General features: G+C 39.1%; 5 protein-coding genes and 1 long non-coding RNA gene across 14 annotated transcripts; 3 read left to right on the forward strand and 3 right to left on the reverse strand.

Moving 5' to 3' along the window:
* The first annotated feature begins 2,265 nt into the window (after positions 1-2,265).
* Positions 2,266-10,732, forward strand: LOC143862407 (transcription initiation factor TFIID subunit 11-like). 3 transcript variants are annotated; one of them, XM_077373453.1, is made up of 5 exons: positions 2,266-2,578; positions 5,604-5,691; positions 6,096-6,195; positions 6,710-6,874; positions 10,514-10,732. In XM_077373453.1, the coding sequence occupies exons 1-4, from the start codon at positions 2,316-2,318 to the stop codon at positions 6,835-6,837; spliced, it is 579 nt and encodes a 192-aa protein (XP_077229568.1). In that variant the 5' UTR covers positions 2,266-2,315; the 3' UTR covers positions 6,838-6,874; positions 10,514-10,732. The 3 variants fall into 3 exon arrangements, with proteins under 3 accessions (XP_077229568.1, XP_077229569.1, XP_077229567.1); XM_077373454.1 differs by lacking the exon at positions 10,514-10,732 and adding an exon at positions 7,946-8,319; XM_077373452.1 differs by lacking the exon at positions 10,514-10,732 and having other exon boundaries at positions 6,710-7,175.
* A 4,342-nt stretch (positions 10,733-15,074) lies between these two features.
* Positions 15,075-24,145, reverse strand: LOC143860641 (serine/threonine-protein kinase RHS3-like). 2 transcript variants are annotated; one of them, XM_077371384.1, is made up of 3 exons: positions 23,851-24,145; positions 21,161-22,137; positions 15,075-16,266 (listed from the first exon to the last, which is right to left on the reverse strand). In XM_077371384.1, exons 2-3 carry the CDS (start codon positions 22,093-22,095, stop codon positions 15,486-15,488), a joined length of 1,716 nt encoding a protein of 571 aa, XP_077227499.1. In that variant the 5' UTR covers positions 22,096-22,137; positions 23,851-24,145; the 3' UTR covers positions 15,075-15,485. The 2 variants fall into 2 exon arrangements, with proteins under 2 accessions (XP_077227499.1, XP_077227498.1); XM_077371383.1 differs by having other exon boundaries at positions 15,076-16,329; positions 23,851-24,143.
* A 3,024-nt stretch (positions 24,146-27,169) lies between these two features.
* On the reverse strand, positions 27,170-36,718 carry LOC143860334 (2-oxoglutarate (2OG) and Fe(II)-dependent oxygenase superfamily protein). 6 transcript variants are annotated; one of them, XR_013239675.1, is made up of 5 exons: positions 35,706-36,718; positions 35,225-35,546; positions 30,040-30,179; positions 29,629-29,949; positions 28,489-28,627 (listed from the first exon to the last, which is right to left on the reverse strand). XR_013239675.1 is itself a non-coding variant. In XM_077370920.1 (3 exons), the coding sequence occupies exons 1-3, from the start codon at positions 36,167-36,169 to the stop codon at positions 28,379-28,381; spliced, it is 1,035 nt and encodes a 344-aa protein (XP_077227035.1). In that variant the 5' UTR covers positions 36,170-36,715; the 3' UTR covers positions 27,170-28,378. The 6 variants fall into 6 exon arrangements, 3 of the variants coding, with proteins under 3 accessions (XP_077227035.1, XP_077227038.1, XP_077227036.1); XR_013239676.1 differs by lacking the exon at positions 30,040-30,179; XR_013239677.1 differs by lacking the exons at positions 28,489-28,627; positions 29,629-29,949 and adding an exon at positions 30,390-32,790 and having other exon boundaries at positions 29,975-30,179.
* A 4,690-nt stretch (positions 36,719-41,408) lies between these two features.
* LOC143861710 (transcription initiation factor TFIID subunit 11-like) lies at positions 41,409-46,952 on the forward strand. Its single transcript, XM_077372598.1, has 4 exons — positions 41,409-42,466; positions 45,420-45,507; positions 45,912-46,011; positions 46,523-46,952. Exons 1-4 carry the CDS (start codon positions 42,204-42,206, stop codon positions 46,648-46,650), a joined length of 579 nt encoding a protein of 192 aa, XP_077228713.1. The 5' UTR covers positions 41,409-42,203; the 3' UTR covers positions 46,651-46,952.
* Positions 46,953-54,747: 7,795 nt separating this feature from the next.
* LOC143860793 (uncharacterized) lies at positions 54,748-61,080 on the forward strand. The gene is made up of 5 exons (XM_077371608.1): positions 54,748-55,005; positions 56,912-57,433; positions 59,189-59,558; positions 59,718-59,795; positions 60,757-61,080. The coding sequence occupies exons 1-5, from the start codon at positions 54,998-55,000 to the stop codon at positions 60,805-60,807; spliced, it is 1,029 nt and encodes a 342-aa protein (XP_077227723.1). The 5' UTR covers positions 54,748-54,997; the 3' UTR covers positions 60,808-61,080.
* A 6,699-nt stretch (positions 61,081-67,779) lies between these two features.
* On the reverse strand, positions 67,780-69,118 carry LOC143860084 (uncharacterized). The gene is made up of 3 exons (XR_013239576.1): positions 68,751-69,118; positions 68,184-68,372; positions 67,780-68,093 (listed from the first exon to the last, which is right to left on the reverse strand). It is a non-coding gene; the product is annotated as an uncharacterized LOC143860084 (long non-coding RNA).
* Positions 69,119-70,622: the final 1,504 nt, after the last annotated feature.

Here is a 70,622-nt window from a genome sequence, read left to right on the forward strand (position 1 = left end):
TACACGTGTGGGACTTCCGTCCTCTAAACCGTTCCTCGTCACTTAACCGCAACTCCCCACAGTTAAAACCACGATTTCAGTAAGGTGGATTTTCTCGCGCAATGTACCGCGATATATTATGAGATATTGACGTTTTCTTATTATTGGTATAATGACGAGAATAAGGGTAATCTCTAGCTCAAATAGTATTTTCCTTTTATAATTAGGAATTAAATCACAACTCCGATACCATATCGAGATGCTTTTTTATCAGTAAGCCGATATTTTAATTTCTAGCTCGCGAGTCTTTTCGATTGCCCTAAAACGATTAATTGAAGATCATGACATCTATGCCTCGGTTTTGATAGATACACCCCTCGTTAAAAAGATGATGACGAATTGACAATATGGATCGTCCATCTATAGGCCCAACTCGTGAAATCCTCACCGCACATTTGATCAATGGTTGCTGCTGCTGAATCGGTTTGTGTGGCCCCATCAGGTGGACGCTCCAGATCAACGTCCACATGGCTAGAGGATGTGGCGAATGCCACGTCACCAAAGCCAAATAACAGATCCAAAATACCTTAACCCTAGAAATTCACATCCCTTTACATATTGAAAATACACCCCATTTCTGCTGAAAGCATGCGAAGCTTCTCCCTCACACAACGGCAAGCCCGTCTTCGAAACCACCCTTTATTTTCATCTATAATATCGAAATTACCCTCGTCAAACTATTCTTTGTGCCTAAGTTAAGGCCGTATTTATTAGACCTGGAAGACTGGGAGGAATGATAATTGAAATGACGATAACGCCCATAGATCGTAAGAATAAAACGTAAAAATTGGGAAACTCTCGTCATGAGCCGTAAAAGGGATTTGCTAGCGTCTATCGCACAAGGCATTTCGCAAATGGTCTGTCGCATGTCAGCTTGTGGCTGGTCCGCAACAGACCATCTGCGAAATGTCTTGTACGATGGTTCTAGCAAATCCCGCCTAAAATGGCATCGAAGATATTTCCCTCCGAGTAAATTTCAGCTTCAGGAACCCTAGAGTGACATGGGAGATATTTTTTAAGAATTCAGGGGTATTCTGGAAAAATGTACTCAATAAAGCCAATATTTCATCCCATTTCTGCAACTTACCATCTTCCCCATTGTTCTTCGCAGCATACTCTCTCTCTCTCTCTCTCTCTCTCTCTCTCTCTGAGAATCTTGTCATTGTCAAATTCAGTATTTTGGCTCTGTTTTATATAAAAAGGATTGAGGAATAAGATTGTACTGATGCTCTGTTGTTGAACAAATCATGCGATTTCCGGCCCAAACGCAGATCCCTAGAGGCTTTTCACGGAGAACGATCTCCGCTTTGATTTGTAATTCCGTTCTACATTGGATATGATGAGGTTTGCAAGCTTTCTTAGAAAAAAAATACAAATTCTTGCGAAGATTAGAATCTGTTGTATCTTTTCTCCTTCTCTCGCTAAAGATCGATGATTTTGTCTTTAATTTCTCATTTTATTCCTCCTTTTCTTAGAAGGAAATTAACCGATTTGTTCAGGCGTAAAAAGGAGCGTAGTTTACAGAAACTGATTTTCCTTGGAGGATATTTTACGCCTCTTGTAGTCGATTTCCGGCAATCTTTTTCAGTTTCGGGATAAGGATTATCGATTTTAGCCTCTCTGTTTCTTGATTTCTCTGACCATACGAAGGTTTTTCCGGCGAGTTTATGGTTTTTCCGTTAGTCGCATGGAATATTTTTCCGATTTAGGCAATAACCGGTCACAACCGGTACCCTCTCTCTCTCATCTTCAACTACGAATACTAGTCTTTCTCTATGCAGCAGATAATTTAAAAAAAAACGAAAGGAGAAAAAGAAAACTCTAGGGTTTATTCGTCTCTCTCCAGCCAAAACCCTAGAAATCTGTTCGCTTATCTCTTTGATAGTCTCCTTTAATCTCCGTGAAGTTTCTGCAACTCTTATCTCCGATTTTGATCGCACTTGCTCTCTATAGGAGCTACGGTGGCACAATCTTCTCCTTGGTATTTCTCCTTCTTCCGAGTTTTTCTTTTTATTCGATGGATTTAATGCAGATTGATATCTGATTCCACAGTTTTTCATCGAATCTCGCGCTTTGATATCTCGCATTCCAGATTGAGAGAGAGAGAGACGGCTGTACCAGTTGTGATATTATTAGGGTTTTGGAAAGAGAGAAATATTTCAGATCTTATTAGGGTTTTACAGAGAAAGAGAGGGCTGTACCAGTTGTTATTTTATCAGGGTTTTGGAGAGAGAGAGATTTCAGATCTTATTAGGATTTGAGAGAGAGAGAGAGAGATGAAGCGGTCCAAGGATCCGTTCGAGGCGGCATACGGGGAGCGCGAATCAACGCCGGAATCTCCCATTCCGCCAGAGGAGGCCGGAACTCCGGCTCCCAACGCGGAGGAGGAAAACATCTCCCAGCCACCATCCGTCCCCTCGACTTCCAGAGCTGCTCCCAGAAAGACGAAGGAGGAGGAAGAGGAGGAAGAGGAGGAGAACATGGATGTGGAGCTCAGCAAGATCTCGTCCGCAGATCCCGACAAGATGGCTAAGATGCAGTCAGTCATTTTAAACCCCACTTAATGTTTTTTTAATCTTTCTCCGAATAATATCAGTAGAAATTCACATGTATTGTGATGGTTTCTTCTGCCACAAAAAGTGAAATTTTAATATTTTTGTATGAATTCAAGCCATTCATGTTTGATAAGCATTTTGTATCTTTTCTGAATTCTTGATTTTATAGATGGAAACTTTAAGATTAGCGTATCATCAGTCGATCGATTGGTAATTGTAGAAAGCATTTAAACATGATTGAATCACACATTGACACTATCCTCTATGCCAACATTGAACGTTCCACTGAGGAGAAAACTCAATAATGATGGAAATAATTGAAGAGTTTCTCTGTCTGTTAGTGGCTTAGAGTGCGTTTGGATTTACACCCAAATTACACCGTTAGAGAAGGCAATATGTGTTTCTTGCTTGAACATATATCGAATTATTATTGATTTTGCATTTGAATTTTGGTTATGGGATTTGTTGAAGATTAGCAGATTGCAAGTATTTTTTGTGCAATGAAAACATTTGATATTTCCATTAAACAAAATGAAAGCATTGGATATTCATCCATTGATGATTCCATCATTAGTGTTCTTTTGGAGTGTTTTTTTCTTTTTTCATCATTGTATACTTGTGATATAAGGTCCCTTGTTCATTCTCTTTTTACACCGTTTTGCAACCGGGCATTGGCCTGCAAGAATAGGACAGACCATGGCATAATCACCATAAATGGTCAATCCTTTCAACCCCCCCCCCACGTCGGTAAATGGGCGAGTCGTTATGGTCATAGTCCAAGGGTATGCGGGTGACTGTTAGGAGACTAGTTTCACACATCCCATACACAGTTCAGAGGTTTTAAAGGAATCTTTAATATCTATGCAAAAGGAGCCCATTTTTGGGCAAATCTTCCTTTTAAACCAGAGTTCAAATTGGATGAAGAGTTACTTTTTTACACAGAGCAATAAACTTTCTTAAGTGTACCATGATCTTTCATTAAAAAAAAAAAGGTGTACCATGATCTCCCATTCAACTTGTGAATCTGAACCATGAAGAGTTGGCTTCAAGCAAGATCTCAAGATTTACAGCTTACTACAGAGAGTTTAACTTCCCTGGTGGACAAGAATCATGTTTACTAACAAAATGGCAACAAGGACCATAGATATTCACTCGGTTTGATTGCACAGGGCAGAATTCTTTTCTTTCTAGCCCAGTAGCCCTCGGTTTTAGGGAATGTATGGAAAATCACATGCAATAACTGAATTTACAATGCAGACATTTCTTTCACAATTGAACAGACAATTGTGTGAGTTTTCAACCTGGGGGACTGACCAAGTGGAAGTTATTAGCTTCATTTACAGAACGAATTTCAAGGTTTCACACTGCTGGTAAACAAAATTCAACCACAGACCGACCAAAGAAATTTTCAACAACAGCAAGCTTAATGTCTCTGGTTTTCCACATATTCCATATCTCGTGTTTAATGGCAAGTCCAGCTTCAAAATGAACTGAACTTTGAGGCAAGTTGAACTGAAAACTAATTCAATCAATCTTCTAAAGTGGCCTGATCAGAATAACAATCCTTGAAATAGAGTTGACTCTCAATTTTTCCATCCTCTCGCTTGGATCATTTATGATGAGTCTAAGAACTCCATATTTGATCCAAGAACTCAAGAGTCGTTAATGCATTATGAGGCAGCTGTGCAACATTATTTTTTGGACAGAGAAAAACAAAACCGTGTTCCCTCTATGCAATTGAAATTTGTGTCAAGGTTTTTTTTGTCAGGGTTCTGCCATGACCTCAATTTCCTATTTCCCTACATTTAACTCAATCAAAGTCACTTGTATTAACTGGATTATTAAAGATTTTAAGTAAGTTCAGTGGAGAGGTAAAATGCTACTTACAGGAATGACTTGATGACAAAAGTAACAAAAACTCGTAAAATTTGTCCATTGTCCAGCAACTATTGCAACCTTTCATTGGATCCTTGCATGTAGCTTCTTCTTCTTTCTTTATTTTTTTATTTTTTTGAATGATTGCATGTAGCTTTTTCTTGGATGAAATTTCTTTAAATTTCTGGTAGTTCCGGGCGTGGAGACACCAAGGCTCAGATCTGGTGGAATTCCTTGAAACTCAAGGATTGATGAAGATGAAGACAAGGAACTTGATTTTCAAGCTCAAGAAATCTTCCTTCAATGTCTGAAATTTCCAAGGGAAAATTTCCCTACAAGATGAAAGTTGCTTGATCCAATCTAGCTACAAATTCAAATTCCCATTCAAAATTCAAAATCCACTTCTAGTTACAATTTGGTGGGAAACGAGCCTTTTGTTGGCAAATACCTGGGGAAATTACCTAACTACCACTTTATATCTCCAAATAACTAAAAAACCAAGGATAAATGGTAGAAATAACCAAACTACCCTAATTAAAGAGAAATGGCATAAAAGGACATCAAAACTACCAAAATGACCGATCTACCTCAAGTAGAATAATGAGACAAATGAGCAATGTCGGATGCTTACGGGATAAGGGATGCTCTTACATCCCCCCACCAACCCCAACCACACACACCCACACTTGCCCACCTGCTACCACCACACACACACACACACACACACACAAAATGGAACATTGCCAGCATAGGTGTTCATTCACCACTGTACCCAATCAGAAAATCCATGTTGTAATTTTACATACCAATTAAATTGGCTTACCTCCAGGGGAACTTCCTATTTTCACCGTGCACATAGATTGTAACAGTCCAAATAGCTTGTTTAAGATGGTATTTATCCTGAATAAAATTGTTTTCAAATAGAATTGATCATTGATCCATACTTGTAAATGTACAAGTTAAAAAAAAATTATATTGATCGAGAACACCCGTTCCTTATTTAGTCTGTATTGTTTATTATAAACGTCCATGACTAAACAGTCTTTCCATATTGCCTACATATCATGAATAATGTCTGTGAGTAGACATTATTACATCTTTGTTGACATTAAAATCTCTGTTTCTCTCTTTTAGGGCAATTTTATCCCAATTTACAGAGGAACAGATGAGTAGGTATGAGTCATTTCGGAGATCTGGGTTTCAGAAAGCTAACATGAAAAAGGTATGCTTATTGCTCACTTGTCATATTTTGTGCATGGTTTTACTACAATACAGACGATCTTTTACTTTTGAACTTCAGTAAATATACAAATGGAAATTATAATCGTGGCCATACTGTATATCCTGTTTTACTACACAACGTCTATTGTATGGTGTGCCAGTAATGTCCAAGTCTGGGTAAATTTCAGCATTTCTTCTTTTCAAGAAATAAATGAAAATTCCTCAAATTTGACCAGAATACTACTTTGAGATTTTACCATTTAATATGATGAATATGCCCTTCATCCTTCATAGAGACATTATTCCTTTTTGGCTGCTGCAGTTAGCTGTAAAGACTTGTATGTAATTGTTAAAATCTGTGGGATGTTTCAGTTTCTTAGTTTTCCAGCTTATGTTTAAATGCAGCTGTTAGCTAGCATCACTGGAAGTCCAAAGATATCTGTGCCCATGACATTTGTGGTGTCAGGAATAGCAAAGATGTTTGTTGGGGAGCTCGTTGAAACAGGTCTGCTAACAATTTTTTATATTTAGTGTTAATTTCTCCCTGTTTAGATTTCTATTTTATTCTGCCACTGTCATACATTTCAATTTGCAAAAATATCTCCTAAGTGTTACTGGTGGTAACCACAGATTTTTCTGAATCCTGGGGTGCAATTAAATCACTAGGTATTGATATAATATTAATCCTTTTTATCACTAGAGACTACACTATGAGTTCCACATCATCCACATTTTGTGCCCAGGATTTTAGTTAACCTGATCATGGGTGGTTAATCAAGTTTACTCCATACCCATTGGTTCGCATTCAAGATTTGTTAGAATTCCATGAGACTGCCATTCTCACAGGCAAATGTCGTTTTCTCCACCTTAACCAACTAAAAGGCTGTAGTAATTTTTACTAAAATTCCGGTGAATGCGTATGTTTAGAGGAATGATACCCTATATATACAGAAAAAGGACTTAAAGCACTGATATTTTAATTTTCAGCTTCCTTCCTGAAATTATTTTTGTATTCGCAGCTAGGATAGTTATGACCGAGAGGAAGGAGAGCGGGCCAATCAGGCCTTGCCACATTCGGGAAGCATATAGAAGGCTGAAACTTGAAGGGAAAGTACCAAAACGATCAGTACCGAGGCTCTTCCGCTAGATTGATGCAAGCTGCACCTTTTTGGCTGCTTCCCCAGGTTGGAACATTGACACCCTCTCTCAAACTAACTCTGGGCAGCTCTAGTTTGTGTATCTAGCATAACTTCCTTTTATCTATGCTTTATTTTGTGCTTGATTTTCATACTAAGAGGGGGTTTATATTAAAAGAGAAGTCCTAGCAAGATGTGGCAGGACACTGATTGGCCTCTGCCTGTGGGCTGCCGTCCCGACCCTAGCATCCTCCTACCGCGTCCTCAAATCATTTTCTATATAAAAAAAAAATAACTCATCAGTTGTGTACTAATGTGTCTGAGATTTAAACATGTAAATCTTATCCTCTGTGACGGCGTAGTAGGCCTCTTCTATTCACCCACTGCACAAGTTAGGAGAAGTGGAGAACACACCTACTGTAAAATGTTATTAGCAGAGATGATAAGCCTAGTATTCACTTTTGGCTTAGTGCACAGGGGCAATTCTAGGTTGACAGGGCAGTTCTAGGGAATGAATTAGAACAAAAGAACTGCTATGATGATGTCTCTAACCAAATTCTTTTGTAATGGAACATTTGAGCTATGTTAAATGGAAAATCCCCAAGGGAAATGATACAGTGACGGCCTTTTTAGAGGAATGTCATATTGTCATTATAAATTGAAGGTCCCCCACCATAAATAATGCTATAGGGCAATTTACATTTTCCATTTGTAATAACATAGAAAAGCAAGAAAAAAAGTGAATTGAACCACCGCAGTTCAAGTTCTATACAAAGCCACCCTTAATTTATAATGATATACTCAAATTTCATCATTTTCTTCTGAATTGTGGAAATAAAAAGTTTTCTGGAAAAGTTTCCTCAAGAAACATTCTTCTTGCAATCCAAGCAGGAGCCTTAGCAGTTTTTGACGAGATGAATGAATTTTGATGGATCAAGTGTGGTTTTGAAAAGAATTGCTGTTTTCCGGTGTGAAATTTCAGGCATAAGTGAGATTCTTCTGCATTCTTTTCGTAGGACTGGTGGGTGTGGGCCTTTTGGGTTTGCATTGCTTTTTTTAAGCAAAGGTTACCGCTTTCACAGTTGTGAGCTGAATGGTGATTTTTTATGTGGTTTACAGGCTATTAGGATAGTTTTCATCAGTTCTAGGCAGGAATTGTGATTTTAAGATATCATATGAGGCAAGGGTGATAATTTTTTCAGCTGTTTTAAGAGGATGATTGGTTTTGAGATGTCATTCTTAAGCAAAGATGTGCTTTTTTCTAGAGGCTCTAAAGTGAGATTGGTAGTTCTGAGATGTGATTTTGCAGACAAAGATGATATCATTGAGCAACTAAGGAATTTGCGGTTGCCTCCTTTTGGCTCTTGTTTCAAAGCTGTTGTAGTGATGCTATTCTTTTTATTCCTGGGCTGGAAAAAAAAATCTCTTATTTCTTATTTTTTGGAAGAAGTCATTTGTTTTAGCTCTGAGTATCAAGCCTGCCGGTAATCTGATTACATGGTTTATTTAATGGTTGGTTGTGCGGCATATACTTGTAGCGCCTTTGCATGGAACTTACCTCGGAGAATAGTGGAAAGTAGTGTTTGGTTGTCAACCTCGTAGAGTAGTGGTAGGGGTCTCATTACCCATATATAGAGAAGAGAGAGGTAAGAGAGAAAAAAAGCATCATTCCATAGAAATCCAAGCAAAAGTCTACCTTTTTTTGTTGATTTTGGCTTGGGGATCAGTAAAGAGGGGACAAGGGTGACACATTAACCAACATGGAATGATTCGGTAGGGGGCATGCACGGGAGTCTCCTTGGATGTCAAGGATGTCAATGCTATATTGGCAAGCAAACAAGGGGTTTTGCTGATGTGGTGCCCAAATGCGAAGCAAAATCCCTAAGCCGTCCTAACTTTTGTGCAACCAAACACACAAAGGATGGAGATAAGGAAAATACTGATGTGGTGCCCAAATTGGAATCATAGTTGAAGTTATTTAACAAGGACGTCATCAAAATAAATAAACAATACTAGACATGGTGTTCTAAGATATTAAATGTATAGTTTGGAAAGTGATATTTTCACCCCCGTCCATTAATTTTTACGCTTCTTTGCTGATGTTTTCTGAAAATGACTCCATTTTATCTTATGTGTGCTTGTCATTTTTTTACATGCACAAATGTAAGAGGCTAAAAAACATCAATTCCCCACTTTGATCCTCTTTCTCTCTCTAACCCGGAGGAGAGATATAGACACATAGGGAGTCGATTTAAGATATTACTTCAACACTCTCATATCCGATATATTGGATTTTATCAGCTGATATAAGTTAGTAATCTTTTTGTTTTATTTGAAAGGAAAATCAACTGGAATTGGACCTTCTAAGCCACAATTTGACAAGTCTAGATGAACTAGATTGACCAGCTTTCCAAACTCAGTTGGGATTCCACCATCAAATTCATTGTAATAACCCAAATAAAGCTGTTTTAAGTTGGTAAGATTACCAAGCTCACCTGGTATAAAACCACCCAAATCATTTCCAGCAAGTGAAAGATAACTCAGCTCCTTCAAACCTCCATAACTCAAAAGAATACTCCCTGAAAAGTAATTTCCACCAAAATCTAAATGCCTCAGCTTAGGAAGCTCTGAAATGCCCATTGGAAGAGACCCAAAAAAATCATTATTATAAGAATCCAAAACTTGAAGCTCCTTCAAATGAGAAAAATCCAAGTCCAAGCTGCCATTGAACTGATTGTTGGATAGGTTGAGGAATCTGAGGTTTGTTAGATTACGAATCTGGGGCGGGAACTTGCCAAAGAGATTGTTACCAGCCACAGAAAGATTCACAAGGCTTTTAAGCTCTGTGATTACAGGCAAAAAATTCCCAGAGATGTTCAAATTTGATATGTTGAGTGAAAGTACTAGTCTCTTCATGTGATCACATTGGAGACCAGCCCATGAACGGAGGGACATGTAGTTTGATTCATTCCAGCTTTCTAATGAGGAATCAGGAACCGAGAAAGCTTGTTTGAGAGATATCAAGATAGAGGCTTGTTTGCTAAGAGATGAATTACGTGAAAAATTCAAAGAAGAGGTTGAAACAGAGAGACAAATAAGTAGAAAAGAAAGTAAAGGCATCACCTTCATATTGCAAACAGACATTTGAAGATTTCTGGTTTGAAGAAGGTGGGTTCTAAAAAACTCTATCCATTTTCAGGAAAAATGAAAAGCATAGCATTTCTATATGCATTTTCAATGGTCTGAGAGGGGGAGCCTTGGATGCTGTTAATATGAACTTTGCCTTTTACCTTGGTTGTCCTTTCATTTTCTTTGTTTTTCTTCTTTCATCTTTTGAAAGCAAAAGCAAAAGCGCGTGTACAAAGGAGGCCTCTACCAAAACCGTTGGATCGGAAAAAAATGGTCGAGTAGAATGATATTGTGTATAAACTATACACCGAAATTCAGTGGAGGGTTGGGGTCATTCCATTAGTACAAATCTAAGGCCACGGCCTATCAAATGGAAATCTAAGGTCATGGCCTATCAATTGGACCATTTGGATTGATGGGCATGTGCAATTTTGAGGCTCGATCCTCTGTGGTTTATACACAGGACCATTCTTCAATTTGCTTTGCAAGATAATTCCTTGATTATTCTACTTCAAATTTTAGTTACTGATGTTTTTTGTTCTGATGTCTTGTTTTCAGGTAGTGATTTATCGCCCTGACTAGCTAATCTACGTGGCTTTGGTAGAAAAAAGTGATAGTTTATTGGTGTTTCTTGGCCGATATAAAGAAAGGGTAGAAAGCAGAGTTTGTAAACTTTATATCGAAATAGTAAAACCATCCTCTCCGATGGATGCAGTCACATTGTTGAACCAAGTAACTTTTGTTTTTGTTGCTTTGTGTATGTGATTTTTTGCATCCTATCTTGTCGTTGATTGTATGTCAAAGTTTGATCGGTCTCCGGGGAGATTAGAGATCTCTACGTTTACAACAATCTCGATATCATGCACAAACCATATACCATTATCTGGTGTATGGTCATTATCATGCATCTATAGCAAACGGATTGTGGAAAATGCATAGTATCTTGGATGAGGTTCGCAATCTAATCAGAGTAATCCATCCCCAGCTCTATGTCAGACATAGAGCTACTAACTCGAGCGCTGACGAACTTGTGTGTATGGTCATTATCATGCATCTATAGCAAACAGATTGTGGAAAATGCATAGTATCTTGGATGAGGTTCGCAATCTAATCAGAGTAATCCATCCCCAGCTCTATGTCAGACATAGAGCTACTAACTCGAGGGCTGACGAACTTGTGAAAGCTGGAGTTGATATCATGGAAACCTGTATTACTGTGTATGATACTGGTTGATATAACCTGCTAGTTGGTCATCTAATGTAACATGAAGTATCTGGGGGACCTCTTGTCCCCCCAAATGTACTTTGCTCATCTGTTTTGGGAATGAAATTTTGTTACTTAAAAATAAAATAGCAAAAGGATTATGAGATAGTGTGTTATTGATCCCATTGTAGTGTTTTATGTTTTGATTAATTAGATGGTGAATGTTCGACTATACGCCGAAGAATAGTATATCTTAGGGGAATCTAGACCTCATCCCTTAGAAAGTGCAAGGGTATACTAACCTTGTGCCTTGATTTCTTTTTCTCTTTCTTTATTTCCATCCCACTTCCCTTTAGGGACCATCCAAAACCGTTGCTTTAAGACTACACTGAAGAAAAGAAAAAGCAGCAGACTGATTTAAAGCATCCATCAATATAAAGAAAAAGCTGTCTTCATGTCTGAGAACAGAGATCTATTTGGCCTCTTCAGGCTCTCAGTGGATAAAGATTTTGATGGAGGGTCCAACCATAAATTTGTGTGGAATATATAGAGATGACAAGTGTGATGAATAGGGAGGAAATGCTAATGAGTCTAGGAAGAATATTTTTTAGTGGGCTGTAAAAGAAGGTCCATTGATTGATCTACTATAGGTACTTTACCTTTTTCTTTTAGCCTATGGAGGGTCACTCCTTGCTCATTTTCATGACATAGAAGCTTGTAATATGATTACAATGATCACAGGAGTTTTTATAAGGTATCTGCGCATAATCAGGGGGCCAGCCCATGATATTTGATCCAACAACAGCTGACTTTTTAAGATGGCTCTGCCCTGGTCATCCCCACACTATCGATACCTTATATATTAGTAGAGTTTTTGAGTTCTAAACCTTTTTCCCTGGAATGTATTGACGCTTTATTCAATAAAACTTCATTTTTTTTAAAAAAAAGGAAAACTCTATTTTATTCAGTTTTCAAAAAGGAAAAAAATAAGTTCTTAAAAGAACTCTGGAGTCTCGAGTGAAGAAGTTTCTCTTCCATGGGGACTTGTTTTCACAGTACATTTTTACTATCTTTCTTTGTTTTTATATTTCCCTTTTGATTGAGCTCTTCTAGTTGATGAAATTCATTGAGATAAAGGGAAATAATGATTTTTCAAACTCAGCCTGAGGTCTGCATCCTAGTGTCGGATTTAGAAAATAAGGTTCTTAGTCATTGGCTATCGTTGGATCCTCTGAATTAGTCTTTACGTAAAAATAATCGAAGGTGGTTGTATACTTGTATGTTTTTTAAGTGCTTCTTAGAAACAACAAAAAATAAGGTTCTTAGTCATAGGTGGTGAATAATACAGGTAAGCTTACCATTCGGACAAAAAAAAAGAAGAGAAAAGAGTTTCTACACACTAGTGTAGAAAACTTTTATCTCCACACTAGCCTAAAATACAGTGGGGGCCATATTGTTTGGGTGATCCGAAGCATTCATTTGATGGGTCCTCACATAGATAGGGTGTGCCCAAAATATCAGCTCCATAGGATCATTCTAACCATTCGACAATGGAGGCAAAAAATGGACAGATTTGTGAAGGTTTATACATGTTCATTTTACCTCCACAAATCATAGGGTTGGGATGATCCTATGGAGCTGATTTTTTGGCACACTCTATCTATGTGAGGGCCCCGTCAAATGAATGCTTTGGATCACCCAAACAATGCAGACCCCACTGTATTTTAAGCTAGTGTGTAGATAACTTAACATAGATTAAGGCCATTGTGCCTGTAGAAACATTCCATTTCACTTTCATTAGTCTTACAATTTTATTTATTTTTGGGTATGATTTAGTTAGTAAAATATGATGAGTAATGGATGAAACATTGGTTGTTAATTTATTTTAGATTTTACAATTTTTTATGTATGCGCACACATTTACTTACACAGGGAATGTCTATGCACAGGAAGCCATTTCGTGGCTCCTCGTTTTTTTCAAGCGAAAAGAGACACCTCAGAGCTGATTCTCTCTTATTCATTTAATTCATACGAGTTGACACTTCTCTCCTCAAAAGGAGGAAAATCCCTTTTTTAATTAACTGAATCTCTATTCCATCATTGGGATTTGCTAGGATCATCGCAGAAGGCATTTCGCAGACCGGATGTTGCATGTGAGAGCAGCCACCTCGGATGAATTAATGAATAAGATAAAATATAAGCCTATGTGGCTGCTCTCTCATGCAACAACCGCTCACCAAAACACCTTCTGAAATTGCCCTTAGCAAATCTCTTTATCATTCAAGATTATCTTATGATTTTTTTATCCTTTAATTTAAAATCCACTTTTTGGGTTGCTGTTTATTTTGCAAACTATGATCATACACGCTTGTGAGATCTCCCAAGAAAAGCTCAGATGAAGAACAAGTCTTTAAATGCTGGTGAGAATCTAAAGGGTTCTCAATAATATCATAAACCTCAACCCAAAGATTATGACTGAACCCAAGGTCATATATAATTCTATCGTCAAATTGATCGCCGGGGCTACCAAGGGTTCTCAATAAGAGAGGTGATTTGTTTCGCACTCAAATAAGGCTAACTAGATAATTTAGCAAAAGCCAAAGAAGAAATGATGGATTCCAAAGAAGGCCCAAAACACTAGCGAAGAATGGATTTACATCCAATTGCATTCATTGGCTTTTCTCATGCAACACCCATCTCTATCTGTCTCTCTATTTATTGAAGATGGGAATTGCCAGAGTCTATCGCAAAAGGCATTTCGCTGTTGGTCTGTCGTATTTCAGACCACCCACCTCGTGAATGGAGACAATGACCCTAGCAAATCCCATCAAAGATATATGTAAATGTTTCAATGGATGGGCTCGAGATTTAGAGAGACTGTAGTGAAAATGTTGAGAATATTGCATTGCTGAATCAAATATGTAATGGAATCTGCCTTGTTGATTCTCTAGTTTTGACATTTGTGGAAGCTATCTTCATCACTTTACAAAAAGTTAATCAACCAATGCAATTTCATGATTCTGCTATCCTAATTACTTTCTAAAAGGTGAATTAAATTGAATAATTTGGGTTTAAGAACTAAGACAAGGATAGCAAAACAAAAGTAAGTGAGACTGCTTCCCACTCTTCAATGAAAACCCATTAACATGGCTGTGACTTTCAAGTGATGTCAATGGTATCTTCTTTTGCTTTTTTGTAAGTGGGAACACAGGGGCACTTGCCAAAGGTTGTAACATGTATTGGAAAAGGGAAGGGATATCCACACTCCCTTGTTTTGATAATGACACTCCCACCGACATTTTGCACTTAATATTCCCAAAAAGCTACTACAATCACTATAAAAAAATAAAAAATTAACAGAGTGAGGAGTGTCCTCATAGAAACAAGGAGTGCCCATATCACTTCCTACTCGAGAAATGCATGGTAATAAGGAGAGAAATATGGTAGTCCAATAATCCATGGACTAGCAAAGTTAGTAACATGGCCCAAACTCCGGGTGTAAAGTGATTGGATCTATTCATGTGCTGGTGGGCCAATACACAAATATCATCGAACAATCCTACCCGTCGGATCATTGAACTTTGTCCATTGAAGTTGAGAATTGAGATGTTCAGTTTTTTTTTTTTATAAAGATCAGTTTGCATTCTACTGAGTGGACGGCCAGGATTTTTTGATTGGTGAAATTTTGATAAGGGGCCCAAGTATCCCAGCTCGTACAGACACAAAGGCACAGAAGGCATTGCTCTACCGTGGATCTCTCAATTAATCAAAAATTAATTTGATTCTGACCAGTTAACATGTAACCAATAGAGTTCTACTTACATCTATTAATCTCACCCCCAACAAGAGGGCCAGAGATGGAGAGAAAGGAATGCAGGAACCATAAGAAGGAACAATGGATCAACGGAGGAAAAACTAGAGTATTTGATAAAAAACTAGTAACATTTTCATGTACAAAAGACAAGAGAGCTCCCCTATGGATACAATATAGTGAATGTGCTTCATACAAAAAATGAGAACCATAGATCTTGCAAAAGAATATCACACATGGATCTCCCATCCATGCAAATACAAAATTTATTTTCTCTAACCTCAACAAAGAATCAGGGCCTTTCCATATTCAATTGATTGAACCAACTAAACCCAAGCCATTTCTAACGGTCACTTGCCTCCCCAATTTCAATTCAACTCAACTAAGCCTTTGTCCCAAACAGTCACTTTCCTCCCCAGTGTACATGATAAATGAAGAAAATGACAAAAAATTCTTAAGACCCCAAAAATCTACTTACAAAGATGAATTCAAACATGAGATTAGCACTCAATTCCCTTAAAAGTACTCGAAATTTAAATGAGAAGAATCATGAGTACTGTCCTTATTTCCACCACCACCTTGTTTCTCCAGATGGGGCACCTCCTTACTAGCAAATTTCCCCAAATCTACAGGCTCAGGTATGTGGGGTGGCAGGGCACTCCTAACCAAAGCCCAGTTCACTCCCTCAAAAAAGGGGTGTTGTTTAATCTCGGTGGCACCCCTTTTGTAGGCAATTCGCTTTTGTGGGTCCTTCACCAGGAGGCTGCGGATGAGGTCTCGAGCCACCACGCTCACAGCCGGCCTGGCTGGGAACTTCAGTGGCTGGCCCACCACATTGAAGAGCGTGGCTCGATTGCCTTGACCCTTGAAAGGCGTAGTCCCATGCAAAAGCTCGAATAAAAAGATGCCAAATGTCCACCAATCCACCGCACTACCATGGCCCTCACCACATATGATCTCTGGGGCTAAATACTCATGGGTGCCAACAAATGACATCGACCGTGCATTCGTGGGCTCTGCCATCAGCTCTGGGAGGGCTCCACCAGTAAAGAGACCAAAATCTGGCTTCGATTTTCGATTCCTCTTAGGAAGAATGCGCGGGAAAAAGGCCGATGGTTGGATGCATCCAGTCACTGCATACTGGCTATCAAGTATACCATGGTGGCTACCATCGCCTACGTGGACCAATGATGACTTGACAAGTGTTGGACTGACAGAGCAGCGAAGGGAAAGGTCGAAGTCAGAAAGCATGATGTGGCCCCCCTCTCTCACTAGCACATTTTCGGGCTTCAGGTCCCTGTACACAATTCCGAGCATGTGCAAGTACTCAAGAGCAAGCAATATCTCCGATGCGTAAAACCTGAAGGTAAATTGATAAACAATAAACAAACTAAAATATATTTGTGTTGAATAATTCCTTACAAAGATAAAATATGTTTTGATGGGCGGTCTATTCTACAGAACTTTGTTTAGGAGACTTCACAAGGGATGATAGCTTGGTATATGGCAATCTGATCAAAACCTAATCATTTTTCGAGATAAATTCAGAACTTGCATCGCACATCCTACAAAGATAGACTACACGCATACATGCATTTCCATGAAACAATTAGGAGCATATCCACCAACCTAGATGTTTCATGAAAAGGGACAAATAATGAGATTCTATCGTGGTAAACTACTAAAGCACGCCAGTAGAATATAGCACTTTAGTTCAAGAAAGTAGGCATTGTTCCAGTGAGAAGCATATAAATGGACAAAAGTACATGAATTGAATTGTTCAAAGTTTCTTTAAAGTAATCAGGATCACAGGTCCTTCTATAGCAGTATGTTAAATCCAACATTCAATAACAGGGTTAAGAAGAGGGGATGGCGATCTTCTGTCTAATTCCTGAAATTTATGACTCCGCGAATAAAGCCGGCTTATTTCCTATTCGTTGATTGCAGCAATAAAAAATGCTTGTTCACTAGTTATTTCCACAATTCAAAATAAATTTAACCAATAAATAAGTAGGACACTTACGATAAGGTATTAACAACAAACATGTAAGCTTACCGTGCCTTCTCTCATTTTTCTAGAAAGCATGTGCGGAGAAACAAAAAATAATAAATGGTAAACCAATCAAAGAAAACATTAGAAATGTTAGTACACAAGATACATTAGATGACAAGTGACACAGAACAAGGCAGACACATAATACTAATGTGGACATGGAAAGTGTCATTAGTGAAAGGGTGAAAGAGAAGGGAATGGTAATCTAGGGTGGAACTGGTGACGGGCACAGTTTTCAGTATGCTCACTTGGCATGTTTTCGAAATTTGTAAGTTATAGCTTGTGATATACTTCTTGATATATATGTTAGATACACTCCAGTTACGTCCTTGTACATGTAGGCATGCCTTAATACATATTGAATGCCATCTGAGAACATTTTAAACACAAATTAACTACATCTTCTGTAATATTTGGGATAGTCGAATTTCAGTTAATAACTCCGAACAAAGTTGATACATGAAAAAGAGTCCATAAAACCAATGGGATTTTTCAGTTATCTCCTTCTACACGTTGGTATGCCTTGACACATATTGAGTGCCATCTCAGAACAATTTTACAACACAATATAGATTACATCTTCTGTAAATGTTTGGGATAGTTGATTTTCAGTTAATAACCCCGAACCAAGTTGTCAAATGAAAAAAGTCCATAAAACCACTGGGATTCTATTACAATACAAGAACATCAAAGACTGGAAGTTTCAGAAAGCAAAAAATTACAAAAGGGGAAGAGATTACACGAAAGCTAGAACGGTCCTGTGTACTCCCTCTTCCACCAAGGAACCCATGATATTGTTTGCCTCTGTCAAAACGTGAGTTAAAAACATCCAGCCCCTGCCTACACTTTGAGGCCCTGCCGTGTGAGATAGAGCCGCTGAGATGATGTTTCCGAATTGCCCTTGCCCCTCCCCCCACCCACACCCACACACACACACACCCCCCACCATCACACACACACACAACTCAATTCAACTCAACTAAGCCTTTGTCCCAAACTAGTTGGGGTCGGCTAATGAATCCTTTAGAAAAAATTTCATGAAGAAGGTAAAAGAATCTACCCGGCTCAAATTGACCAAGTCTGATCCTGACACTAGTTGGGTTCGTCTACATGGATCCTTTTCTTCCATTCTCTCCGATCCAAGGTCATGCTCTCTGTTATGTTCCTAGCCATCAATTCTTTCCTCACTGTTTCTACCCAAGTTGTTTTTGGTCTGCTCCTTACTCTTTTTACTCCATCAACTTGGCACGAGTCACTTCTTCTCACTGGAGCATCCAAAGGCTTATATTGGATATGCCCAAACAATCTTAAGCGGAGCACTCTCATCTTCTCCTCAATTGGTGCCATCCCCACCTTTTTACGGATGTCTCCATTTTTAATTCTATTTGCCTTGTGTAGCAGCACATCCATCTGAGCATTCGCATCTCTGCTACACTCATCTTATGCGCATGCTGCTTCTTGGTGGCCCAACATTCTAAGCCGTACAACATGGCTAGCCTCACAGACGTCTTATAAAACTTTCCCTTCAACTTGGTAGGTATTTTACGGTTGCACAGAACTCCTAAAGCATGCTTTCACTTCAACCAACCTGCTCTTATTCTGTGGTTAACACACATATCCCAAAAAAAAACCAAGTCAGCTAAAAACAATTAAAGGCCGCTTCCGAGAGGGTACACGCTTCAGCTGCTTAGAATCCTTGACCGATTGGCAATTGGAACCAAAAAAGCTTCCATAGTTTCATGGTTATCATTTTCGAACACTCCTACTCCCAGCTCATACCTCTACTTTTGTTTCTTGGAAAAACAACAATAAGAAGCGGTGATTGGTCCACTTTTGACATTTATTCTCCTTTAGGTTTTCCCCCATATATGATCCCTTTTCATTTCCTATAGATGCCTTGAGTAGCGACACCCCAAAACTCTCCCTGCACAAGTGCCTAATGCTTCGTTTGGTTGCACAAAAGCTCGGCAGCCATCGGAATTTGGTTTGGATTTGGCATGCCATTCCATATTTGGTTGCCAAAATAGCATTGGACTCCCTTGGATTTCTCCCATGTAATAATTACTTGTGTGATGATGTGGATTCCTTATCCCCTCCAAAAGCAAATCCTTCCAAGACTAAAAAATTTTGGTTGAATTTTCTAGGGAATGATGCTCTCTTTCTCTCTCTTCCCTCTCTTTTTCCTCTATCCTATATTGGTAATGACACCCCTACTTATTCTCTTACTTTCCAAGGATATGCCGTGCAACCAAACACTGCTTCACTATTCTCCGTGGTAATTCTAGACAAATCAAAATGCGTGTCTCCTCCTGTTTGACTTCGTTTGACTTCATATTCCACTACTTTCCGAGCCACCCCCGAGCAACCAAAAAGAGCATAAGAGAAGTTTGAGACTTTTTTGTTGGAGATGATTTTTTCTATCAAAAGTCCTTGTCCTCAAATGTTCTTTGATTTCCTCTTTCCACAGGTCCTAATCCCCCGCAAAACAGGGCCATAGTTCAAGAAAGTTGGGAAGACAGTCAATAGAGAACAAATAATTATTGGAAACAAGAGGATTGAAAACCTATCTACCATTCTAGGGATCCTTAACAACCCCCATCTTTCTTTTCTAGAATCCGACAAGAAAATTTGGACTCTGGATTTCAAAGGGCCTTTGCAATCATTTCTTTCTTCCACAATATGTTGGAGGGGAATGGAAGAAAGGCTCCTATTGCAAAAGTTTGGTGGAGTATTGTATTTCCTAGAGGGGCTGCCTTCACTTGGATGGTTGCGGAAAAAATAATCAATACATGATATAGAATCAAAAGAAGATGATCTTGCCTCGCTTGTAGGTGAACCTTTTGCAAAAAAAAAAGGACGAAACTCTGGACCACCTATATTTGTTCTTTCTCGTAAACACTATGGTACGCTACATTTTGATGCTTTGGAGTAAATTCGGTGTTTACAAACTCAATCAAAAAAGTAATACTTGATTGAGAGTGGAGCGAGCCTTTTTGGATGTGCCAGAAAAATTCTTTGGTGCCTTGTCCCTTTTGCCATGGTTTGGCAAATTCGGAAGGAAAGAAAAAAAATCATATGTTTAGGGACAAGAGTAGGAATTTGGGTAGAATAATCATGGAAACCAAGATCAATGTTATCCTTTGGGCAAAAATTAGCAAAAAGATGGCCTCACACCCCACACAAGAAATCCATAGGAATTGGAAAAATGTTAGATCAGACCATGGTGGCAAGCAGGGATTACTATGGAAAATCAAAAGATTTGCATTTTAATCAAGCTAATCGTTGAGAAAATCCGCCGAGCAAATTCATTCCGATCGTGCACAAATTAACGGAAAAGTAAAACAAGAAGCAAACCACAAGATGACCACCGAGATTTTGCATGGTTCGGCACAAAAACCTACATCCAAGGGCGAGAACATGATCTTTCACTATGAAAAAAATAATATACAAGGATTACAATGGATTAAACCCAAACCCATAACATGCAACCCTTTCCTTTCTCTCTCAACCAAGACCGTACACAAGAGGAGCCCGAGAGTAACCCGAGAAAGAACCCTGGGAGAAAAGCCAAGAAAACTCTCATTCTCTCCCTCTCTCCCTCCCTCCTCTTTTTCTCCCTCTTGCCTCCTCTTTGAAGCCGCCACACAAGGAGCTTATACACCAAGAGTGAAAACACCTCTCTTATGTCACAGGTTTTCCCCCAAACCTAAAGAAATTTCAATTTTTGCCTCCCACTAGAACCGTGGGAAACAAGGCAACTTTCCCAACACTAACATCAATCAGAAAATAAAATGGCTGAGCAGTTGACAAAGGAAGGGGTGGAGCGAGAATTGCTAATCTTCAGTGAATCACACCCAATTTAAATTTTCACATGCAATCGGGTGGGTGGAGTGCAGTGGTGATGCTTATAGCCTCTTCTTTTGTTATTTGGGTTGGTTTTTTGGGCAACATGCTCTCCATTTTGGGGACAATTGTACTTGCTGATTTTCAACTATTAATAAACGACATTGTTACTGTTAAGAAAAACAACACTCCCCCGCAATCTCAAATCCCAACTATAAGAATACATACATAAAAGCAGAAAGCAACACAAAATAAATTGAAAAGAAAAACAAAGAACCGTATGAAAAGAACTCACCGTGCAGCTTGTTCTGTGAAATACTTGTTGGGTTGCTTTTGATGAAGAGAATGAAGATTACCGCCACTGCAATATTCCATGACTAAGCAATAAAACTTCTCTGTCTCAAAATGAGAGTACAAAGTGGGCAAGAAGGGATGATCAAGAAGGCCGAGAATCTCCCTTTCTGTCTGTGCTCTAAGTATCTTATTTTTACTAGCAATTGAGGCCTTGTCCATGACTTTCATGGCAAAGAAGGCCTTTGTTCCTCTGAGTTCAACAAGATAGACACTGCCCATGTCACCATAACCAAGACGCTTTAGAAGCCTGAAATGGCTGAGGCTGAGAGGGGACTCTCTGGCACTGGCCAGTTGAATTGCCTCCCAGCGTCCATCACTACCAGTGTGAGGCTTCAGAGCTGCACTAGCAGAGCTTTCAATGCTGTCACTGCGGACACTAATGGAGCTCCCTCGGCTGAGGCTGGTGAAGGAATCACTGTTCTTTGCATCAATGGACTTTGTACCCATAGTTGTAGATGTTGTTACTCCTTGACCAATGTCAGAGGAGGAATCACTTATCTTTGCATCACTTGAATTTGTACTTGTTGCTGTTGTTGCCATTGTCATTGTCCCTCGGCCAAGGCCCGTGAAGGAGTCACTGATCTTTGCATCACTTGACTTCGTACTCTTTGTTGTTTTCGTTGTTGTCCCTAAGTGAGGCCAAGGACACGAATCGTTGATCTTTGCATCACTAGACTTCGTACTCTTTGTTGTTTTCGTTGTTGTTCTTAAGCCAGGCCAAGGACATGCATCGTTGATCTTTGAACCACTTGACTTTGAACTTGTTGCTATTGTAGTAGTTGTTGATGATGATGATGTTTCCGAATTTGTAAGCATTCTTGAGTATGTACCCGAATTTTTAGGTGCATTAGTACTGCTTTTAGCAATTAAATACATCGTTTTGTATTTACATTACCATTCAGGTGGGATGGAACTCATCTGCAATACAATGTCAACATTTTTCATCAAAATGAAGGCATATTGCACCAGTGAAAAATCGGGCACAAGGTGTGAAACAACCAGTTACTCCAAAAGCTTAAGATGTTGGAGAAGGCATTATTTATTCTTTTACACTTTCACTCCCCCTCATGTGTGGCCCCTCTTTCTTTGGGTTGTCCTACACGTGGCACATGTGGCCCCACTTTTGGGTTGACCATTGCATGTGGATTTTGACATCGAGGAGGTTTGAACTCAAGACCTTTGCTCTGATACCATGTGAAACTACCAGTTACTCCAAAAGCTTAAGCTGTTGGAGAAGGCATTATTTATTCTTTCACTCTAATACAAGGTATACACGAACAAATACATAATACTACATAATAATGGTTTAAAATGGATAAATGTTTCAAAGTCGCAAAAGGGGTGTATGAATCGATCGGTATCATCAAATCAACACCAATTACAAAGACGACACATACCTTAAACTTTACAAATAGTTATCTAATAATGTAGAGTTAAAGTTCTTATAGACCAATCGAATTCATTTAAAGCAGACAATTTTTCTCTTATCAGTCAATCACCAGTAGGAAACATGAAATATCCATAGCTCAAACAAGTTCTGCCTTTTTCAGGCTTCAATTATGTCAAGGAGACATTTTGGAAAAACCTTTTAGCATAAATTTCTAATCAGATATACATGAAAAACTCAGAGTGTTCATAATAAAAACCTAGACAAGAGAAAACGAAAAATATGAGAGAAAAGAAAATGACAAATGCATGAACTTCAACCACAACAATCAATATTCATACACAGGATATAAATGAAGTAAAGCATAGAGGAGTGAGATAGGAGTCTCAACCTTCCAATACCATATAAATTCAAATCACAGGATTCTTACTTGTTTACCTCACGACAGTATGGAACACAATAGAAGAACAAGAAACCAATAATTCAATAACACACAAAATATATCGATGGGTGTTACGGTCTTGAGTGGGATATAGCCTGGTATGGGACAGGTTTAAAGGGCCTAGCCTAATGTGTTCCATTAGCTCTGGAACTTTTGGCATAATTGTTAGGTACCAAACATTTGGTATCAAAGCAGCCACCACGTCTTGTGTTCGAGTCACATAAGGCGTGACCTGTGGAAAGGGCTACATGGAAAAAAGGCCATGAGTGAGTGGGCCGCTGCGGCTGATACGGAAACGTGGTGGAATGTTACGGTCCTGAGTGGGGGCCTGCTTAGGTAAGGAACTAGGTGGGACCCAGTCTGGTATAAGACAGGTTTAAAGGCCTACCATAAAGTGTCCCATTAGCACTAGAGCATTTGGCGTATTGGTTAGGCACCTAACAATGTGTAAAATGAAAAAGGACCGGAAACCATATGAATCAATCAATAAAACCTCATGAGACACTAAAAAATAACATGCAAATGACCGGAAACCATATGAATCCATCAAGAAAAACTCAGGAGACTCTCAAAAAGAACAAATGCAGTGGCAAGGAAGTATGCATTCCAGAGAGCAATTTATAATCAATCTAAACAAAGAAACCCAAATAAAAAATAACACATCTAATTCCGAAACTTCAAGTAGAATCAACCGACAAAAAAAAAACAGAAAAGAAAACTTAAAAAAAAAAAAAAAAACAATGCCCAATTAAGATTGAAAATTTCCAAGCTCGAATTGGGTGGCAAAGATTTTGTTACGAACCCAGAAGAAAAGACCCTTTTAGAATCCGAATTCGTTAACGAAACTGCAAAATTCTATCTTCGCAACATTTGCCACACAGTCACATTCATCGTCTTCCTCTTTCACTCATCAGAAAAGTGGGAGGAAAATGTCAAGATGGGAAAACCCCAAAACAGAAATCTCATATCTGGGTTTTATAAATCAGGGTCTCGTCCACAAAACCCATCGACCAATTTGGGAAATTCTCAAGATTTTCAATGGTGTGAAGAGAAAACCGCCGAGAGATTTGCCGCTTAAATTCCCACTCCTAAATATAGTGGGACCAAGAGGCAAGGAAAACGTCCTACCTACATCAGTACGTCACAATCATAACCTTATAAAACAGAAGTGGGGCCTCAGAGAACATTTGCCAATCTCAGAACAACTTATCCAGGTAGATTAGCTATTCTTGAGAACAGCTTATCCTTAAAACTTCATTCCCATGTCAAAGTGCGAAACCACCCACAAAGGACACCTTTTTATCATCATTGATGAAGGGGTTTGAGACCAATTTGGACCCAATCACAATACATAGAGTCAACATTATCCTGATTAATTAGGAGGACCTCCTTTTTTGGCATTTAGGGGGAAATCAAAGTAAAAGTAAAGGGACATATTATTTTGCTTTTTCTAGTCTTATTATTTGGTTGCCTTCATGTGAGAGTCCTAGTTTGTTGCCCCTGACTGTAAATTTTGCAATTGTAAGCCATTTTTTAACTCTTGAGCTTCCTCTCAATTCAAGAGAAAAAGGAAACTATTCTCTTACTTCTATATAGGATACATATCCAAATGTACACATATAGAAATTTAGGAGATGGAAAGTGGGTCATGCTTTAACTTTCATGAGTTGGAGATCAGGCAGGGCCTACTTTTCATCTTCATTTGATCTTTGTTCATATCGTGATAACACAAAACCATCCTCCATCCAATCTTGGTAGTTTGGAATGGCCTATAAATGAATACTGCACTGAAACCTGGCTGCCTAACTGAGGGCGGAACCGAACAAATCCCTATACACCACATGTTATATAGAGGGGTGGTTACGGATCGAGCCTCTAGCTCAATGGTCAAGACTTTATTCTTGAACCTGGAGGTCGGAGGTTCAATCCCAGCTTACCTACCAACAAAAGTAGAGGAGGGTGGCTTTGTCACTCTATGTTTCTTTCGACGTAAAATGGGTGTAAAACAAAGTTTACCCATTTAGAATCGGCATAAAATTTCTTTTAGGACCATTTTACGAAACCAAGAACAACGAAAAACAAGAGACTAAAATAATGCAGAGTAGTTGTCAACATGTTGAGAGTATTGTTTGTTCCATCCTCGGTTCCCTACTTGGTTTTGTATCTTTTTTTTGTAGTTATATATTTTTAATTGGATTGATACCTTCTTAGATTTTTTTTTATTTTTTTTTTTTGTAGCGCCATGGTTAAGACTCCTATCCTATGGTTAGTGGAATGCATGTACCAAATATCGTGGAGAGCCTCACTTACGGGCTTGTAAAGTTCTCTTTGTTTTTAAACCCTGAAGTCCCTTTTTGAGATGAGTTGGGTTGCACGTTCAAAGTTCTATTTGTTTTTAAACCATGAACTCCCGTTTTGAGCTGTGAGTTTGGGTTGCACGTTTAAAAGATTTTTATTTATAAACCCCTATTTGGAAAATATATCATGAAAATCATGAGTAGGAAAACCTTATCGCCATTTGAGTTATCTAAAGGGTAATTTTGTTAAAATAAACTTTCAATTGTAAAATATGTTATCATAACTCATAAGGAATATTTAGGGACTTATAAATTATGATAGTAAAAAAAAAATCTACTTTTTCACCATATCATGGCAATGGATTAATTGACATATAACTTAAATTTAGAGATTTATATGTAAAAATCCACCAAATGAAAAGCTTGGCATAGGCTTGGTTTTTAGACCCAATGGAACTTTAGTCTAGGAGTTAATGGGCTAGGTCTCAAAACTAAATATACCGTAGGCCAAGGTCGCAGTCGCAGGCTTAGTAATTTCATTAGCTAAACTCATGCAGCACTTAATTTAGCATCCTAATGCTTAGTACAATTCAGCTTCGATCTTCTTATTGAACTAGTGTAACACTTGCTAAGGGGGGCAGATCCAGACTGTTTAGAACCAGAGAGCTTCTCTCACTTGGAGAATACTTACAATTTTCTAAGGTGCCCTATAAATGAGGGGTTTTGGAGAACTCTCCATACCCCTTTCTACACAATTCTGGTGTGTTTGGATTGCCGAAAGGAATGGGCACCTTATTTCCGGCAATCCAAACACAACCTTTTCTCTTTATAATGATATTCCAAGTACATTATCTACAAAATATCCAAACATCTTTTAGAATATTTTCAAGCCTCAAAACATGCATTTACTTCCAGAGTCGTCTACACTTCTACACATATCTACAATGTACGAGGTTTGGATCATCTTAAATAAGTGGCCCCCTCTGCACTTTCTGAAAAATACTGGAATTCAGATGCCCACATCATGTAAAATCTAGTAATTTGGTTAGAACTTAAAAGATGGGATGGGATCTCAAGTTGGAACATTTATATGTAATCCAGAGTCCAGACCATTGATCTTGAGGAGGTAATGCAAGTGGCGGCGGAATGCTCTTGTTTCAGAAAAAAGAAAAAAGAAAAAAGATGCTTTAAATGTAGCTATTGTAAGATATATCATGGTAGATTTGTTCTCAGAATGCTCTTGTTTCAGATGCCCAGAACAATAAGTTTCTGCTCAATATTGATCTCAGTCACACTATCACAATCCAAGTGAGTTCATACTTGATGCAACCAACTAGTGGACAAGGATCTTCAATTGATAACTTCTCAGGTCAGTTGGAAAATCTAATGGTCTAAGCTTGCTGAACAAAATAGATCTACAACCACACTTTCAATACTGTCGAAATACAGATATTTTGGAAAATCTTCTCACCAACTTGGACAAGCAGCTATCATGCAAAATATGTGTTCAGTTGAAATCGGGTTTTAAGCACATTTAAGCACATATCGGAATTGGAAATCAGGTCTCGGGTCAGGTTGGGTTGCCCGACACCCCAATCCGACCCAACCCGATTTTCCCCAACCCGATTTTAAAAAAAAAACCAACCCAACCCAAATTCGGGTTCAACCTGTCGGGTTCGGGTTGAATCCGACCCGAGTTGCACCCTACATTGAATGAGGCTATTGGGTTGGCATGGATGATGGAAGAAAAAAATCCAGCATGGTCAACACCGATCAGAACTATGGTATATATTTCTCTGTTCAAATAGTTTCTCTAATCTGTCCTTATCAAAATCCAACTCTCTTTATAACTGAAGTGGGTTCAAGTAAAGATCCTTGTCTTGCATAGAACATATCTGATTAGGAGAAGTACAATGGAGGGAAAAAATCCCTTTAGGAACAATCCAAGCAACCTCCATTATGAAGCTTCCAACCCTTTTACAGAGAAATTCAGCACTAACAAGGATTTGGTTTTGATACTCCAAAAAATGCAGGCACCTTTCCAGATTTTTATCCCTAACAAGGTCATATACATGAGGAATACATGCAACATTCCACGGAAAAAAAAAATCAACATGCAAGTGACACATCTCGGACAATATTCTGCTCCTGCATACATCAAGCCATTTGAATAGGAACCAATTCTCCCATGTGTAAGGACAATATTGGCAGGTGTTAGGGGCTGAATACTACTCAAATGGCACTTGTCTCTGATGTAGTCGAGTTGTCTCCATAATGGTTCCAACCCCCAAGTGTATAGAAGCTACTCAAATGACACTCGTCTCTAATGTAATTGAGTTGTCTCAATTATGATTCCAAGTGTATAGAAGCTCACGTTTAGCTTTAAGTTCTTCAAAACGAATGGCCTTGGAATCGATTTCAATGCAAGTTTCGTTCTTAGAGCTTGAAACACTTGGATGGTATAGCTTCAGACAGGAAGAGCATACATAGCTACAGCTAATGTCCCTATAGTGCACAGACCTCTCAGTTTTGCTTTTACAAAGAATCCGAGGGTTAAAATTTCCTTCTCGATCAAACACCAAAGACATGCAAACATTTCCAGGACTGATTTACAGTATAAGCACCTCCAATCTAAAAAGCCGTTCCACCTCAAACTACAAAATACTCTTCGACAGAACGACACTAAATGGTCCATGCAAGGATTTTCTTTCTTGATTTCATGAATTCAATGAACTGGAATTAAACAAATGCATAAAACTCTTGCTGTTAACCTTTATTTTTTAAAATAAGCAGTTCAATTCAGATGTTAAAAGATGTTTGTGCAACAGATCTGATCATCTGAAGAACACTTTAGTTTCAAGAACATTCAGAAAACAGCTTCATCCAGAAACTCCTAGAGCATAGGCATGCAACCAGATCTGAGAACTGTAAAAGAAATTCTAACATTGGATTGTAGACAATCGTGACTCCAGATATGATCGAGAGTTGATTGGACATTTCATTGATTTTCAGCAGTAAGGATGATAAGCACTTCTACTGGTGAACTAAAAGTGCATCAATGTTGCGCTTGCCTTCAGGACCCTTACTATACCATGCAGAAACATAGTCTCCATACACTACGTCGCGATATCGAAGAGGGGAGGCGTCGGTAACAAGCTCTGCAGCTGGAGATATCCTCTTGTTTCTGGAAGGATCATAGAATGTTGCAACAGAAAGCCGTGCTTGATCAGCATTGACAAGAGCACGATGCTGGGCACTTTTATATTCACCATTGGTTATAATCTACAAAAAAAAAATTGTTAAAATAAAAGCTTTCAGAGAGGGGGCAAAAACAAAAGGAAAATGATATGGGAAACAAGAGTAGGAGAGACCTAGGAACCCAACAATAAAAGTTAGCCATGTGTACCAAAAATTACTTTTTCACGATTTCCACATTTAAATTATAACAAAATGATGCAAAGCAGTCTGTAGAGTAAAAGAGAGAAAGTTAATAGAAGCCTATATTTTGTTTTATATCTTTAAGAAAATAGACAGACTAGATACTATGTAAAATAGACAGTCTAGATACTAATGTCAATTAGGGGACGATTAGTAATATTACTTTTTACTATTTTTAATGTGCTTCCTAAATACTATGTAAAACATTTAATTACTTTTTACCATTTTTAATGTGCTTCCTAAATACTATGTAAAACATCATAGATGCATGCAATTCACACTAAATCGATGCATCAGTGATGTCAATTAGTGGATGATTAGTAATATTTTTCATTACCCTTTTATTATTTTTAATGTTTTCGTTTTAAGGATTTTGATTTTTTACACTGAAAGATGAATGGAATCCTAACAGAAAAATTCTAATTAATATTGCATACAATAAATCGATGACATAATAGTCACTAGAAGATCAACTTAAGTATGCTAAGGTTTTCAAGTTTATCTAATAGATTCTACTTTTACCATTCAAAAAAAAATCTAATAGATTCTACTTTAAAAAAAAAATCCTCATTTTTAGTATTTTTTGGGTTTTTTCCAGCTTAGGCAATGATTCCATAACGCTTTGATCAAAACCTAGTCGTACCCCAACAAAATGGTTTTGGTCAACACCCACTATGCCTCCTCCCCCCTCGCTCACACGCACGCGCACGCGCACACATCATACCCCCAAACCAAGCTTTTAGACCATGTTCTGTATTATTAAAATCCCTACAGAACTTTCTCATAAAGCCATTAAACAAACCACATTGAAGTTCGAAATAAAGAAACAGAGAAAAACAGACTACCTCAGTCTGGTCAGCCAAAAGGACAACGGTAGCATCGGATAACGGCTGCACAAGTATTCACTCGCCATCCTTCAGTGCCTCTAAACCCCCCACCTAGTCTTGTATGAGAAGTGTGATAGCACCATGTCAGAATCTGACTGCAAACCAATCACAAGATCCGGCTGCGGGCAAGGTGGATAATAACTTATTGTAATAGTCTGATACACCTCTCCAACTGCCTCTTCCATATATGAAGGTGGCAGAGACAAACTTTCAGATATCATGCAGAGAAGTCTTTGTGCAAGCACCTTCATCTGCTCGCTGTACTCCACAATAACTTCTCTGCGAATTTATATAAGAAAATTAATCAAATTACATAAGGTTTGCACAATAAAACGAGTTTAAAAAATGTATTGATCCATGTTCCCTCACTTATCTCCGGTCGATTGGGCCTAACTTGTCCTGGAACAATAGCTCTAGAATGGGTAATCTCAAGCTTCGCCGCCTGGATCGAGCCTTGCTAAATGAAGAATGGTTATACCTATTCCCGAAGTCTTTTGCCAACTATAAACCTACAGGCATATCAGATCATTCGTCAATTGTTGTCCAAATCCTGGAATCGAAAAGCAGAAGAGGGGAAACCATTCAGGTTCCACAGAATAGGTTGCTCGATGACACATCTCTGTATGCTGTCGTTGAGAAAGCGTGGAACCAAAAGGTAAGGGGTAATCCAATGTAGAGAATCATGTAAAAAATGAAGGAGGTGAAGAAAGCAATCAAACCGTGGAATGCAGACGTTTTCGGTCGCATAGACATCAAACTCCCCTTGATCTGGTAGAAATTGGAAGATGTCCAGAACAGAGTAATGCAGGACCCAGCAAATATGACTTTGTGACAAGAGGAAATGGATACCAAAGACGAATTCATCAAGATAGCAAAGCAGGAAGAATCTCTTTACAGACAGAAATCCAGAATCAACTGGCTAAATCTAGGGGATATGAATTCCTCCTTCCATTCATCTATGAATGCCAGACGGAATCAAAACTACATCATGGGTCTGACAAACCACGATGGAGATATTATAATAAATACTGTGGAAATTGATGAGATACCGGTATCTCACATCAAAGAAGTCCTGAACCACCACCCCACAGTTGAAACAGAGGATACAGCAAGCACAATCACAAAGCCTCTCCAAAGACTTTACCACTCAAGAAGCATGAGATCACACAAGGCAAGTCTTCTCAGTAGACATTGAAGAGATAGTTTTCGATCCAAGGCAAGTCCCCTGGATGGAAACAAGGCCCCCGGGCCTGATGGATTTAATGGAAACTTTTATAAAAAATTCCAGTACCAGCTTGGGGGTATTCATCAAAGCCATAAAGCATTTATTCAGCAAGGGCAAGCTCCTCCCAGAGGTTACACTACATTTATAGCTTTGATTCCAAAGTCAAGTGAAGCAACCTCTCCATCCATGTTCAGGCCCATCTTCCTCTGTAATTTCATCTACAAGGTCATCACCAAGTTGATGGTAAATAGGCTAAAGCATGTCATGGACAAAATCATTAGCCCATATCAGTCTGCCTTTATAAAGGGGTGAACTATTCAAAATAACATCCTCCTCTCCCATGACTTGTGCCACAACTTCCATAGGAAGAAAGCAAAGATTAGTATGTGCATCAAGATGGAATTAAAAAAGGCTTTTGACAATGTACGACATGAAACTCTTCTGGCTTTTGTGAAGAAGACCGGCTTCAATGATATTTGGTGAGGGTGGGTTACACAATGTATCAAAACCCCAACACTCTCAGTGTTGATAAATGGAATCCCAAGAGGTTTCTTTCACCATTCAAATGGTCTTCGGCAGGGGTCCCTCTTTCCCCCCTCCTCTCTTGCCTGACAATGGAAATGTACTCTATAGTCTATCCTCAATGAAGCAGTTAAAAGTGGACAGATTAGATCCCCCTTCTACAGAGGTAACTTCAAAATCTCTCTCCTTTTCTTTGTTGATGATGTGATGCTTTTTGTAGAACCTAGCATGGCCACAACAACAGAAATTCTCAACTGCATGACCAAGTTCAAAAAATGCTCTGGCTTGGAAGCAAACTTCCAAAAATGCAATTTTTTTTTGCAGGGATAAGCACACCCCAGAAGGCCAACTCCCAATCAGGTACCTTGGCTTCCTACTCATCACCAACAGGCTTACAGCAAGAGACTGTCAACCTCTTCTAGGAAAGGTCCGAAGAAAATAGCCTCATGGACAAACAAATTCTTATCCGGAGCTGGAAGGATTGAGTTAGCAAAGACTGTTTAAACACTTTTCAACTTTACTGGTCGGCTACCTATAATATCCCAATTGGAGTTCTAGGATAAATTGAAAGGATGATTCGTGACTTCATCTAGGAAGGTTGTGAAATGGAGAAAAAGTATCATCTGGGCCATGATGTGTAGACCAAAGAAGGGAATGAGAGGTAGGCCTCAGAAGGTTAACATACATAAACCAATCAGCTCAACCAAAGCTTCTCTGGAACATCCTAAAATATAGACCCACTACATGGACAGAATGGTTTACAAGGAAATATGTGAGGGGCAGGCATATCTGGCTCCTCAAAACTCCACAGAATCCCACCTGGGAGCTCGCAGCATCCTGCAAATTAGAGAAGAGGCAAAAAAGTACATTTGCTACATAGTCGGAGATGGACAAATATCATTTTTTGGTCCCATCCGTGGTATCCCAATGGTCCCCTAGAACATCAAACATCCATAGACAGAACTTTCACCTCCATCCCAAAACAAACTACCTTGGACCATTCTCACCGATGGCAACTGGAATCCGATGTTGGACAATAATCACATCCTCCAATCTGCTCTGATAACTCCAGGAAAAGAAAACAAGCTGGTCTGGAAGCCATCACTTGATGGAGAATACTCAACAAGAAGCGCCTGGAACCAACTGAGACCGAAAAATCAGAAAATCAAAATCCCTTGGCACTCAACGGTTTGGTTCCCCGGTCATATATCGAGGCATAGCTTTGTAGCCTGGCAGTCCCTTCAGAACAAGTCAAGCACAAGAGACCGTTTATTATTCCTCGGTAACTCCAGGGAAACAACTTGTCCTCTCTGTAACTAAGCAACGGAAACAGTTGACCACCTCTTCTTCAGGAGCTCTTTCTCAGGAGTCCTCTGAAGATTTGAACAGCGCATGGAGCAAAAGAAAAAGCTAAGTGAGGAGGAGGAATGGATACGATTAAACTTAAAATGTCATGGTCAATCCGCAATCGCCATTAGAGCATCCTTTGGAGCCACAATCTATTCTCTTTGGACTGAGAAAAACTGTTGTATTCATGGCAACTGTTAAAGTATAAAAGATAAATAACGCCCTTCTCCAACAACTTAAGCTTTTGGAGAAGTTGGTAAGTTAACATGGTATCAGAGCCAAAGGTCTCGAGTTCAAACCTCCTGGATAGCAAAAATCCACATGCGATGGTCGGCCCAAAGTGGGACCACATGTGCCACGTGTTTGCCAAGTGGGCCACACATGCGGGGGAGTGTTGAAGTATAAAAGATAAATAACGCCTTTCTCCAACAGCTTAAGCTTTTGGAGAAGTTAATAAGCTAATAGCAACAATCCGAGACATAAACAGAGTGCTTTGAAAACCATTCTCACCACAGTAAAAGCGCATTTATTCAACCTCAGCCTTGATGACCGGCTGGAGTGGTTTTTTTTTTTTTTTTTGAGAAGGTAACGAATAATATTGAAAAAATCAAAAGAGGTACACAGGGACGAGGCATACCCAAGAGAACAAGAGAATTGCCATAGGCAAGGGCAACAAAAGCCAAAAGAAAAAAAGATTACAAAGCAGGAATATCGACAACCGTGGAGCTGCAATCCACCCCAGATTTGGCTAACTCATCAGCAAGGGCATTAGCTGTTCTTCGCTTATGAGTTAGCACCGGGCGTATGAAGGAGACCAAGTCCCGAATCTCGTCAATCTTGGAGTTTAAAAACGGCTGGAGTGTTAAAAAACGAGGATGAATTAGCACACGGCTGGAGTGTTAAAAAACGTGGATGAGTTAGCACACGGCTGGAGTGTTTAAAAACGCGGATGCGGCGCGAAACGCGGCTGAAGAAAATCCTAGTCGACTCGGAACGACGCGGTCGCGTACTGAGTTGACGCGTTCATAATTCGGGAGTCAAGGGAGCTTTTATTGACTCTACTGGACAAAATGCGGAAAACAGCGGCAAAACGCAAAATGCAGTCAAGGTAACAAGGAGTCGACTCGGGGGAGTCCACGATGATGTGAGGGAGTTTTAAAACTATGCTGGAGACAGAAGTAAGACAATTGCACTCAACCTCGGCCTCCCCTTTCATCACAAAGAACGAACCCCCAAAGCTTGCAGATGGATTCTCCCAAATCTAGAGGTTGTAAAGATTAATACCGATGCATCTCTACAGAGGGACAAAGCTGGCATTGGTGGCCTCCTTCGTGACAGAACAGGGGAAATCTTGGGCATGTTCTCCACCGATACAAATCCATCTGAAATTTACGAGCTTGAACTAGAAGAAGTCATAAGAGGAATCACTCTTGCTGCCAAGATTAAATTTAATAACATATGGATTGAATCAGAATCCTAGGTAGCTGTAAATGTCGTAAAAGGCATCATCAATTGCCCTTGGAAGGGGATCCCTACCCTTGCAAAGATAAAAAATCTGCTAGCTCATTTTCCCACCTGGAACATCACCCATGCCTGGCGAGAAGGTAACAAAGCAGCTGATTTTCTATCCAAGTGTGATTTCCCAGTATTATTTGTAATAATTGTTAACATTTAAGTGTTATATTTGTGTATGTGCAATAACATGCAGCAGTTTGGATTTGGCACTACACCCATCCATCTAAATCTCAATTACTGGATGATTAGTAATACTTAACTATCTTTTTTAATGTTTTAATGCTTTTCATTTTCTTAACTAATATGTAAGCATCAGATCTGCTTGGAATTGACACGAGATCAATGCATATATAATGTCAATCAGGTGACCAAATATTTAATTACCTTTTACCATTTTTAATGTGCTTCTTAAATACTATGTAAAACATCATAGATACACGCAATTCACACTAAATCGATGCATCAGTGATGTCGATTAGTGGACCATTAGTAATATTTTTCGTTACTCTTTTATTATTTTTAATGTCTTCTTTTTAAGGATTTTGATTTTTTACACTCAAAGATGCATGGAATTCATAACAGAAAATTTCTAATTAATATTGCATACAGCAAATCGATGTCAGAATATTGTCACTAGAAGATCAACTTAAGTAGGCTAAGGTTTTCAAGTCTATCTAATAGATTCTACTTTAAAAAAAAAAATCCTTTTAGTATCTTTTGGGTTTTTTTTTTCAGCTTAGGCAATGATTCCGGAACGCTTCGATCGAAACCTAGCCGTACTCCAACAAAATGGTTCACGTGCGCGTGCGCGTGCGCGCACACACACGTATCATATTCCAAAACCAAGCCTTTAGACCATGTTCAGTATAATTACAATTCCTACAGAACTTATTCATTTGCAAAGCCATTAATTCAAATTTGAAATAGAGAAGAAAAACCAATTACCTCAGTCTGGTCAGCCAACAGGACAACAATAGCATCGGATAATGGCTGCACAAGTAGCCACTCGCCATCCTTCAATGCCTCTAAACCCCCCACCTCGTCTTGTATGAGAAGTGTGATAGCACCCATGTCAGAATGTGATTGCAAACCAATCACAAGATCCGGTTGCGGGCAAGGTGGGTAATAACTAATTGTAATATTCTGATACACCTCTCCAACTGCTTCTTCCATATATGAAGGTGGCAGAGACAAACTTTCAGATATCATACGAAGAAGCCTCTGAGCAAGCACCTTCATCTGCTCGCTGTACTCCACAATAACTTCTCTGCGAATTTATAAAAGAAAATTAATCAAATTACATAAGGTTTGCACAATAAACGAGTAAAATTAACATATAAATACACTTGTAGGCAGGCTAGAAAGCACAAATTCATAAAAACTGCAAGGAAGGGGGAAAATAAATGCTAGAAATACAAAAACTGACCTGTAATTTGGGGGGAAATCCGGCCAGCGACTTGGATTCCGACGATGATCTGGAAGAGTGTGGTGATCAAAATAATCCCTCCAATCCAGAACAGTATCTTCCTTGGCCAGCATTCGGCTTCCATAACCCTCAGAAGCAGCTGAATTTGGATTGCATGAGTACTTCAATTTCTCTTGGATGTTAGAATTAAAGAAAGAACGGCCTACGGTCTTTATCTCTTTGAGTAATTGCATTGGAACGCCATGATTTTTTACTTGGAAAATACCCCATTCCTTGCAAGCTTGTTGGAGTTGGTGACGGACTTGGGTAGAATGCTCGAGGTCAATGATTGGGATGTCTGAATCTGATGTTTCCAGGCGGGGTCTTGGTCGATTTTCAAAGGGTTGTATATATGGGGAAGGCACATTTGAGAGACCAGTTTCTGAGAGAATTTGTACTCTCTGAGGCTCTCTGGTCACTTCCATGGGAGAATTTGTTATTATGTTATTTCACAAAGAGAGATCAGGACGGACCATGTAACCGAGCAACAGTTCAAAAGGGGTGACAAGTTATGATGGCATTTGTTGAAAATTTAACCTAACAGAAAGGTTATTTTGTCATTGTAACCCTAGTTTTTTATTTCTAGAACCAAACCCCGTTTTGAAATGATTTCTCAGCCAAAAGAAAGAAAAAAAACCCTAAGAAACAGAAAAAAATTTAAAAAAAAAACGAATTTCCAGATTTCAAGAGGAAAATTCAATAGCGGAAGAGAAATTCAGGTCATTTTTTACAATTGAAGAATCCTATTCTTCGATTCTCGTAGCTCGAAATCATTGAAATGAGCAGGGAATGAAATCAATTAACATAAAAGGCAAAAATATGTAGGAGAAAGGGAAATCGAAAAAATAGCTCATTCACCGAATTCTTTTCCGATTCCGGTGAAACTGAGTGACGGAGAATGGATACTCCACACGGGAACCGGTAACTAGGGTTCTATGGTCAGAAGAGAAACCGTAACGCGGTTTGTTCTTCGAGTCTCCTCTGTATATGAAAAAGGACCAATTACCAATGGGGGACAAACATTAGGCAGAATTATCAACTGCACCCACGCTTTTTAGATAGCTTTTCAGAAATTACCAATGGGGGACAAAATCTGTCTTGTCAGTAAAAGCTGGACGAAAATACCCTTTGGCATATAAAACACGTTTTAACTTTGAAAGGGGATTTTCAAGTCTCTACGATTGGGGTTATTAGGTATCAAAATGGGGTTACCAATTTCAGAATGGGCTTATCAAGTCCCTGAAAATTGGTCGAGAGTTCTAGAGTTTTGGAAGAGGGTTTTCAAGTCTTTAGGAATGGGGTTATCTAGTATAAAAAATGGGGTTACTAATTTCCTAATGGGGTGATTAAGTCCTTGAAAATTGGCCAAGGATACTAGACTTTTGGAAGGGGGTTTTCAAGACTCTGGGATTGGGGTTATCTAGTATAAAAATGGGGTTACCAATTTCTGAATGGGCTTATCAAGTCCTTGAAAATTGGCCAAGGGTACTGGAGTTTTGGAATGGGGATTTCAAATATCTAGGATTGGGGTTATCAAAGTATCAAAATGGGGTTACCAATTTCCGAATGGGCATATGAAGTCCCTAAAAATTGGCAGAGGGCACTAGAGTTTTGGAAAGGGGTTTTCAAGGGACTTGATAAGCTCATTCTGAAATTGGTAACCCCATTTTGATACCTAATAACCCCAATCGTAGAGACTTGAAAACCCCCTTTCAAAGTCAAAACATGTTTTATATGCCAAAAACAGCTTTTACTGACAAGACTTATTTTGTCCCCCATTGGTAATTTCTGAAAAGACTGGGTCTAGTTGATAATTCTGCCTAATGTTTGTCCCCCATCGGTAATTGGTCCTATGAAAAATTATATGATGAAGAGTGCCGCTGTGGAGATCGAGCGTGAAACCGAGTGTAACCTTACAAATCACCACATGCCACGTGGCGTGAGATGGGTCTTATTGTCATTTTAGGATAAAAGTAAAAAATCAGGGGAAAGATTGCTAATATGTTGAGAGGCTATTTGTCGGTTCCATTCTTGGTCTCCAAACTGGTTACCATATCATTATTATATTCTATGATGAATGGGCGTACACAAAGAATTATGAGACGAAAATACCACCAAGACTCTAAAAAGAAAAAAAATGAAATGTTTATCTAGACCGTACACGTGGCACAAGTACCCTCCAAGTCTCCAACCGTGCATTTGAGGGAGGAGGATGATAAATTCGCCCCATTTTACCGGCTGTGAAGCAATAACCGGTCACAACCGGTACCCTCTCTCTCTCTCATCTTCAACTACGAACACTAGTCTTTCTCTATGCAGCAAATAATTTAAAAAAGGATAATTACATTTACACCCCCTCTAGTTTCTGACATCCACTTCAACCCCTATAGTTTAAAAAGTGACAAAGACATCCCCTCTAGTTTCGTTTTGTTTAAGGTTTGCCCCCTCAGCTGAAGGTTCGTCCATAGATTGAAGGGTTAGGATGATCCGATGGAGCTGATTTTTTGGGCACACCCTATCTACGTCAGGACCCATCAAATGAACGCTTTGTATCATCCAAATAATGTGGGCCATACCTTATCTATTGTAGTGTTTGTATTCGGGTATGGGCCCACATTATTTGGATGATCCTGTGGACCCCGATCCCGAGGATGAATGGGCGAGGGACGCGAGGTCCCCGCGCCGATCCTCTAAGATCTCCACAATGTGAAGGAGAGCTCTACCAAGGAACTCTCGAAATGGTGCCACTCACAGCATGTGTGGCGATATAAATGAGATACCTCTCGATTCAATGACTAGCCCGGAACCAAGATGTACCTATAACAAAGAAGAGTCGTCATCCAAGGAAGTAGGCCCTGGATCCCATGAAATACTCTGTTTGCAACGGATAACCAGAGATACAAAAGTCCGTGCCTGATGACGAATGGGGAAGGTGTTAAGCGCCCCCAATTCGCCCAAGTGCAAGCACATGGTCTCTTATGCCATTTTTAATTAATTTTGAAGAGTTTTGGGCTAAAATCATGTGAAATGGGAACGAGTATCCCCGAAGAGACGTCTATCTAAGCATACATGACCCGAGGATGGGCAAAAGAAAATAGACATCCAAATCCTAACTCACCGCATCTACTCCTAACCCATCACATCTAGGAAAGCAGTAACATCCGCATGCACAGCTACAGCTAAGCAAGCAATATCAGATATGGTAAGCAGAAAAGCAGTAGACATCTACAGCTAAGCATATTATCATGATAAATAAGCAAATAAATGTCACAGCTAAGCATGTAAATAAGCATGTGAAACTAAACGCACAAGGAATAAGCAAGCTGAAAGTAAACACACAAGGAATCAAAGACAAACACACGATAAGCTAAAAGATGCGAGGAAAGAAATGAATCGAAAAATCAACGGTACATGAGGACCGAGAATGCCAGGGAAAATAAAAGGGAGCGTACGATAAGCTCAGGGAGCGATTCTAATTAATCAAGCTCAGCGATCCTGATCGGCTGAAGATCGGATAAGTCTCACGATCATCATAGCCTATCGTTGGGCTCAGCGAGGACAATCCCTGTAAAGGGGCTACGCTACGTCATCGCCCATCCCAAAAACCCGATAAAACGACGGAAAACCGATAAAACCGGCAAACCACGATGAAAATCGGAAATGAAATGAAAAGAAGGCTCCGAGTGACCTGGCAATCACCATCCTTGCCCATTTTGGTTTTTGTATTTTCGGGAAAAGCTTGAAAGATATTTTTGGATGCTGAAATGATTTTTTGAAGGGTTTAAATGATTTTATTGAAAGGTTTGACTGAACTTGGGATGACGATCCCAAGCTGCCTACGTACCCTGTAGAAAGGGATCAAGCCAACGTAGTTCGAAACAGCTTTTCGAAAAACGCTTTGAGCGTTTTTTTTTATGTTATTTGATTTTTGTTATTTGATTTTTATGTATTTTTATCCCTTTTGATCGAAAGGGGGTTTTGGCTCAAGAGGTTGCCGTCCGTCATCGCCTAAACCCGACAATGTTCCCGAAATCGATGGGGATCCCGAAATGCAAAGAGAATCCCAAGGAACGTGAGGAGAGTGAACCCGAGAGGTAGAAGATAGAGTTTGTCCTTCCAGTAGATTATGAAACCTCTACTCATGTATACTCTCAAAAGCAATCACAAAACTAAAACTAGAGTTTTAATGACAGCAAACACAGAGAAAATCTAAACCTCAAATTAGAAATGTAGAAACCCAAATTGAGAGCATTAGAATGAATTGGAAGCCTAGCATCACCATGATAAACAGAATTCTCACTCACACCATGAATGGCATAGAGAGAGAGTTACCTGGAGTTGTCAACAAGGTCAGGTGAGGTCTGTGCAATGGGGGTTCTCGACAAATTTGATGGCTGTAATATCACAAACCTCAGAAATGGTGATCGTGAATTGCAAACATTGCCAGAACCGAACGAGATTAGGGCCCAAATCCGGGGTCATCGCGAGGTGAAAGAATTCACCAGAGAAGATGGAAAGAGTGTCGGATCTGCAGAGATGCAGCCAGATCTCTTTACCTTTCCCCTTTCAAACCACTATTGAACGGATTTTCTTTTTTTTAAAAAAAAAATAAGCCGATGATTTAGAGCTTTGGAAAATAAAAGTGATGAGAGGGAGATGGTGGGAAAATGAAATCGGTTAGGATCGGATTCGCAGAGATGAAGGTGGGGATGTGATTAAAATGGAGGAGGGTGAAGGGAGAAGAAGGGGGTTTGAAGAAATGGGAAATAGATGATGGCCGTGGATTTGGATGGTGGCTTGAGGAGAGGGAGGCGGCTAGTGGAGGTGGAGGTGAAGAGAGGGGGTAGATGGTGGTGAAGGGTGGTGGTGGATGACGGTGGTGGTGCCTCGGCTCCCTCTCTCCTCTCCCTCTGGATTTTTTTTTGTTCTGTCTCTTTTCCTTTCTTTTAAAAATGAATGCAGAAGAAGAAGTTGGAGGTGGGGTGGAGGAGATTGTGGTTGCTGTTGGTGTTGGTGGAGAAGGTTGAGGATCGTGGTGGTACCAGGCAAGGAAGAGCGTTTTGGCTGCCCAGCCCCCCTCTGTTTTTATTTATTTATTTATTTTATAGCCAGGGTTAAAACCCTCCTCCTAATCTCAGCCATCCATTCTCCTTTTGATCTTATGGCCTATGTCCATTGCTCGTCCAATTCTTCTAAAATTTGTAGGGATGCTCTCGGAGAGGTTAACCATCTTGGGAAAATTTGTATCAATTAGTGAACACTGTGGGTCAATAAAATTTTGGGGTTTCTTCGCATTCAGGGCTCGGTTCTTCAAAAATTTCTGGACTCGGCTTTCGGGAATTTATTTGATTTCGAAAATTGGGTCAGGTCAAAATGGGGTGTCTACAGATCCAAAGCGTTCATTTGATGGGTCCTAACATAGATAGGGTGTGCCCAAAAAATCAGCTCCATCGGATCATCCTAACCATTCAATCTATGGACGGACCTTCAGCTGAGGGGGCAAACCTTAAACAAAACGAAACTAAAGGAGATGTTTTGTCACTTTTTAAACTATAGGGGTTGAAGTCGATGTGTAGAAACTAGAGAGGGTGTAAATGTAATTATCCCTAATAAAAAAACAAGAAGGTCAATAACAGTAGAAAGAAAGAGGAGTTAAATGTAATTATCGATTCTAGCCTTCTCTGTTTCTTGATTTCTCTGAGCATACGAAGGTTTTTCCAGCGAGTTTATGGTTTTTTCGTCAGTCGGATGGAATATTTTTCCGATTTAGGCAATAACCGGTCACAACCGGTACCCTCTCTCTCTCTATCTTCAACTACGAATACTAGTCTTTCTCTATGCAGCAGATAATTAAAAAAAAAACGAAAGGAGAAAAAGAAAACTCTAGGGTTTATTCGTCTCTCTCCAGCCAAAACCCTAGAAATCTGTTCGCTTATCTCTTTGATAGTTTCCTTTAATCTCCGTGAAGTTTCTGCAACTCTTATCTCCGATTTTGATCGCACTTGCTCTCTATAGGAGCTACGGTGGCACAATCTTCTCCTTGGTATTTCTCCTTCTTCCGAGTTTTTCTTTTTATTCGATGGATTTAATGCAGATTGATATCTGATTCCACAGTTTTTCATCGAATCTCGCGCTTTGATATCTCGCATTCCAGAGAGAGAGAGAGAGAGAGAGAGAGAGAGAGAGAGAGAGAGAGAGAGAGAGAGAGAGGGCTGTACCAGTTGTGATATTATTAGGGTTTTGGAAAGAGAGAAAGATTTCAAATCTTATTAGGGTTTTAGAGAGAGAGAGAGAGGGCTGTTCCAGTTGTTATTTTATCAGGGTTTTGGAGAGAGAGAGAGTTCAGATCTTATTAGGGTTTTAGAGAGAGAGAGAGGCCTGTACCAGTTGTTATTTTATTAGGGTTTTGGAGAGAGAGATAGATTTCAGATCTTATTAGGGTTTTAGAGAGAGAGAGAGATGAAGCGGTCCAAGGATCCGTTCGAGGCGGCATACGGGGAGCGCGAATCACCGCCGGAATCTCCCATTCCGCCAGAGGAGGCCGGAACTCCGGCTCCCAACGTGGAGGAGGAAAACATCTCCCAGCCACCATCGGTCCCCTCGACTTCCGGAGCCGCTCCCAGAAAGACGAAGGAGGAGGAAGAGGAGGAAGAGGAGGAGAACATGGATGTGGAGCTCAGCAAGATCTCGTCCGCAGATCCCGACAAGATGGCTAAGATGCAGTCAGTCATTTTAAACCCCACTTAATGTTTTTTTAATCTTTCTCCGAATAATATCAGTAGAAATTCACATGTATTGTGATGGTTTCTTCTGCCACAGAAAGTGAAATTTTAATATTTTTGTATGAATTCAAGCCATTCATGTTTGATAAGCATTTTGTATCTTTTCTGAATTCTTGATTTTATAGATGGAAACTTTAAGATTAGCGTATCATCAGTCGATCGATTGGTAATTGCAGAAAGCATTTAAACTGATTGAATCACACATTGACACTATCCTCTATGCCAACATTGAACGTTCCACTGAGGAGAAAACTCAGTAATGATGGAAATAATTGAAGAGTTTCTCTGTCTGTTAGTGGCTTAGAGTGCGTTTGGATTTACACCCAAATTACACCGTTAGAGAAGGCAATATGTGTTTCTTGCTTGAACATATATCGAATTATTATTGATTTTGCATTTGAATTTTGGTTATGGGATTTGTTGAAGATTAGCAGATTGCAAGTCTTTTTTGTGCAATGAAAACATTTGATATTTCCATTAAAAAAAATGAAAGCATTGGATATTCATCCATTGATGATTCCGTCATTAGTGTTCTTTTGGAGTGTTTTTTTCTTTTTTCATCATTGTATACTTGTGATATAAGATCCCTTGTTCATTCTCTTTTTACACACCGTTTTGCAACCGGGCATTGACCTGCAAGAATAGAAGGACAGACCATGGCATAATCACCATAAATGGTCAATCCTTTCAAAACACCTCCCCCCCCCCACCTCGGTAAATGGGCGAGTCGTTATGGTCATAGTCCAAGGGTATGCGGGTGACTGTTAGGAGACTAGTTTCACACATCCCATACACGGTTCAGAGGTTTTAAAGGAATCTTTAATATCTATGCAAAAGGAGCCCATTTTTGGGCAAATCTTCCTTTTAAACCAGAGTTCAAATTGGATGAAGAGTTACTTTTTTACACAGAGCAATAAACTTTCTTAAGTGTACCATGATCTTTCATTAAAAAAAAAAGGTGTACCATGATCTCCCATTCAACTTGTGAATCTGAACCATGAAGAGTTGGCTTCAAGCAAGATCTCAAGATTTACAGCTTACTAGAGAGAGTTTAACTTCCCTGGTGGACAAGAATCATGTTTACTAACAAAATAGCAACAAGGACCATAGATATTCACTCGGTTTGATTGCACAGGGCAGAATTCTTTTCTTTCTAGCCCAGTAGCCCTCGGTTTTAGGGAATGTATGGAAAATCACATGCAATAACTAAATTTACAGTGCAGACATTTCTTTCACAATTGAATAGACAATTGTGTGAGTTTTCAACCTGGGGGACTGACCAAGTGGAAGTTATTAGCTTCATTTACAGAACGAATTTCAAGGTTTCACACTGCTGGTAAACAAAATTCAACCACAGACCGACCAAAGAAATTTTCAACAACAGCAAGCTTTATGTCTCTGGTTTTCCACATATTCCATATCTCGTGTTTAATGGCAAGTCCAGCTTCAAAATGAACTGAACTTTGAGGCAAGTTGAACTGAAAACTAATTCAATCAATCTTCTAAAGTGGCCTGATCAGAATAACAATCCTTGAAATAGAGTTGACTCTCAATTTTTCCATCCTCTCGCTTGGATCATTTATGATGAGTCTAAGAACTCCATATTTGATCCAAGAACTCAAGAGTCGTTAATGCATTATGAGGCAGCTGTGCAACATTATTTTTTGGACAGAGAAAAACAAAACCGTGTTCCCTCTATGCAATTGAAATTTGTGTCAAGGTTTTTTTTTGTCAGGGTTCTGCCATGACCTCAATTTCCTATTTCCCTATATTTAACTCAATCAAAGTCACTTGTATTAACTGGATTATTAAAGATTTTAAGTAAGGTTCAGTGGAGAGGTAAAATGCTACTTACAGGAATGACTTAATGACAAAAGTAACAAAAACTCATAAAATTTGTCCATTGTCCAGCAACTATTGCAACCTTTCATTGGATCCTTGCATGTAGCTTCATCTTCTTTCTTTATTTTTTTATTTTTTTGAATGAATGCATGTAGCTTTTTCTTGGATGAAATTTCTTTAAATTTCTGGTAGTTCCGGGCGTGGAGACACCAAGGCTCAGATCTGGTGGAATTCCTTGAAACTCAAGGATTGATGAAGATGAAGACAAGGAACTTGATCCAATCTAGCTACAAATTCAAATTCCCATTCAAAATTCAAAATCCACTTCTAGTTACAATTTGGTGGGAAATGAGCCTTTTGTTGGCAAATACCTGGGGAAATTACCTAACTACCACTTTATATCTCCAAATAACTAAAAAACCAAGGATAAATGGTAGAAATAACCAAACTACCCTAATTAAAGAGAAATGGCATAAAAGGACATCAAAACTACCAAAATGACCAATCTACCTCAAGTAGAATAATGAGACAAATGAGCAATGTCGGATGCTTACGGGATAAGGGATGCTCTTACATCCCCCCACCAACCCCAACCACACACACCCACACTTGCCCACCTGCTACCACCACCACACACGCACACACAAAATGGAACATTGCCAGCATAGGTGTTCATTCACCACTGTACCCAATCAGAAAATCCATGTTGTAATTTTACATACCAATTAAATTGGCTTACCGCCAGGGGAACTTCCTATTTTCACCGTGCACATAGATTGTAACAGTCCAAATAGCTTGTTTAAGATGGTATTTATCCTGAATAAAATTGTTTTCAAATAGAATTGATCATTGATCCATACTTGTAAATGTACAAGTTAAAAAAAAAATTATATTGATCGAGAACACCCGTTCCTTATTTAGTCTGTATTGCTTATTATAAATGTCCATGACTAAACAGTCTTTCCATATTGCCTACATATCATGAATAATGTCTGTGAGTAGACATTATTACATCTTTGTTGACATTAAAATATCTGTTTCTCTCTTTTAGGGCAATTTTATCCCAATTTACAGAGGAACAGATGAGTAGGTATGAGTCATTTCGGAGATCTGGGTTTCAGAAAGCTAACATGAAAAAGGTATGCTTATTGCTCACTTGTCATATTTTGTGCATGGTTTTACTACAATACAGACGATCTTTTACTTTTGAACTTCGGTAAATATACAAATGGAAATTATAATCGTGACCATACTGTATATCCTGTTTTACTACACAATGTCTATTGTATGGTGTGCCAGTAATGTCCAAGTCTGGTTAAATTTCAGCATTTCTTCTTTTCAAGAAATAAATGAAAATTCCTCAAATTTGACCAGAATACTACTATGAGATTTTACCATTTAATATGATGAATATGCCCTTCATCATTCATAGAGACATTATTCCTTTTTGGCTGCTGCAGTTAGCTGTAAAGACTTGTATGTAATTGTTAAAATCTGTGGGATGTTTCAGTTTCTTAGTTTTCCAGCTTATGTTTAAATGCAGCTGTTAGCTAGCATCACTGGAAGTCCAAAGATATCTGTGCCCATGACATTTGTGGTGTCAGGAATAGCAAAGATGTTTGTTGGGGAGCTCGTTGAAACAGGTCTGCTAACAATTTTTTATATTTAATGTTAATTTCTCCCTGTTTAAATTTCTATTTTATTCTGCCACTGTCATACATTTCAATTTGCAAAAATATCTCCTAAGTGTTACTGGTAACCACAGATTTTTCTGAATCCTGGGGTGCAATTAAATCACTAGGTATTGATATAATATTAATCCTTTTTATCACTAGAGACTACACTATGAGTTCCACATCATCCACATTTTGTGCCCAGGATTTTAGTTAACCTGATCATGGGTGGTTAATCAAGTTTACTCCATAGCCATTGGTTCGCATTCAAGATTTGTTAGAATCCCATGAGACTGCCATTCTCACAGGCAAATGTCGTTTTCTCTACCTTAACCAACTAAAAGGCAGTAGTAATTTTTACTAAAATTCCGGTGAATGCGTATGTTTAGAGGAATGATACCCTATATATACAGAAAAAGGACTTAAAGCACTGATATTTTAATTTTCAGCTTCCTTCCTGAAATTATTTTTGTATTCGCAGCTAGGATAGTTATGACCGAGAGGAAGGAGAGCGGGCCCATCAGGCCTTGCCACATTCGGGAAGCATATAGAAGGCTGAAACTTGAAGGGAAAGTACCAAAACGATCAGTACCGAGGCTCTTCCGCTAGATTGATGCAAGCTGCACCTTTTTGGCTGCTTCCCCAGGTTGGAACATTGACACCCTCTCTCAAACTAACTCTGGGCAGCTCTAGTTTGTGTATCTAGCATAACTTCCTTTTATCTATGCTTTATTTTGTGCTTGATTTTCATACTAAGAGGGGGTTTATATTAAAAGAGAAGTCCTAGCAAGATGTGGCAGGACACTGATTGACCTCTGCCTGTGGGCTGCCGTCCCGACCCTAGCATCCTCCTACCGTGTCCTCAAATCATTTTCTATATATAAAAAAATAACTCATCAGTTGTGTACTAATGTGTCTGAGATTTAAACATGTAAATCTTATCCTCTGTGATGGCGTAGTAGGCCTCTTCTATTCAACCACTGCACAAGTTAGGAGAAGTGGAGAACACACCTACTGTAAAATGTTATTAGCAGAGATGATAAGCCTAGTATTCACTTTTGGCTTAGTGCACAGGGGCAATTCTAGGTTGACAGGGCAGTTCTAGGGACGGAATTAGAACAAAAGAACTGCTATGATGATGTCTCTAACCAAATTCTTTTGTAATGGAACATTTGAGCTATGTTAAATGGAAAATCCCCAAGGGAAATGATACAGTGACGGCCTTTTTAGAGGAATGTCATATTGTCATTATAAATTGAAGGTCCCCCACCATAAATAATGCTATAGGGCAATTTACATTTTCCATTTGTAATGAAACATAGAAAAGCAAGAAAAAAAGTGAATTGAACCACCGCAGTTCAAGTTCTATACAAAGCCACCCTTAATTTATAATGATATACCCAAATTTCATCATTTTCTTCTGAATTGTGGAAATAAAAAGTTTCCTCAAGAAACATTCTTCTTGCAATCCAAGCAGTAGCCTTAGCAGTTTTTGACGAGATGAATGAATTTTGACGGATCAAGTGTGGTGTTGAAAAGAATTGCTGTTCTCCGGTGTGAAATTTCAGGCATAAGTGAGATTCTTCTGCATTCTTTTCGTAGGACTGGTGGGTGTGGGCCTTTTGGGTTTGCATTGCTTTTTTTAAGCAAAGGTTACCGCTTTCACAGTTGTGAGCTGAATGGTGATTTTTTATTTGGTTTACAGGCTATTAGGATAGTTTTCATCAGTTCAAGGCAGGAATTGTGATTTTAAGATATCATATGAGGCGAGGGTGATAATTTTTTCAGCTGTTTTAAGAGGATGGTTGGTTTTGAGATGTCATTCTTAAGCAAAGATGTGCTTTTTTCTAGAGGCTCTAAAGTGAGATTGGTAGTTCTGAGATGTGATTTTGCAGACAGAGATGATATCATTGAGCAACTAAGGAATTTGCGGTTGCCTCCTTTTGGCCCTTGTTTCAAAGCTGTTGTAGTGATGCTATTCTTTTTATTCCTGGGCTGGAAAAAAAATCTCTTATTTCTTATTTTTTGGAAGAAGTCATTTGTTTTAGCTCTGAGTATCAAGCCTGCCGGTAATCTGACTACATGGTTTATTTAATGGTTGGTTGTGCGGCATATACTTGTAGCGCCTTTGCATGGAACTTACCTCGGAGAATAGTGGAAAGTAGTGTTTGGTTGTCAACCTCGTAGAGTTGTGGTAGGGGTCTCATTAACATATATAGAGAAGAGAGAGGTAAGAGAGAGAAAAAGCATCATTCCATAGAAATCCAAGCAATAGTCTACCTTTTTTTGTTGATTTTGGCTTGGGGATCAGTAAGGAGGGGACAAGGGTGACACATTAACCAACATGGAATGATTAGGTAGGGGGCATGCACGGGAGTCTCCTTTGATGTCAATGCTATATTTGCAAGCAAACAAGGGGTTTTGCTGATGTGGTGCCCAAATGCGAAGCAAAATCCCTAAGCCGTCCTAACTTTTGTGCAACCAAACACACAAAGGATGGAGATAAGGAAAATACTGATGTGGTGCCCAAATTGGAATCATAGTTGAAGTTATTTAACAAGGACGTCATCAAAATAAATAAACAATACTAGACCTAATGTTCTAAGATATTAAATGTATAGTTTGGAAAGTGATATTTTCACCCCCGTCCATTAATTTTTACGCTTCTTTGCTGATGTTTTCTGAAAATGACTCCATTTTATCTCATGTGTGCTCGTCATTTTTTTACATGCACAAATGCAAGGGGCTAAAAAACATCAATTCCCCACTTTGATCCTCTTTCTCTCTCTAACCCGGAGGAGAGAGATAGACACATAAGGAGTCGATTTAAGATATTACTTCAACACTCTCATATCCGATATATTGGATTTTATCAGCTGATATAAGTTAGTAATCTTTTTGTTTTATTTGAAAGGAAAATCAACTGGGCCCGATATCACTTGTTTGTATCTTGGTCACCCATGTATTGCAATTTTTTATTGGAAATTCGCAATCAAGAGTTACGGATAAAAAAAAAAAATCAACCCTTCTCTCTCACCTTGGGTAATCGAATTTTTTTCTTTTTCATGGTTGCCAAGCATGCCCCACACGGGAGAGATTTCCTAACAGCACTCTTTACATGATTCTCTCAAGCTTAGTTGTTTATAAAGGATATTCTTCTTGTCATGTCTTATGCAAGTTGCATAAACGAGAATTTATCCGATGGGTGGCCGTGAAAACACGTGAAGTCTAAAAAAGTAGGTACGGCTCACTTTGTTTTATGATCCAAACCGTTCATCTGTTTGGGCACAACGTAAATAGGTTGTGCCCCAAAAATCAGTTCCATAGGATGATCCTAACCTTCTGATCTGTAGAAGATTCCAAAAATGATTTTTGGAAATCTCCATATTCAGATCAGTTCAGATAGGGGGTTGATATTTTGCCCTCTTCCAACTTTTGATTTTCACCATCATCTTATAAAATCTGCTAAAAAGAGTACTCATGGCTAATAGGCTCTTTCCTAACATTCACTGTTCGGACCTCCTTGTTCAACTATTAAGTGATCGTTTCCATTGATCAGACCATCGACCACAAATCCAATGAAATGCATCACACCTTACCTTAATTGGGTGATCCCAGACCCTTGATCCATTGCCACATATTGTTTAACAAGATCAATGGTGTTGATTGCACATACAAATCCCCAAGTGGGACCCCTAATGGATAATTACCTTTGACCCGAATGACGACTTTTTGCTTCCATGTTTTCGATGGGATTTCCTAGGGATCATCCCAGAAGGTGTTTCACGGACGGGCAGATGGGAGCCACATAGAATGAATTAAATGAACAAGACAAAAAGTGAGCCATGTGGCTGCTCGCTCTCTCATGCAACAGCCTGTCTACGAAATGCCTTCTGCGATGGTCCCTAGCAAATCCCATTTTCGATATTAAAGATTCCTAGTTGAATTTTTAAAAGCCACTATAGGTAGTCTAGAATAAAGAAACGGACAGTGATAAATCCACTCCCCAGATGGATAAATCGACTCCACATGTGTCTATCTCTCTCCTCTAAAGAAACGGGTGCAAATAATAGTAAAGGGAATGCAAATATCATTTTTTTTTCCTCAAATAACCAATAAAAAAGGGACCCTTCACACAAACAACTTCCCTGCAATGGTTAGAATGGCGGACCATTGTCGATGTTGACAAAACCATTGACTTGTGGGTGATGGATGGGTCCTATTACACAAGGGTGATGCCCTTATAATCCTGAACGTCAAATAATTCTAACCCTCCTATTTCCTCCATTTAACACTCCAAATTAACCAATAAAATCCATTGAGATTAGTAGGGCCAGATAGTTTCGTAGGGTCCATTCAGTTGCTTTTCTTAGTTGAGAAACAAGGAGATGGAAATGATGTGGCAAATAGAAAGAAAATAGCAAGGAAATGAAGTGGAAAGCTTGTAATATGGACATCAGTTCTCACTGGAAAGCTTGTAATATAGATGTCTAGTTCACAGGATATCGTAGAAAAAATAAATAGAAAATAAAAATAATGCATTTGTAGAAAAGAAATGGAAATGATGTGGCACATGTTGGAAAAATAGATGATCAGAATACTACAGTTCTTAAAGTGTGTTAGAACTGTTACCATAAAGAGGGAATGGTCTACGGCTTAATCAAACCCAAAAATCAGTCAGTCGAATTCAACTTGGTTACTTGAACCCAAGTTGGTTAATAGTTAAAGATTCTAGAAATGAAATTAAGCTTGGAAAAAACAGATTACACTTATCTTTTTGATGAAAACCCTTTCTGGAAATCAGATTGTCGATGATTGACGATGCAAGACTGAGTCATGTCACATGGTCACTCTCCTTACGAATCCTATCCGTCCCTTACGGTGCAACTGGGATCTGCGAATCAACGCTCTAAGATAAAATAACCCAAATAGGCTCCAGTCCACGTGTAGTCGATGATTGGTCCACTTAGAACAACCTCAAAATTGTGCTCAGACACGGAAGGAGGAAGGAAGGAAGGAGAGAAATCTAAATTTCCTTGTGCCATCATTAAGAGAGAGAAAGTTTCTCTCCAAACAATCACAAGTCACTTTTGAACGGAGCTACAAGGCATAAAATTTTCTCTATGTTGTTTTTCACTTAATTTTTTTTTCTTCCATACATATTTTTTGCATATTCAAAAATTCTCTAAGGCCATGGTTGGCCGCAATGAATTTTTTTGTTACATGCCTAATTAACCGTAACACAAATATAAAAATATAGAAAAAGAGAATTGAAGGATTGATTCCAGGCAATCGGACCTCCTAACAGTTCAATTCGAGAGGAGCCATGACTTTTCTGAAACATAAGTTTTTCGTTTTGGTTGCGAATTCTCTCTCCATTTTCATTAAGATATAACTTATTAAATACAAGCACAAAGGATTCCCACTCCACTGCCCTATTAACCCACTTACATGACACATAAGCAATAATTAACACTCATAACCTTTAAATGCATTCCAACAACTTCATAATAACTATAGGATTTTGCTAACGAGTGTCACTGGGGCATTCGTTAAGGTGCATTGGAAATGTAAATCTACACATTGTTTGATAAAAAAGACTCAAAAGCCATGTAAAACTCTTAATCCACTCGTTAACAAAACCCATAACTAAATCACAACTACCTCATAAACAACATAATAGTATGCACATATCCAATCTACCTATTCTTCACTTCTATCCGTCTCCACTCTTTCTATCCCTTTTTTTGTCCACTTTTCACCCTTTCCTCAGTCGTGCGCTCTCAATTTCTCACATCATTCTTGAGAGCAGATGTCATGGTATGTGCAGCATAAATAAGATTTTGAATGAGGCTTCCTCTAACAGTTGAATAGTCATTAGCAATCTAGGTCAGGGTTTGGGATGAATACCAATCTCCCTATTCTTCAATTCTATCCATCTCCACGCTTTTTATCCCTTTCTCCCAACTTGGGAAACTAATTTTCCCTGAAAAAAAAAATCTTTGTTGCCAAACATGGCCTAAAAGAAAACTCATAGATCAAGCGCCTAAGCTCATTCATCATGGATTAAGATTGAATGGATCCAGTCACCTAGCACGTGCGTACACGTGAGACATTTGCCGTGTCCTTCCAGATTGATGGAAAGACATATTGTCCCGAATGTTTTTCACCCACTTACCATATAAAACCATGTAATTTTGGAAGTGATTTTTGATTTACCAAGGATCCAATCTTTCCTTTTGTAAATTTTGCTCTAAATTAGTGGTGGGCCCGATTTGTGTAAGCAAGGGCCACAAGAAAACAGTCATTAAGCCATCTTAACCGTCTATACTTGGTTGGATCACTATTTCAGTCTAGCAAGTCATCCATCAATCGGACGGTTAATATTGTCCATTTGTTTTGCCGTTTATTATCCTATGGAGTGTGAATGTGGAGCCCAGCTTCGGATAGGTTCCTGTCACTGTACACGTGTGGGACTTCCGTCCTCTAAACCGTTCCTCGTCACTTAACCGCAACTCCCCACAGTTAAAACCACGATTTCAGTAAGGTGGATTTTCTCGCGCAATGTACTGCGATATATTATGAGATATTGACGTTTTCCTATTATTGGTATAATGACGAGAATAAGTAGGGCTGCAACTCGGGTCGGGTTTTGGAGAACCCAACCCTACCTGAGAAATATCTCGGGTCGGGTCGGGTCGGGTCGGGTTTTTTTCCGGAAAACCCACGATTCCCAAACCCGGCCCTACCCATGATAAATCTCGGGTCGGGTCGGGTTTTTTCACGTTGATGCAAATTTTTAAGGAAAATTCTTGTTTGGCAATGCAACTCAACTCATAGAAGCAGAAATTACACTCACATTACACTTGAATCAAACAATGATGTAATTACACTCACATCACACTTGAATCAAACAATGCTGTAATCAAACAATGTTGTAATTACAATCAAACAATGCTGAATCAAACACTTGAATCAACTCAACTCATAGAAGCAGAAATTACACTCACATACAGTAACAGTGGGTGTGTGGGTTTTCACTTTTAACTTTGTGATAATTACATTTACACCTCCTCTAGTTTCTGACACATCCACTTCCACCCCTATTGTTTAAAACGTGACAAATACACCCCTGTAGTTTCAATTTGTTTAAGGTTTGCCCCCTCAGCTGAAGGTTCGTCCATAGATTGAAGGGTTAGGATGATCCGATGTAGCTGATTTTTTGGGCACACCATATCTATGTCAGGACCCATCAAATGAACGCTTTGGATCATCCTGCATGATTTTTTGGTAGTGTTTGGATTCGGGTAGGGGCCCACATTGTTTGGATGATCCAAAGCGTTCATTTGATGGGTCCTGACATAGATAGGGTGTGCCCAAAAAATCAGCTCCATCAGATCATCCTAACTCTTCAATCTATGGACGAATCTTCAGCTGAGGGGGCCTACCTTAAACAAATTGAAACTACAAGGGTGTATTTGTCACGTTTTAAACTATAGGGGTGGAAGTGGATGTGTCAGAAACTAGAGGGGGTGTAAATGTAATTATCCCTTTAACTTTTAACTAATAATAGAAAAAAATGTACATACTATAACTTATGTAACTCGGGTCGGGCCCCTTCAAACCCGGCTCGACCCGAGATTCATGCGGGCTTTTGAATGCTGAACCCGGCTCGACCCGAAACTCATGAAACCTGAACCCGACCCAGGCTATTTTCGGGTCGGGTCGATGCGGGTCGGGTAAAACCCGGCTCGAGTTGCAGCCCTAAGAATAAGGGTAATCTCTAACTCAAATAGTATTTTCCTTTTATAATTAGGAATTAAATCACAACTCCGATACCATATCGAGATGCTTTTTTATCAGTAAGCCGATATTTTAATTTCTAGCTCGCGAGTCTTTTCGATTGCCCTAAAACGATTAATTGAAGATCATGACATCTATGCCTCGGTTTTGATAGATACACCCCTCTTGAAAAAGATGATGACGAATTGACAATATGGATCGTCCATCTATAGGCCCAACTCGTGAAATCCGCACCGCACATTTGATCAATGGTGGTGGACGCTCCAGATCAACGTCCACATGGCTAGAGGATGTGGCGAATGCCACGTCACCAAAGCCAAATAACAGATCCAAAATACCTTAACCCTAGAAATTCACATCCCTTTACATATTGAAAATACACCCCATTTCTGCTGAAAGCATGCGAAGCTTCTCCCTCACACAACGGCAAGCCCGTCTTCGAAACCACCCTTTATTTTCATCTATAATATCGAAATTACCCTCGTCAAACTATTCTTTGTGCCTAAGTTAAGGCCGTATTTATTAGACCTGGAAGACTGCGAGGAATGATAATTGAAATGACGATAACGCCCATGGATCGTAAGAATAAAACGTAAAAATTGGGAAACTCTCGTCATGAGCCTAAAAGGGATTTGCTAGCGTCTATCGCACAAGGCATTTCGCAAATGGTCTGTCGCATGTCAGCTTGTGGCTGGTCCGCAACAGACCATCTGCGAAATGTCTTGTACGATGGTTCTAGCAAATCCCGCCTAAAATGGCATCGAAGATATTTCCCTCCGAGTAAATTTCAGCTTCAGGAACCCTAGAGTGGCATCGGAGATATTTTTTAAGAATTCAGGGGTATTCTGGAAAAATGTACTCAATAAAGCCAATATTTCATCCTATTTCTGCAACTTACCATCTTCCCCATTGTTCTTCGCAACATACTCTCTCTCTCTCTCTCTCTCTCTCTCTCTCTCTCTCTCTGAGAACCTTGTCATTGTCAAATTCAGTATTTTGGCTCTGTTTTATATAGAAAGGATTGAGGAATAAGATTGTACTGATGCTCTGTTGTTGAACAAATCATGCGATTTCCGGCCCAAACGCCGATCCCTAGAGGCTTTCCACGGAGAACGATCTCCGCTTTGATTTGTAATTCCGTTCTACATTGGATATGATGAGGTTTGCAAGCTTTCTTAAAAAAAAAATACAAATTCTTGCGAAGATTAGAATCTGTTGTATCTTTTCTCCTTCTCTCGCTAAAGATCGATGATTTTGTCTTTAATTCTCATTTTATTCCTCCTTTTCTTAGAAGGAAATTAACCGATTTGTTCAGGCGTAAAAAGGAGCGTAGTTTACAGAAACTGATTTTCCTTGGAGGATATTTTACGCCTCTTGTAGTTGATTTCCGGCAATCTTTTTCAGTTTCGGGATAAGGATTATCGATTTTAGCCTTCTCTGTTTCTTGATTTCTCTGACCATACGAAGGTTTTTCCGGCGAGTTTATGGTTTTTCCGTTAGTCGCATGGAATATTTTTTCCGATTTAGGCAAATGAGATCTAACAGTCCAATAATCCATGCAATTCTGGAAAGATACCTCTTTGCTAATTTTACGATTTAGGTTCGAAGCTGATACTATTTGTATGTTGATTTCATTGAAAGAGAGGAAATGCTAGGGAATTATGGTTTTCTGGCTATATTCCGTCCTCTTTCGATCATCTCTTGTTCGATTTCTGATTATTCATTCTCGGTTTTTTAAATGCAAAGGAGCAATATCATTCCTTATCTCTCATTTTGCAAGTGGATCTAGCGAAGTTTTGAATGAATCGATGGTTTCTTCATCTTTTTCATCAATTTGCTTGTTTTCTGATCAAGATGGGTATACTAAGATAATAACAGGATCGTGATGATCGTTTCCACTTCAGAGACCTACTCAGCTCTCATTTTGCAATAGATCGTTTCCTCGCAAATATTTCTGGTTTGTGCTTGGTAGGAAGAAGCCCTGTTTTTTCTTTCCTTTTCCTCCTTTTTTTTTCTTTTTTTTCTTTCTGGTTTTAGAAATAGCTATACAGAGCAGCTGTTTCTTTCCAAGGGTAACAGCAGGTCCTCTGAATTTATGTTTGATTGAATTCTCCTACCAAAAAAGTTCGCATTTCAAGTGATTTTCCTTGTTGACGGAGAAAAAGGAAAAAATATATATATATATTTTTTCTGATTTAGTTGAGAGAATAGCCGGGATTCTGACTAGTCTTTTCTGTATCAGTAGCTGATTTAATACAATCTCGGTGAGTATCAGATAGCCTCCGCAGTTCCAGAAGCAGATTTTTTCTCTCTCTCTCTCTCTCTGCTCTCACTCTTCTCCGGAAATGGCTGTTCTTAGATGGGTTTTTATGGTTGCCGACTGTTTTGGTCTGGTAGGTAGCGAAATTTCTCATTACTTGGGTAAAGGAGGTATTCATGGAGGTTTAGTTACAAATAGAAGTTATTAAACAAAGATGGCCTAGATCCATGGTTCGTTTCTTTTTTGACAAGGGCTTCCTTTTTTGTTTTCTTCCTGTGAAGATGGAAGGTCTGGCGCCTGATAATCTGAGATTAACTTCCGATCTACTCAAATGGATTAAAGACTTTCATGTCTTGTGTGAGTAGACGATAGACGATGTTTTTTTTTTCTGGAAGAAGAAAGAAATGTCTGTTTTAGGGGTTCTTTATCTGTGAACGGGAGAAAAATAAAAAAGATGATCTTCTTTAATCTTGTAGATGAAGGGTTGCTTTCTCTGGTAGATGGGGTTCAATCTCCACTGTGGATCTTCGCCTTTACTTTCAACCAATCAAAGATCTCATGTTCTAATCTTGTTAAACAAATAGAAATGGTCAATTTTCTTTTCTTTGCCCTGATTTCTCTGTGACAAACAAACAGGCCTAGCCTAATGTGTTTCTTTTTCCTTATTTTTTCTCTCTATTTCTTGAACTTTTATCCGATGGATCTGTAGTGATCGGGCTTTCCTTTTTTATCCATGAATAGAATAACTTGTTAGAGATTTGATGGCTTCTTTTTATGTTGCTTATCCAGCTTCTGTTTTTGTTACAGATACCAGAGAGTAAGCCCAGATTGTCTACCTTTGAGCAATGGAAGAAAACCCAACTTGAGGACATGTAAGGAGGACGATGTGGAGAGTGGGCGAATCGCGAATTACAATTCTTTCGAAGGAAAGACCCTAAGATTCAGATCTGGAACCACCCTATCTACCAGCCAAGATCAAAACTTCCCCCAATTTGTTGTTCCTGATTCCCTGCATCCGGAGAACAACCACCTTACAAAGAACCAGAATCATGAAAGTAGCTCAGGAGGAGATGTTCTGTTGCAATGGGGGCAGAATAAGAGATCGAGAGGGTCAAGGGCTGAGAACAGAGTGGTGAGTGATGAATCAACAGTTCAAGCGAGGCAAGTGATCAAGATTCACAAAAGAGTGGTCTCTGGCGTGGAGAAACAGATGACGAATCATACGACCACCATGCCACCACCTTTGGCTACAGCCCCGTACAGTAGAGGAGCTAATCTGAGGCCTTGTCTGCCGATCCGGGAGCCTACAGGAAAGTCTATGCTCAACAGGTGTGTAAGTTTATTTTTTTGGCATGACCGTGTTCTTCATAGTTGGATGATGAGTTTTTTTTTTTATTGATTTGGGTTTTGAATTGGGAGCCCTGTTGTTTATCTTTGTGTTTTTGTTAGAGTGAGTTGTTTCTGAATGATTATTAGATCTTGAGATCGAGTTTGCCCTTTTCTGGTTTCTGTGTATTAAACAGCTGTGTTTTTTTAACAAAAAAAATCTGTCTTTTAGATGGGTGTAAGGTTATCATTTGTTTTCCTGCTCTTTTTAACCTTTATTCCTCTTATTTTCTTTTCTTTTCTTCTTTGACTTCTGTTTTTTACCTCTGGACGGCCAGTAGAAGCTGTTTATAGGGTTTTTATTTTTAATTCATTTGTTGGTCATGGTGGTTTACCTTTTCAAGTGCTTGCAGGGATCTTTTGCGATACTATGTTATTCTTCTTTATCTGGACGCGTTCTTTTTGTTTTAGGTTGAATCCATAGTTCTCAGTTTCTCTGTTATGTCTGCTGCTCTGGGTTTTTATGGAGAAGGGTTCCAATAATATCTTTTCTTATTCCTGGTACTGTTGGTTTAGGCTTATGACTTTTTTGTTTGTTGTTATAGCTTCTCATTATTTTGATCTTTAAAATGAATTCTCTTGGAAGTAAAGAAGACGTGTCTTTATTTGGGTTCTTCTTTCTCTTTATTCTTTTTTTCCTTTTCTGCTTTTGGCCGTGGTGTCTATTTGTTATGAATTTCTTACTTGCTACCCAAACCCGAAAATTTTATTACTAGTCTGCCCTACAGGCGGACTGGGGTTTTTCTGTTTTCTTGTTCTCTTCTTCTTCCTCCTTTTTGCTACTTTTACTATTGCTTCCTGATAGAACCCACCTGCTCCGGGATTTTGCATTTCTTATTCAAGGTAGTATAAAAATCTGTCTTTATTTCTTGCCTGTTTTACCCTTTCGGCTTGCTTAGATACTTTTTGAATATTTTCCATCTTTGTATGTTTATGGACTCTGTTTGGTTCCTCAATTCTTTGTACAGTAATCCAGATCGTTGATGAATCCTTGCTTTTCTGTGTTGTCTTCTTTGTCTCGTTGACATTATCTTTTTTTTTTTTCTATTTTTTGGTGCTTTTCTTTAGAATCCCTATTCTATTTATTTCCCCTTTTCTTTTTTAACCTAGTGAAAAATAATCTACTGTGTTGTCTTCTCTGTCATCAGTTTTTCCCTTTTTTGTTTCTGCTGCATACAAAACATTTGCTCATAATCTCCACAGACTGATCTCAGCTTCCAATCGATGATCTTTTATTCTCTGGTTTGATCCCACGACATCATCTCATCTTGCTATTATTTATGTTTCATTTTTTTGGGTTTTGTGAGGGGAAAATCCTCCGCTTAGTTCCTCAGTACAGTAATCTAGATCGTTGATGAATCATTGCTTTTCTGTGTTGTGGTATAGAAGATTACTGTTCTTTGTCTCGTTGACATTCCCTTCTTTATTTTTAATTTTTTTGGCTTTTCGCTAGAATATCTATGCTATATAATTCCCCTTTTTCTCTTTTAACCTGGTGAAAAATAATCTACTCCCCTTTTTTACCCCTTTTGGTGTGTGAAATATCTATCATCAGTTTGTCCCTTTTTGTTTCTGCTGTTGTAGAAAACATTTGCTCAAAATCCCCACATACTGATCTCAGCTTCCAAAAGATCGGTGATCTTGTATTCTTTTGCTCGATCCCACAACATCATCTGATCTTGTTCTTATCATGATCAGGAACTTATTAGAAGAACGATCGGATCCTCGAAACGGGTCACCGTCGAGTAACGGCAGCGGGCGGATTCCTTCTCGATCTGCCGACAAACGATCTCCTCAATCACCCGATAAAACATCTCTATCTGTGACCGCCTCCACCGAGAAGCCGAACGGAGTTCTGGTAGAATCAGAAGCCATGAACGTGGAACCTACGCCCCAGTTGGAACCTGAAGCCACCACAGAGAAGCTGAATCTTGATCTGTTTGAGTGGCCAAGGATATACATCTCTCTGTCTCGCAAGGAGAAAGAAGACGATTTCTTTGCAATGAAGGGCACAAAACTCCCTCAGAGGCCCAAGAAAAGGGCCAAGAACGTAGATAAAACTTTACAGGTATGCAGCATATATATGGGAGAAAGAAGAAGAAAGAGATGGATTTTTATTTTTGTGATCTATGCACTAGTATATTGAATTTCTGGGTCAACTTTCTGTGGCTTTCTTTCAATATCTATCTTATCTGTTTTTTCTATCTTATGTGATGGTTGTGGGCAGTACTGTTTTCCTGGGATGTGGTTGTCTGACTTGACGAGGGGCCGGTATGAAGTTAGAGAGAAGAAATGCGTGAAGAAGGTACTTTCTTTTTTGCCTTTTATTTATTTATCCAAGTGCTTTTACAGCTCTAAAGAGCATCTCTATGTTTATTTGGAAATGGCTGGCCTGTCTTGTGATTAATAAAACAGCTCTAAAGAATGATGCCCTCGCCATTTTTAAAGAAGCATGGTGTGATCGACCTCTGATTAATTGTTCATTCATCAAAAACAAAAATTATTCATCATACTGCATAAAACAATACAAAAGTTTATCAAGGAGTTTAATTACTTTCTATAATTTTTGAATTATATTGAGTTTTTTCAAGAGATCGAATGCAATATCGGCCGCTAATATCTGTAATTTATAGAATATGAATTTATATTCATATTAGGTTTCCTGAAATTGGGTTTTCTTTATCAAATATGATTTCTGGTTGCTCGAACAAGGGGAAAGTTTATGAGAGAATCGTAGGTATGGGTTTCCATTCTCCTCTCAAATGGGCCCAATATGTCTCATAAAAGGGGGGTGCCACTCATTCTTGTTGACAGCCTCAAATCATCATATATTTTAATTTTTTAACTTTAATATACTAAAGCTTGCTTCACTAATAAAAAATAACTATCTCAATCGAATCCGTATGATTACATGCAAATTATGAAATTTGATCGGACGGTGGTTGAAGGTGGGCCCATCTGTGTTGATGTTTTGGGAGATTGCCCCCCCTCTCCTCCTATAATCTCTCGATTGCAACCTAAAGCTGAGGAGCGGATCTTCCCCATGATTTAATTTCTCTTTTGCCGGTCATATTCTGCGACAGCTGTCGTTCACAAATTACGCATTCGTGATTCGCCCCACTGTTAACGGTATTTGACTTTAAAAGGCGTTAAAGTGCCCGCTGCTCACGTTATAACAGGGGCGAATGCGTACTGCAGAAGGGGTGAAAATATCAATTATGGGTGTATTATCCTAGTACATTAATTCTTTTTTGTGGTGGTTGCAGAAACGAAGAGGCTTGAAGGGAATGGAGAGTCTGGACAGTGATTCGGAATAGTTAATAGAGAGAAAAAATTCTCTAGACGTGTGCTTCTCACGTGCGAGACGGGAATCTTAGATGACACCATTAAATGTTCTCACGTGCCGTGTCACCGACAACCTTCATTCCCATTCCCATTTCTTTTCTTTCCCTTTTTTTTTTTTTTTTTTTTTCCATTTTTCTTTTTGTCCTTCTCCAAATTTTAAGGGAGCGGGGATGATTCCTATGTCTGTTGAGCTCCTGTACAAATTGTAGCTTGGTCAATGAGAAAAAATTTCCCTTTTTCTTTAATATTTTTTTTTTCAATTTTTATTTAATTAATATTTTTGTGTACGAAAACATCTTTATTAAGAAAAGTGATATCGGCAGTCCTCTGTTTTGATAATGGCGCTTCCAACTACACTTTTTTCCGGTTGGTTGCTTCTGAGGAATTATGTAACATTTTTTTAATGATTAGGTAAGATGGAGCAGTGTAGAACGAGGTAGTGAAAGATATCATATTTTCCTTTTTGAACGGTTGGCACTTTTCATCAACAAGAATATGAACGCATTGCCGATTAGTACCGCCACAAGTGTCACTCCATTGGCCTTGGTCCCACTATGGTTGGATGGTCTTAACACTGATGGAGGCGGTCTAGCTTCCATAGCTGCAGACCAGGTTTAACCGGGGAGTCTTTAGCCGTTGGATTGACAACAAACGCTACGATTAAAACAAAAGGTAATCTGAGGTTTCTGCGCCCAACCCCCTCGATCGAGAGTGCCAGGGCTTTTTTCGTCCTTTCATTTATTTTGAAGCATGAGAAAAGTACGGAATGAGGGCACTTGTTTCGAGTAATTATGGATTTTCGATGCCTTTTAAAACAAGAATGAAACAAGGGCAATTTTTCAAAATCGGGTGGGAAAAAGACCCCAATACCCTTCCGACATCATCAGGACCAAGATGGAGTCCTCCTATCTTATGTTGGTCCTCATCATTCACCTTTTCAGTATTTTACTATTTTCTTTTGGAAAGAAAATCTCCTATAAAAAATGCATCTCACCACATCTACGTTTGGCACACTACACGTCTCAATGAGTATTTGAACCAACAGAAGCTTGGGTTCGTTTAGATCCTGGCTGTCGGAAATAACTGCAGACGGAAGGATACTTGACACGTTGTAAAAAAAACATTTGTAAACGGTGGCGCCTTTATTGATAGCTGATTTGGGTCGGATATGAGAGAGAAGGAAGAGACTTTTCTGAGCGGTAACGTTATTATTGAATACATCTCTTTTGGCTTAGAATCTTTTAACTTCTCTTTTGGTCATCACTTCTCTTTTGGCTTATCATACCGCCTATCTGTATGAGATTCCGCCAGTGTATCCCTGAATTCCGCCGGCGTACATTCTATTTCTGCCTACACCCTATTTTCGCCGGCATACCCCTGAATTCTGCCAGCATACACCCTATTTCCGCCGGCGTACATTCTATTTCCGCCTACACCCTATTTCCGCCGGTGTACCCCTGAATTCTGCCAGCATACACCCTATTTCCGCCGGCGTAGCCCTGAATTCCGTTGGCATACCCCATTATTTACGCCGGCATACCCCATTATTTAGCCAAAAGAGAAGTGAATAGATTCTAAGCCAAAAAAGACGTATTCAATAACGTTACCGTTATAAGCCAAAAGAGAAGTGATGACCAAAAAAGAAGTGAAAAGATTCTAAGCCAAAAGAAACGTATTCAATAACGTTACCGTTCTAAGCTAAAAGGGAAGTGAGAAAAGATAATGATTGACTTTGGGATGTTAGCATTCCAAAAAGCTTTCCAACACGTGTCAAGCATCCATCCGTCTCAAGTTATTTCCGACAGCCAAGATAGAAACAAATCCAAAGTTCTGTTGGTTCAAATACACATTCAAACGAATCAAAATAAGCCTCCTGAAGTACGCCAATTTAATAAGCAGTAATGAAAAAGGAGGACTTTGTCGATGTCAGAAAGGGTACAGAGATCTTTTTCCCACCCGATTTTGAAGAATAGCCCGTATTTCATTCTTATTTTAAAAGATGCCCGAAATCTGAATTCCTCGAAACTTGAGCCCACATTCCATACTTTCTCCTTGAAACATTCGTAAGGTTGTTAAGAGCACCAACAGGGGTCATTCTTTCTTCGGGATCTGGTATTTCCAATTTGAAACCTTCATACTGTCGTTCAAAAAGCATCTGCGGAACCCAAAAGATGACGGAAAGCACGATCTACATAGTTTTTGCCACTCTCTTCACTGTTTTCTCGTAGGATAGGGGCTGTGATTCTTAATGCCGTGTTGACCTGTGAAAGTGTTTCTCCTTACTCGGGAGAGGGAAAGGAAGGTCGGAGAGGGAGAGAATTGGGAGGGTGTGTGTGTGGAAAAGGGGAGAAGTAGCTGAAAAAACAGGAAATAGAAAAATTATACTCAAACAAGAGTGCTTCTTTTGCTTATTTTTCAGCCAGTTCATACCATCTCCTCACTCGCTCCATCATGATAAATTTAGTTTCTCAATTGGTGAGAGAGGGATAAGCTGGTAAGGAGGGCAGTAGCCATAAATTTAAAAAATCCACTAATTTTTTTCATGATAAACTAAATTTATCATGCAAAAAAATTCATGGTTGACCAACGTGGCTTTGGGCCCGTTTGGCTACCTTCAAAATTTTCTCCCTTGATTATTAGCTTAACTAAGGCCATGCCTGGTGTTAGGGGAAAAAATATGGCAAGTCAGCCATCCCGCGGACTTTCCAATAATAGTACCTCCGAATAGTTGGGAAAGTGCGTAGGGGAGGAAATCGACAATAGCATGACGGCCTTCCTAAAATATTGAAATTCAAATAAGTAACCAAGTTCTGTGAGGAAACTCGGCAGATCTCTAAGACAAACAAGGAAACCGACTTCCTAAGAAGATCGGCCAATCAGAAAGTCTCCATTGATGTCAACCTTACTAAGCTGTCAAGGACGCCTCTCCAATGAATAGATCCACACGCTCAAAGGTGTGCATCTTGAATTCCTTAATTCACACGCACTGTTACTCTGCTTCTCCTAGTACTTGGTTTTCCTGCTTGTTTACCGATTTCTTACTTGAGCTTCAGAGTGGTATCCCGAATTCCACACCGAAACCCTAACGCGTGTTCTTTGAGCGCAGGACAGGCACGAATTGGAACTCTGCCGTTCATCAACCCTTGAAGCGAATTCCGGCACACCAACACCTACCAACTAGGAATTTTTTTTTCTCCATGATAAATTAGTTTCTCCAAGTGGTGAGAGAGGGCTAGTGTGACTGGGATATGGAGAACCTTGAGAGCGCAGAGGGTGATAAGTGGCTAAAATATACATGAAAAAGGCAATCAGGTTTTGAGTAGAATTTTTTCTTTCCTAATTTTTCAGGCTTCTCTTACCCTTTGGTCACTCGGTCCTTCTCCCGTTTATCCCTCTCCCACCCTCTCTCACCATTGGCTAAGCTAATATTCAAGCAAAAAATACTCATGGTAGCCTAACATGCCCAAAAATGAGTGAAGGGGTGGGAGAGGGATCGGGTGAGGAGAGGGTAAGAAAAGCTTGAAAAATCAAGAAACAAAAAACTACACTTAAAATACGATCGACTTTTTCTTGATTTCTTAGCCACTTCTCAATCGTGCCCTCTCGAAAATCTCCTCCTCCCACCAGCCCTACGCCCTCGTAGGACAAACTAATTTATCATTAAAATAAAATAAAAAACCGGTTGACGCACATGGCATTTAGTATGCTAATATTCCATGAAAAAAGTTTTGTGGTTGCCAAACACAACCTTAGCTTGGGCGGATAATAATACATGAGAGACAGGTTACCAGGTGGCCCACTGACCTTTTTGGTTTTTAGCCATAGCCGTCTATGGAATCCCGTGGCCTAGTTGTTGCTTGTTGCAAACAGCCGCGACTCAGACCAGATAGCTTTTGATTATTTGGCATTGGGATCTGATCATCTGAATACAAAAATTATTAAAACAGTACTCCTACTATTTATCAAGCATTGGGCTTAATCGATGTATTCCGATTTGGCAGGTAAAAAGACATGATCTAGACATATTACCAGGATTCATGGACCCATTTTAGATTAAACCTATGAGACAGTCTTAAATTCCGATTTTATTATATTATTTTACAAAAATACCTCCTAATTTTTTTTAACTTTAAACATTATATCAAGGGCATTTTATTAAACATAAACTGTATGTATTTCTTTTTTCAAATAATTCGAACGCTCACTATTTTGCCATTCATCTCTCTAAAGTCTCAAGCTACCCTTTTCTCTTCCTTCTCTAGCCATTGACTTTAAATCCCTAACTCACCAGTTCCGCCACTGATGTGGCTCACCCTCACCGTAATAGCGGCACATGGTCGGAGTACCCACTTCCCTCTTCATCGCTCCCCCGACCCCCAATTCAGGCGGTGAATGAGATCTCTAAGGCCATCTACGTCTAAGTCCATTTTTAGGCTGAGAAGAGACTCATCCTGTAATGTGGCTGATAACTCATTTTGAGTCTCTGACTACTTTGAGCTTTCTTTCTTACATCAAATTCCAAATGTTGTTTTGTTTTGAGAGATGCAAGCAGCTGAAAAACGGACTATATTAAGAAGGGCTAAATTGGGGACTAGCGAGCAAATTGTCTCAAGGAAAGCGACATTATAAGGCATACGGACTATATTAAGAAGGGCTAAATTGGGGACTAGCGAGCAAATTGTCTCAAGGAAAGCGACATTATAAGGCATTGTGAATCAATCTCTCATCTTTTCATCATCCTCTATTACCAATGTATTTTTCTGGAACACTTTGGCCAGATGGAATTTTGTTGAAGGTTGTATGCAGTTCGAATCAGTGCCTTTTCATTTTTCTCCAGAGATTGGGAATGGTGATCCTGACTGGGGGCAAAGGCATGCTTCAGGTCATCTGCGAGGTTATAAACGAGTAGGTTTACTTTCCCAAAGACACTCCTATTCCATATTTTTTTCTTGGGCTTCTTTCGACTTCAAAACGGCATAAAACAGAACGTGTGTGGTGCAACACTGGTCAAAGCTTGGCATAAAAAGTAGGGTGAACATTTAAAAATGGGGCGGCCATAAATTTCTTGTTGGTAATTTTTGGGTGATGATTTTTCCACCCCTGTAGGATTATGCACCCCCCCCTTTTTAACGTGATTTTGACGTCAAAAAACGTTAAAGTCTGCCAACAATTTACTTAACAAGGGGGCGCATAATCCTGCAGGGGGCGAAAAAATCATCTCCCTAATTTATTTATTTTTATTTTGGTAGGGCTTGGTGCAATTGTGTTCGTTGAATGTTGACGGGTGCGTGGTTTTTTGTCCAACTAGTTATTTCACCGCTCACATTTAAGCAATAACGGCCTTGATCGCTCGAGGTAGAGATGGTTGGGACTGTGCAAAATTGAATCCATCTCAAACGCGCGAAGTGTAGTAGCACGGGATAGTTTGAAGGAAGCTACTGAAATGGGAAGAGCTATTATTCGCCTCCTTTCTTCCCTAGACAACTCCATGTAGTGTAATTATGACTACTAATTTTAAGCTGTAATGGGTGGCTCGGGAAACAAAAGGGGGTGACTACATCATTGCCGTTTGATATTTCCGAGTCATGGTCTGGTGGGTTGAGCCTTTCGTGCGGGTCGATCGAAAAAGTTGATGGTCACACAGAGATCCCTAATCTTTATTGCTAAATTACCCAAATACCCTTCGTCTTTCCAAGTTCTCAGTGATTCTCAACGGTGGATTGTTGGGCCCCACACAGTGACATGAGAATCAACGGGTTAGCTTTTCTTGGCAGAATACTAATACAATGATTGATGGATCAGGGGACTAAGATCATCCTATCAAGTTATGATCAAGGCAGATGAGCAGGAATTGTTATCTTCAATCAGATCACAGAACTGATAACATCATGCCATATGGCACACGTGGACCCCAAAAATGTGGCTGTTAGAAACAGTTTAGGGATAAATATGGAAGTAAAATCTGTTTTATGTTCATTTTTACAACATAAAACAAGTTTTACGTCCAGTTTTCCGTTGATCCGTTTCTTTTGAGGTAAAAAAGGGCGTAAATTTTGTTTTATGTTCATTTTTACTACATAATGTTAATTTAAAACATTACTTTATGATCCCTTTGGATATTTGGCAATGAAAAACAGAGAATAATCCGTATTTAAACGAGATGGGTTAAGTGTACCGTGCCCCGCCATGGCCGTTCCTCCGTGCTACATAATCCAACGATGCTTGATCCTTTTCCGAGCAGAAGAGAGACTTGAAATTGCCCATTAATCTTCTCTTACCTCTTAACACTCTAGGTAAATGGGAAACCTCTCTCAAATATGAGTTCTCTCTATTAATGAACTCTCTTGTTGTGTTGATGGCAAGAGGGACGAAAAGACTTTAAATGGACAAAAAAAAGCCCCCATAGAACTTCTAATTTAGTCCAAATTCGTTTGGAAACTTAGGCACAAAATTAGCAAGAGTTATTAAAGCTAACTTGCCTTCTAAGATCTTTCTAAACATATAAGATTAGTTAACAAAGCAAAAGGTTGCTTAAATGCAAGGTCATAATACATAAAACAAATTTTAGGCCCAATTTTACGTTGAAAGAAACAGAGCCTGTGAAAGAAAATGATATCATGCTTCTCCCTTGTTTCAATAACGGCCTTGCTCTTCTTAATTTACATACAAAAATTGCTTTTTAAGTATCTTTCTAATTAGCTGTAAAAGCTGTTACATTTGCACTGCCATGTTTTAACTTTTATATTTAAAACTAGTTGCAGACCCGTGCGATGCGCGGAGCGCCCGAAAAAATGCTCTATAATTTTTTTTAAAAACAAAACGAAAGAAAGAAGAAACATTCATAATGAAGATATATTTGTAAATATACAGAGTAGACATCAGTATTACATAGTTATGTCTTTGGACTTGCTATATGCAAAGATTAGAAGAAATGCAAAGGGGATATCTCTCAGATTTTGCTAATTTTCACATTGTCAATGAAAACCTTAGGTGACTCCTTTATCTGAAACCTAAGCACCATCATGCCCTGTCATTGGAACTTTTAAGCCAACGAATATCAATTGAAAGTTCTTTCATTCATAATTGATGAATAAGAAGTAGACGTCCCTAATATCAACTGAAGATAGCAAGCTCAACACCAAAATTCTTCATGTGGAACCTATGAAAAAATGAACTACATAAGCGTTACTTCAGCAAATATCCCATGGACAGACTTAAGTCGCAAGCGTAATCACAATCTCACCTGGGCCGAAAAAACCTGTAGATGCACAAAATTAAAAATAAATAGTATGGGTTAGTAGTAGTTAAAAAGAATCAAGTAATTCTAAGAGATCATAAGAGAATATACCAACTCCTACATCCATTGCAGTGAACTGAAGATAAGCGAAATCCTATATTATTTTCATGGTTGCGTTGAAGATGGGGATTTGACCCTTGATATGTTTCCTCATCCATAGGAATCTTCCTAATATATGTTTCCTTGGCATATAGCAAGGAAGTCGGCGGACTCTAATTTAAGAATAAGTATGACAGGTGCCTTCAAAAAAAATTAAAAAAGAAATAAACATGAATATTCAATTTCCTTCCAAGAAGCCAATGACGCAGAACACTAACAATGGAAAGAGCCCAAAAGAAGCAATACATTGACCAAAAAAGAAAGAACTGCCCTAATGGTTTGTAGCCGCAGTTGTACACAAAACATTCAAAATATTCTTAATAGTTAGTTGTAATGAAATTGCCCAGGACCTAATCAATCCCAGAAATATTAGAACACTTCATTTTGGATAATGAAATTGCCCAAGACCTAATTGATCCACATCCAATACAACAAAAGAAGACCCTGAAAATTTTGCAATAGCTATTCTCAACCTTACAAAATACACACATCCTAGAAAAATGGTCACTTGATTTCTACCTCCCTCACACATTATTTTTTCTGTTCTTCTGATCTGAGAATGGCTAGATAGAGTATAACATCCTTCAACTCTTCCTTATATTCTTCCACCCTGACATCATCTGCTAAGAGAAGGAAAACCTAACAAAAGAAACAAAAAATACATAGAATCAGAAAAACTATAGTTGGAAAATCCCCTAGGAAAATAACAATTCATGACATCTTAGCCCACCATACTAAAAAGAGAAGGAAATTACAATTTAAAACTGGAATAATTTTTAAAATACTAAAAAAACTATTCCAGTTTGGCGGATAAGAATGATAGAGGAAATTAGAATGTTAAAAAAAGAGAAGGATTCCATGACATTTTACTGTGTCTAGGCCTGGTAGCCCACCATACGCTTGGAGAGAGAGAGAGAGAGAGAGAGAGAGAGAGAGAGAGAGAGAGAAGCACGGAGGTATGATGAATAAAATTTTGGTAAATATACTAAAGAGAAGGTTGAGGAAACTAAATGAATTCCTATTTAAGTGTCATCTTTTGTATATTTAAAAGGGAATTCAAAGGTCGTGGAAGCTGATGCATTTTAAGGGGGGGGGGGAATCAATGAGAAAGGAAATGACGTTTTGGGAATGGAATACTTCTTTTGCGATTTTAAGAGAGATATTAATTGCTGATTTTAAGGGATATTTTCAGTAATGAGGAGATTTAATAGCTTTAATTGAAAACAAAAAACTCTTTTAAAATTTCGGGATAGAGGAGAGGCTGACACGTGGCAGCACCCCTGATATATATGAGAAAACATTTCCTACACACTTGTGTAGGTAAGTTACCTACACACTAGCTTAAAATACAGTGGGGCCCACATTGTTTGGGTGATCCAAACCATTCATTTGAATGGTCCTCACAGAGATAGGGTGTCCACAAAAAATCAGATCCATAGGATCATCTCAACCTTACGATTTGCGGAGGTAAAATGGACGTGTATAAACCTTCACAAATTAATCCATTTTTTGCCTCCATAGTTTGAATGGTTGGGATGATCCTATGGATCTGATTTTTTGTGGACACCCTATCTATGTGAGGACCATTCAAATGAATGGTTTGGATCACCCAAACAATGTGGGCCCCCACTGTATTTTAAGCTAGTGTGTAGGAAATGTTTTCTCTCTCTCTCTCTCTCTCTCTCTCTCTCTTTCTATATATATATATATATATATATATATAAGATATGGTTACTGATATTCGCAGTGTCATGTTTTGATAATTGTACTAACTCGCCTTATTGTAGACACCCCATTTTTGACCGGACCCGGGTTCGCAATTAGTTGTGCGCAATCTCATCAAACCAGTGAGTTAGGGTCCCAAATTGCACCCTAAGCCAGGTTAGGGTCCCCCTCAGGTCTCCGTAAAATTTCATCGAGATCCGAGCACGTTTGATCAGTGAACGGATCGAAGTAGTGAGCGTAGTGCAAGTCTGGAAGGGGGGCAAATTATCCGCACAGGGGGGTGTCCTTTTGAAAAATAGCCGAGGTTTTGCCTTTTGTCTAATAAGACAAAGCGGGAGAGGTGCGCCTAGTAATTCGCGCGCCGTATCAAGTAGGGGTAGTGCCGTTATCAACCACTTTCTCTTTATATATAAAAAAAAATAAGAAAAATAAAAAAAAAATCACTGTTCATCCTCTTCGTTACAGAGAGAGAGCGAGAGAAAGAGATTTTTGGGTTTTTTTTCTCCGCCGATCATTTTCTCCGGCCTCGTCGGCAGCCGCATCCTCCGCCTCTTCCTCCTCTCCGATCCATCTCCTTCTCTAGCCTTCCTCTACCTGCCATCTCCTTCACCTTCTCCGGTAGCTTCTCTTTCCGGCAACCTCCAACCTTCTCTCTGCAGATCCACC

The sequence above is a fragment of the Tasmannia lanceolata genome, unplaced genomic scaffold (assembly GCF_043159265.1).
Source record: "Tasmannia lanceolata isolate RefF3 unplaced genomic scaffold, GAP_Taslan_0.1 ptg000037l, whole genome shotgun sequence".
NCBI classification, from domain to species: Eukaryota; Viridiplantae; Streptophyta; class Magnoliopsida; order Canellales; family Winteraceae; genus Tasmannia; species Tasmannia lanceolata.

Bases quoted from the DNA above. Each gene is read 5' to 3' on its own strand.
- LOC143862407 (XM_077373453.1), top strand. From the start codon at position 2,316: ATGAAGCGGTCCAAGGATCCGTTCGAGGCGGCATACGGGGAGCGCGAA. The intron at 2,579-5,603 runs GTCAGTCATTTT...TCTCTCTTTTAG, and splicing joins GACAAGATGGCTAAGATGCA to GGCAATTTTATCCCAATTTA. The intron at 5,692-6,095 runs GTATGCTTATTG...GTTTAAATGCAG, and splicing joins AGAAAGCTAACATGAAAAAG to CTGTTAGCTAGCATCACTGG.
- LOC143860641 (XM_077371383.1), bottom strand. From the start codon at position 22,095: ATGTATTTAATTGCTAAAAGCAGTACTAATGCACCTAAAAATTCGGGT. The intron at 16,330-21,160 runs GTGAGTTCTTTT...ATTTACCTTCAG, and splicing joins TTCACAGAACAAGCTGCACG to GTTTTACGCATCGGAGATAT.
- LOC143860334 (XM_077370920.1), bottom strand. From the start codon at position 36,169: ATGGAAGTGACCAGAGAGCCTCAGAGAGTACAAATTCTCTCAGAAACT. The intron at 35,547-35,705 runs GTCAGTTTTTGT...ATAAATTCGCAG, and splicing joins GATTTCCCCCCAAATTACAG to AGAAGTTATTGTGGAGTACA. The intron at 28,628-35,224 runs GTAATTGGTTTT...TTTTTTTTGTAG, and splicing joins TGTTGGCTGACCAGACTGAG to ATTATAACCAATGGTGAATA.
- LOC143861710 (XM_077372598.1), top strand. From the start codon at position 42,204: ATGAAGCGGTCCAAGGATCCGTTCGAGGCGGCATACGGGGAGCGCGAA. The intron at 45,508-45,911 runs GTATGCTTATTG...GTTTAAATGCAG, and splicing joins AGAAAGCTAACATGAAAAAG to CTGTTAGCTAGCATCACTGG. The intron at 46,012-46,522 runs GTCTGCTAACAA...TTGTATTCGCAG, and splicing joins TGGGGAGCTCGTTGAAACAG to CTAGGATAGTTATGACCGAG.
- LOC143860793 (XM_077371608.1), top strand. The intron at 57,434-59,188 runs GTGTGTAAGTTT...TATCATGATCAG, and splicing joins GGAAAGTCTATGCTCAACAG to GAACTTATTAGAAGAACGAT. The intron at 59,796-60,756 runs GTACTTTCTTTT...TGGTGGTTGCAG, and splicing joins AGAAGAAATGCGTGAAGAAG to AAACGAAGAGGCTTGAAGGG.